The sequence below is a fragment of the Quercus lobata genome, chromosome 12 (genome assembly GCF_001633185.2).
Source record: "Quercus lobata isolate SW786 chromosome 12, ValleyOak3.0 Primary Assembly, whole genome shotgun sequence".
NCBI lineage: Eukaryota > Viridiplantae > Streptophyta > Magnoliopsida > Fagales > Fagaceae > Quercus > Quercus lobata.
Genome location: NC_044915.1, coordinates 11,357,019 through 11,411,455, shown reverse-complemented (window position 1 = coordinate 11,411,455; position 54,437 = coordinate 11,357,019). Strand labels below are relative to the sequence as shown.

At 33.8% G+C, this 54,437-nt stretch overlaps 3 protein-coding genes across 3 annotated transcripts in view; all 3 read right to left on the bottom strand.

The window, feature by feature from the left end:
- Positions 1–29,236: 29,236 nt before the first annotated feature.
- On the bottom strand, positions 29,237–30,410 carry LOC115970043 (ethylene-responsive transcription factor ERF039-like). Its single transcript, XM_031089704.1, has one exon. It carries the CDS (start codon positions 30,302–30,304, stop codon positions 29,567–29,569), a length of 738 nt encoding a protein of 245 aa, XP_030945564.1. The 5' UTR covers positions 30,305–30,410; the 3' UTR covers positions 29,237–29,566.
- Positions 30,411–41,744: 11,334 nt separating this feature from the next.
- LOC115970236 lies at positions 41,745–42,915 on the bottom strand. The gene is made up of 3 exons (XM_031089898.1): positions 42,398–42,915; positions 42,137–42,197; positions 41,745–41,780 (listed from the first exon to the last, which is right to left on the bottom strand). The coding sequence occupies exons 1-3, from the start codon at positions 42,913–42,915 to the stop codon at positions 41,745–41,747; spliced, it is 615 nt and encodes a 204-aa protein (XP_030945758.1).
- A 4,487-nt stretch (positions 42,916–47,402) lies between these two features.
- LOC115971139 (peroxisomal acyl-coenzyme A oxidase 1-like) overlaps positions 47,403–54,437 on the bottom strand; it is a 7,823-nt gene continuing 788 nt past the window's right edge. Inside the window, exons 2-14 of the mRNA XM_031090844.1 lie at positions 53,949–54,057; positions 53,732–53,793; positions 53,270–53,479; positions 52,890–52,977; positions 52,643–52,805; positions 52,106–52,304; positions 51,411–51,608; positions 50,475–50,606; positions 49,218–49,338; positions 49,027–49,137; positions 48,619–48,688; positions 48,033–48,216; positions 47,403–47,947 (exon numbers count right to left, since the gene is read on the bottom strand). Of these exons, the coding sequence (XP_030946704.1) occupies positions 47,738–47,947; positions 48,033–48,216; positions 48,619–48,688; positions 49,027–49,137; positions 49,218–49,338; positions 50,475–50,606; positions 51,411–51,608; positions 52,106–52,304; positions 52,643–52,805; positions 52,890–52,977; positions 53,270–53,479; positions 53,732–53,793; positions 53,949–54,057 (1,857 nt within the window). The 3' untranslated portion in view covers positions 47,403–47,737. The remainder of the gene's footprint in view (positions 47,948–48,032; positions 48,217–48,618; positions 48,689–49,026; positions 49,138–49,217; positions 49,339–50,474; positions 50,607–51,410; positions 51,609–52,105; positions 52,305–52,642; positions 52,806–52,889; positions 52,978–53,269; positions 53,480–53,731; positions 53,794–53,948; positions 54,058–54,437) is intronic.

Here is a 54,437-nt window from a genome sequence, read left to right as displayed (position 1 = left end):
ACATAGCGCTTGCGTGTTAACACCTTATTTTGCAACCCGTATTTAACTTCACATGGAGGGTAAAAGGGTAATTTCACCTTGGAAATATGCATTTTGATTCTGGTCATTAGGTCCTTAATCTCATTTTACCAAAATGATATTGATATTGTAACGATCAAATCGACTGGTTATGAGCCCTAATTGGACCATCAGATTGAAAGTTATCATCAAATCAAGTTTTAATGACTGAGATGCACTATCACAAATTGAGTTCGACTATATGTGATTATGAACAATTGATTTCAATTGGTTATAAGTATAATCAATTTGAGATCGATGATGTGTCATAATTTGATTAGTTAAGACTACATTTTATGGTAAGGTTGCATACACCTAATTAACTAGATAGTTAAATATTAATTATTCAATGAGTAATTTGTACAATTATCTTTTAATTAGAGTAAATTTAGAACTAATTAAGTCTGAAATGGGAGTGATTGAAGTCATTTAATGTTAATTATGAGCTAATTTGGGACCTATTAATGTTAATTGTACTGAAACCTTTTTTTAACAAATGACCTCTGCTCACCATTTTATCGATATCTCTCATGATATTTTGAATCTATGAATGAGGTTAATTTTCCCAGAAACTAGATATCTGGGGCTTCAATTTGAGCATAAGAATGAGACAATTCCGATCAAAATTGAGTCAGATATGATTTTTCGAAATTGGCTCTACAGGCTGTTACAGCAGCTACCGGAAAACCGAATTTTGCTTGCTCCTCACTCTCATCAATCTTCATATTTAATGCACCAGATTTCCCAAAGGCTAAAATGAGGTCTAGGTTCATGATTCTTTGTCAACCCTCATTAAGTGACCTTCCATTCATATTTCCTTCACATCTACTATATAAACCCCCCATCTCATTCATTCCAAAACACACACAAAATCCCCCTCTCTTTTCCTCTCTTGAGTTATAGGAAGTTGAGTAATCTTGTCATATCTTGGTCTTCCTGAAACTCAAGGTATTGAGTGGGACTCACTCTTTCTCTCCTAACTTTTCTTTTCCTCCACCCTTAGGACCTCTACCAAGAGTCTCCTCCTCCACCATATGGATCTTGTATGAAGGTATAATCCCCTTCTCTAACTGTTTGTTTATGTTACCATGATGAGAATTTAAGATTAAAGTATGATAATTCTCTTGAATATGTTTGAATGTTCTTAATTGTTCTTATGTGTTATTCACATGTTCTTGATTGTTCATCACATGTTCATGCATATCACTAGATTTAATCTTAGATCCACATCAAAAATATGAAAAACATGTTTGTTTAATAATTCTTTCAAATCCTTGAATCTAGGTTATCACCATCCACACACATTCACTAGAATTTATTTTTTAATCCAAATGCAATGCTTAATAAATTGAATTAGGATTTATCATGCACACACATTAAATTCAACATGTAAATTGATTAATAACATATTGGATGATGTGATATGAATATTGGCCACCATAATCTAGAAGACCAGTTTCACCGGGCAAGGTGGGTGCCTAACACCTTCCTATCTTGTAACATAGCCTCCGAGCTTAGATCAATGGTTAGTAGATCAAATGCTTATTCATGTAATTTTTTATTTTTAGATTTTAACTAGGAAACAAAATCATGTACTTTATTTTAGATTGTATCTAGGACCAAAACCATGTAATTTTCCTACGATCAATGTAAATTCAATTATAAATTAATAAAATGAGGAATTTTTCAGTTTCAGTTTTCTTATTTATTCAAATAATTAAATAAGTGACGACTCCATTGTAAAACCCTTAATCTAAAAGGGAAAATATAACTAGTCGAACCTCTATTTTGAGAGGTAATAACACGACTCCACCCATTCATGTGGGTTTGGCCCAACATCCTATAAAAATGGGTTGGAGATGCGGTCTCTCACATTGCGGCGTGCGTGTGAGTAGTTGATGTTTCCCATTGCTTATAGATGTTGCGGGTTTGGGAATTAGTCCTTCCAAATGTTGAGAAAATATAGGTTGATAAAGTCTGTTTGTAGATACATTGTGGCTCGTGGAGACCACTTGTAGAAAACTCTCAATTCAAAGGAGCCCGCTTGTAAAAGTTTTGTGATCACAAACATGGGCACTTGATGGTTATTGGTTCCACTAAAGAACATCAATTGGTCGATACATGTAGCACCTTATGTGTAATATGATTCAAAACACCTCAAGAAAAGGCATAAGGCTTGACTTTTATGCTCACATGTAACTTTATAATCTTTTCCTTGATGACTTTCGTGACCACCATGGTGATTTTAGCATCCCTTTCAATTGCATGGTATGTGACTTTAAGCCACCACATCAATTGCCTTGCAATCTATATTTTGGCTTTGGCTTTTCTTCCAAAAACTTGCTTTTTAGTTTACAATTGTAGCCTTATTCCTCTCGGCATATTACACGCCACTTTAGTCTCTTCTTTGGCCATTGTCATTTTTTTTTCTTTAGATTTGCTTCAAGTGTCTTTTGGGAGCATGCATTCAAGACTTGTAGTAGAGCTATTTAAACTTTTTTCTTTGATCTCAAATGTGTTTCTCATTCTTCCTCCTCTATTTTTTTTTTTTTTTTTGAAACCCCCAAGCTTGATCAAATCTTGCAACACCCATCTTCAATTCTCCACCCATATCATCGAAACTCAAGGAGCGTGTTGCGATGGTGGAGATCCTTATGGTTGAGAAGCAAAGGAGTTCCAACAGAAAAAGAATTTAAAGAGCTTGGGCCACCCACCATCTACATAGTTGAGATTTAGATGGGACAAAGTGTTGTCGCCGAAAAAAAGAGGCAATCCATCGTAAAGGAGCAAGGTTGTTCTATCAGTGATGACAATGGAGGTTTGCGACAATTCGTGGCCCATGGCTATGGGATTCGTTGGCACCAATCTTGGCTAAGCAATGTCGACGACGAAGAGAAAGGTACCCTCGTCAGTAAGGAACAAAGTTTTGTTGTTGGAGGATGATGCCAAACATCGCGACAAGGTGTTGAATTCGTTCTTTGAGCAAACTTAATAAATGCGAATGCATGATGCCCACTTTGGTGAGTTGATTTTTTTTTTTTTGTTCGCTATGCCTTGGTTGTTCTTGTTGATATGTTGAACGTGCTATTCAATTCAATTTGTAGGGTGGCTTTCCTTGGAAAAATGATAGTCTCATTGTGTCGATTCATGAGGTTGAGCCATTGTTCTCATTGAAGCCGAAGCTCATGTTGAAGCTGATTCCCATTGATTTCGATAGTCGTGGAAATTAGTTTGCAATGCGGCTATGCTTGACTTCATGTTGGAAGCAAATCATCCCCATTGTTTGTTGTAAATTTGAATGAGTGAATTGGGTCCATATGAGGAGATGATGATGAAACGACACATTGAGGATGATTCAATTTTTTAGTAGCTTTATTGTTGGCCAATTTGGTGAGATTGTGTTTGCTAAGATTAATTTCGATGAAGTCGTAGCCATGAGCGATAATACTGGTTGTCTTGGGACAGTTTATTTGAGATAGAATGGAGCAAAGATATCACTTGGTGATGTAGTATAGGGGTGTGACATAGCAACTACATTGGTTGGCAACCCCTTATATCGTATTCTTGCGATGAACGCAAGTGAGAGTAATAGTCACTGAGTGGTAGTCGCTTCTCGATTCAGCAAGCTTGAAATGAAAGTGTAGGAATTAAACTTAAATTTCTAGTGCAAGGGCGCATAGCGGTTGAGTAAGCCTTTAGCCCTCAACAATGCCATTGAGAGTAAGCCATGTGTTGCATAACTTGATTATTAGCATGAATTGGTAGAGCCAAAGTTGGTGATTCCATGTTGCAGCCACTATTCTTTCAATGTAATTGTTGACAGCCTTGACACTTTGCACAGACAGCAACTCCGTTTGTTTGAAAATGAAGCCAAAATTTCTATGGCAAGTTAAAATTTGTTGTGGCAAGTCAAAACTCATTGCCAACCTCTTTTCATTCCAATAGGGATTGTTGAGTGTGCCACATTGCTGTCTTGCATAGAATAAGTGTACTTTGGGAAATACGCCATTATTGAGCGGGAACTTTGGAACTCACTTGGTAACTCACACATCTTCTTCATTTTTTTATTGCATATAATAGTATATTGAGTGAGTTGTACTATGGATTCTTGTAGAAGGATTTTGGCTTAGACAATTGTGATGTCGTCGTTGGGACTTTCATTCCCGGGGCCACTCCCATTGCCAATTCATCATTTTTTGAGGTTGAAGTTGCTGCGAACAGCAACATGGAGCTGCAATAGATGGTATCATGGCTGCCACAAGTAACTTTGAATCCTTTTAGTCTGTCTCTCTCTTGCAGCTTTAAAATAAAGAAGAGAGTGATTGCAAGCCAACGCCCCGAAGATGGTGATGTTGGAAGGAGACTATGACATCACTTCAAATTTTCCTTTACCTCCTTTCTTACTTTTTATTTATTTATTTATTTGATTGTCTTGTATTGAGCTCCAAGCTTTAAAAATTTGAACTAGTTATAGTGTGTAATAGGGCCTGCTGTCTTGGAGACACTTTCTCTTGTATTTCGCCTTTGTGGACAACCCACTTATGTATAGAGCAGTTCTTGTTTAGTTGTATTGGTGCCACTTTGAGTTTCTACTATCATGGTTAGTTGACATAATTTGCATTTATATACAAAACGAACATATATGATATTTGGATATATATTTTGTATTTTGGAATGAAAAATTGATTTGTACCTCAAGGATGTATATGGTTTGTAATTTATACATTGAGAATGACTTTGTACCTTTCGTTGATAGGCTATGAGCACGTTTTTGTTGTGAAAACAACCCATGTATGGCTTTGAGCATTTGAGTATGTTGAGGAGAGCTTGCTTGGAAATGTCATGTGCACCTTGTGATTGAGTAGCATAATTTTGATAGATTATATGCACTAGTTTCTTGAGAATGACTTGTGCTTGAATTGGGTAGCTTGTGAATATGACTTTGTCTTTGCTTGGGCAAGTTAGTAGACATGTTGCTTGGTTCTCATGCCTTTACAGACAAGTTTTGGCTAAGCGCATGTCTTGCTGTTTGTGCGCCATTTTTTTTTTTTTTTTTTTTTTGTAGCGATCTTTTGATGAGCAAATTTGCTTTTACAGACCGCAGCTCATATATATTGAAACTTGGTTTACCACTTGATAGCCAACTTAAACTCGACATATATTAGGTCGCTACTTCGTTAGTTTCAAGAAGCCCCTACATATGGGTTGTGTTTTCGCGCATTGTGGCTCATGGTGCACTTGGTTGTCACCATTTCATAGAGGTTGATTGAGTTCTCATAGATAGTAGCATGAATACAAGTTGTATTGCTATCACCTTTTGAAAATATCATGTTCTTGCATATAGTGACTTATAGAATGCACAAATTTTCCATTTTCTTGAGTAGGAGTTTAATCCTCGCGTATATCTAATTACCATGTGGCAATGAGGTAGTGATCCGTTGTGTCGAATTTCTCATATTCTCAAGGGATGGTTATGTCCTCACATGTAGTGGATCATTGTGCTTGAATTATAAGATATTATGTTGGCTTCCTTACTATTTCGTAAGGCTTGCCATTAAGATAATGGTGGTTTTCCCTATCTTGTTGAGGGTGTTGCATCCTTGCAAGTAGGGGTCTTGCCACAATGAAATCTCTCATTAGCTTCCCAACCATTTGATAGGGCTTACCATTGAGAAAGCATGTGTTTGGCTTTCTCTACCTTATTGAGAGTAATTTTATTTATTTATTTATTTATTTACCCTCGCATGTAGAGGTTTTGCCGTAGAGTAATTTGTAGGCTTTCTCACTGCTTTGCAAGGTTTGCCATTTAGAGAAAGTATTGGCTTTCTCTAACTTATTGAAGGCATTGCACCTTTACATGTAGGGGTCTCACCATGCTTGGATAATATGATAGTTCGTCGGTTTTCTAATGTTTCATAGGGCTTGCCTTCGAAAATTAGTATGAGTGAGATATATTGTTGTCGCTTATGATCTTGTGTGAGATGTTGAAGCGACGAATGATATGCTCTTTGATGGAGTTGGTTATGGCCACTCCCATTACTTTTCTTTGAGTGGAATTTCTTCCACCCACTTAGTGAATTACTTAGTGCGGCAAAGACTCGAACTTACTCATTCAAGGGTGGATGGATAGGTTTGATGAGATCAAGCCCCCAAGTATAAAAGGCTATGAGGTGCCCATGTCTCAAATGCTTATAAGGTGTGTGTGTACAAGCTTGAAGTGCATTTGGAAGTGCGATGACTTTTAGTGAATTTGGTAATGTCAAACCAATGGTATGCCATCACCAAGAGTTATTTGGTGGCATTTCTTCCTCCCTTAGTATTCTCAATACTACTCGAAGATAAGCACTGAAAATTGGGGTCCTTCCATTTGCTATATAAAGGGCAGAACATGATTTTTCTTTGCCGAAGATATGTTGTGCTGCAGACAATGACTCCATACTTTGCTAACTTGGCTTCTAATTTTGGGACGATGATCGGCTAAGCATCAGAGATGTCAATATAGCTAGGGTTGCTTCATTCCCAGCATAACAATTTTTTTTTTCCATACTTTGGTTAGCCTCTTTGCCGAAGATACATGCAAACAATGGCTCCATACTTTGCTTGCTTGACTTCTAATTTTGATATAATGATGGGCTAAGCATTAGAGACGTCGGTGTAGGGTTGTAGCATCTCTAGCACAACAATTTCTATCGTTAGCCTCTATGCTGCTTATTCCAAGTTTCCACATTGTACTAAGATTCCATTCGAAAATCTTTGGAATGGATTTTCAAAAACCAGCTTGCGATTTTTGAGCTGTTTGACATCAATGTTTAGAGCAAGCTCTAGCAAAGCATTCTTCAAAGGTGCGTGCTAAGAGCAATTTTCTTGTGGATGACAACATTGACGCTTCCCTTTTCAAGCATAATCTTGAATTCAAGAATGATTAAGGCGTTGGCATGGCTTGGAATGCATGCGTTTGTCACGACCTGAGATATATGAACATGCCATGGCTTGGTGTGCGCGGATCGACCATGATTTTGGATGCGTGAGCTTGTCATAGCTTAGCGTGCATGAGCATGTCACGGCTTCAGTAAAAGGGAATTGAGTTCAGATTTCCTTTGTCCTTGGGTGCTCTAAGAAGGTTTCCATTTCATCTTAAGTGCAAATGTGATTTATATTAGTAAACGATAGTCATGGCTAAGCAAAGTAACGTACAAAACTTATAGAAAATATTTTGATTAAAAATTTAAAGGATTAAAATGGTTTAAACAATATGTATAAAAAAATGAATTAGCAAAGAGAGTGTTTGAGAGTCTTAGCTTAAGTGTGCTTTGATGATTGTATATTGCTCGGATGACCTCAAAACTTGGCTTATGAAATGTCGCTACTTTAAGACTTGATATATGGTATGTCGCTACCTCAAGGCTTGGTGTACGGAATATCTAACGCCTTGCAGTGGACCATTTAGATATAGTCTTTAGCTATTTAGTGAAGACTTCATTTAGCGGACACTAAAAATATTCAGCTCCAAAGAGTCGCACACAGTGGTAATTATTGTTGTGCCAAAATGAGTCAATCACCCACGGCTTCCATATGCTCAGTGCGTGAGGGGTTCTTGGGTTGAAATGGAAGTTTAGAACTTCGCTTTGTTGATTATTGGATGGAGCCTTCCTTCCCTTCACAGTCGGACTTAAGGCTCACCATTTTTGCATTTTCAAGCTTTTAAGCTATTTGACATCAATATCTAGAGCGAGGTCTAGAAAAACATTCTTCAAAGGTGTGTGTCAAGCCTCCTACCATTAGGCTTACTTAGGAATTCTTCTTGCAAGAGCTGAGTGGCAAAAAAAATTTTCTTAAGGATGGCAACATTGGTGCTTCCCCCTTCAAGCATAATCTTGAATTCAAGAATGATTAAAGTGTTGGCTTGGCTTCGAATGCATGCGCTTGTCACAACTTGAGATATATGAACATGCCATGGCTTAGCGTGTGCCGATCGACCATGATTTTGGATGTGTGAGCTTGTCATGGCTTAGAGTGCGTGAACGTGTCACGGCTTCGATGAGAGGAAATCAAGTCTAGCTTTCCTTCTTTGTTGGATGCTCCAAGAAGGTTTTCACCTTGTCCCCTAGTGTAGTTATAACTTATATTAGTAAATGATAGTCATGGCTAAGCATTAACGCAAACGACTTGTAGAAAATATTTTGATAAAAAAAACTTGAAGGATTGAAGTGGTTCAAGTGATATATAAAAAAGATGAATTGGTGCTTCCCCCTTCAAGCATAATCTTGAATTCAAGAATGATTAAAGTGTTGTCTTGGCTTCGAATGCATGCGCTTGTCACGACTTGAGATATATGAACATGCCATGGCTTAGCGTGCACCGATTGACCATGATTTTGGATGTGTGAGCTTGTCAAGGCTTAGAGTGCGTGAATGTGTCACTGCTTCGATGAAAGGAAATCAAATCCAGCTTTCCTTCTTTGTTGGATGCTTCGAGAAGGTTTTTGCCTTGTCCCCTAGTGTAGTTATAACTTATATTAGTAAATGATAGTCATAGCTAAGCATTAACGCAAACAACTTGTAGAAAATATTTTGATAAAAAAAACTTGAAGGATTGAAGTGGTTCAAGCAATATATAAAAAAGATGAATTAGTAAAGAGAAAGCTTGAGAGTCTTAGCTTAAGTGTGCCTTGCCAATAGCATATCGCTCGTATGACTTCAAGACTTGGTTTATGAAATGTCACTACTTGAAGACTTGGTGTGTCGAATATCTAGCAACTTGCAATGGGCTTAGTTATGGCCTTTAGCTATTTGGTGATTTCATTTAGCGGTGATGCCAAAAATATTCAGCTACGAAGGGTCGCACACAGCGGTAATTATTGTTGTGCCAAAATAAGTTAATCACCCGTGGCAACCCCCATATGCTTGGTGCTAACTCAGCAACAATACAACTCAACAATAAAGGACACATGTGTTGAGAAGATGTTGAGGATGAGCTTTTAGCCGTTGTCATTGGGGTTCTTGGCTTTGACATTGATGTTTAGAGCTTTGCAGTGTTGATTATTGATTGAAGCCGTCATTCCCTTTGCGGTTGGACTTGTGGCTCACTATTTTTGCATTTTCAAGCTACAACAAAATTTTTATCACAAATATCATGTAAAGCAAGAGATATAGGATGATTCATCCATAAGAATGATAGCTAAAAAATAATATAGATTAGTGGATGAAAATTTTTCCCTTGAATAAGAAAGTTGATTCTCCCTCCATCCTTCACTTCTTGGGTGGCTTCCGGAGGTTGAGCGATTTCGTCACATGATTCGGAGCATCTCCAGCAACTCAATGAGCTAAGGATAGAACTTATTTCAGCTCAACTTCACCATGCTCTTTTTGCGTGGCAAAGTATCATACGGTTCCTCTTAGAACGACAAGTTGGTGTGAGAAACATCATCTTTTTGCTGGTTTTGCATCTTTGGATACATGACTTCTCTTGTTTCAGCTACTTGACTCCCTAGTGAAGTCGCCAAAATGTCAAGGGCGTTTTTGCGACAAGGGCCGAAAATGCGAGAACGGCCCAAAATTCCCCTTGGGTTATTTAGAGGTGTTTATTGTGGAGAATCAAGCCCAAAATTCCAAATGTATAATGAAAAAAAGGCTAATGGTGCTTTGACAAGAAAGAATCAAAATGCTAATAATAAAAGTGCAGAAAAAGTATAAAAATATAACATTTCTGAAACTTCGACCCACAGTCATTAATAAGAGGGAATTGAGAGAGGTTGTGAGGAAGAGAGGAAAGGTTCCCTTGTACCCATATTTCCACCCCTGAGGTTCAGAATTGTGATAATGTTTCCTGGCTTAGTGGGTTTTCGCTCTTAAGTTTCAACTCTATGGGGAAAACGTGGTTCAACAGGTTTGAAACTTCGACCCACAGTCACCGAGAAGAGGAAATTGAGAGATGTTGTGAGGAAGAGAGGGAAGGTTCCCCTGTACCCATATTTCCACCCCTAAGCTTTGGAATTCTAAGATTGTTGACTGGCTGAATGAGGTTTTGCTCTGAAGTTTCAAATATATGGGTAGAACGTGGCTAGTTCATTTTGAATCTGATTGGGGCCTTTTGTATTGAACTTAGGGTGCTCTAAGTGACTATTTTTGATCAATAGAAGAGGCTTTGAACCCTAAGGTATGAATCAAAGAAGTTATGGTCAGATTTGATTTAATTGGGTAAGAGGGATGCCTTACTTTTTGCATAATTTAGGAAATAAAGTAGCCTAAATTTATGGGCTGATGTTTCTTAGACATGGCAGGTCCTTGGAGATTGCATTTGGTAGTTGCAGTAGACCAGGCTAGCCACTTAGGGTTAGCTATGTGTTTTAGGCAAAAAATGGTATAGCAGAAAAGTTGGGCCACAGTCACCCAGAGCATAAAAGTTGTTTTAGAGTGGAAATTTCGAGTACAAGACCTCTTCCATGAGCCTAAGGTACTACCAGTGTCCCTTACCCACTTGGTAGCACATATGTGTTGGGCTCATACAAAAAGTCCGAAAGGAACCGACCCATACCCTCCAAACCACACTTCCTCAATTTCTCCCAATAAGTTGCATGAGCTTGGGCCATACTTAAAATAATAAAATAAAATATAATACATAAATAGAGCCCACAATGAAGTTAGGCTTGGTTGAATCGGGATCGTAGAAAATGGATATCAACGTATATTATGTTGAAAATTTTATTATAAAGTAATTATGATGAATATAATTAAGTTTGGTCAGGTCATTGCATTGGAAAATGCATTTTTTTTTTCTATTAAATAATAATCTATTATGAAATTATTTGCAATTAATAAATTCTTTTAAACTAATAACCATAACCAAAAAAAAAAAAAAAACTTTTATTCCAAACATATGTCTAATATAATTACCATCCTTTTTAAAATACGATTACCAAAAATAGAATGAATATTTAGAAATAAAGTCTACTTGGGTAATGTAAAGTTTACTTGGGAAATGTAAACTTTACATGGGTGATGTATATCCGAAATCCATTCATTATCTGATTCAGGGACAGATTTATATATTGACTAGGGGCAATGGCTCCCCCTATATATATATTTTAATATTAGTATATTAGTAGGTACTAATTTTAGCAATTTTGTTCAATAAAATCACATTTTACCCTCTTAATAATGCCATCAATTCTTTTAAGAGTAATGTTATAGTCACACACTTTTTTACTATATTTTTACAAACTACTGAGGTAGCAAATTCTTATTGGTTCGCACAATTGTACCTTTTTACTTATCAATAACTACTCACCACATTAGCAATTTGAATTTTTTTTGTAATTTTCGCATTTTTCACCTTTTAAAGGCCATAAAAATTAATAGATTAAATCTAAAACAAAATATACAAGTCCAAAAAAATTAACCCAATAACAAAAATTACCAATAATAAAGCTAAAAAAAATTAAGCCCAATTAATCAATTTTTCAAAACAAACAATTTGGTCATTTAAAAAGTTTTAAACAAAAATCCTTAGTGATAAAGTAGTAAAGTTAAAGGCTGGAGTTGTTGCACACAGCTAAAAATAGAGCCGTCCCCTAACTCCAAGTCTTGACTCTATCCTTTATTTGATTGTTATTGTGCTTATTAGTGCAACCATATCCCTTAAACCCAACAAGCATTGTAAGGCAATATATATGTGGAAAAGCATTGTTGTAGTTGATATAGAGCTAATATATATCAAATATATTACATTGTATTTTGTATTAAGAGTTAAGACAGTGGATGCATAGTTAGAAAAATATGAATGGGTATCATTCGGCATCTTTCAAGAAATGAACAATATGAGTATAGTACATTTCTATTTTCAAAGTTCTGATAAAAAAATTTCGGAAACATTTGTACTCTTTTTGGAGATAAATAGAATAAGGAGGGATGTAAATATAATAATAGTTCTTTTATGACCATACACTTTGTCATAATTTGATGAGATGTGTGATTACTATCAGTAAATCATTACTTTCATACGAACCTATTACTTTTTTTTTTCTCATTTTTCACAATTCCACATGTCAAGGTTGTAACAAAAATTATAGGACAAAAGTTGTGTTCATAGATTATTTTTATTTTTATTTTTTTGTTATTAACTTAACAATAGATAAAAGCTATTTAAAAAATAATAATAATAAAAATAAAAGTAAAAGAGAGCAAAATATATTACAAAGTGAAAAACAAATATATAATTTTTTAAATGGGGAAAGAAAAATAGTTTGATGTTAGGAATTGTGATTTGTGAGGCGGAAACTTAAGGTTTGTTTGGATTGAGAGGGAGGGAGGGAGGGAGAGAGTACAGTAGAGTTGGCCAGGAATTGTAAATTAGTACAATTTCCAGTCAACTCTATTCTTCTCTCCCTCCCTCCCTCTCTTTCAATTCAAACAAGTCATTAGGCTTAGGTACAATAAAAATTGACTATAGTAGGAGAGTCGGCATGTAGATGTCAATAGACTCAATACAATGAAGCTTTTATTTTTAACTTTTTGACATTCACTAGTATGTGGAATTGGAATGGTCTACTAAATCAGTACAAACAAATAGTAAAAGAAAAAAGATAATTGAATCCATGTGTATGATGAAGTTTATATTTTAGAATTTTTTTATCGTTTCTTTTTCTTTTATAGAAAATTTTAGATTTTTATCATGATTTTTGTGTTTGACAACGAATTAAATATATTTTTTCCCCTTTAAACAACATATACAACTTACGCGAATATAACATTAACTGTAAATAACACAATTTTACTTTCCGATTCAAATCGTCGTGTATATTTTCGTATTGTATGTTACACATAACTACTAACTAGGAGTGGATGACTACTTGACTAATACAAGAGTTTATATATATATATATATATATATATTCCTTGTTAATCATCTCACTCCGTTTAAGCTATTTACTTTATTTTATAGCACCAACAATAAAAAATTAAAAACCACTCATTCTTTAGCAAAAAAAAAAAAAAAAAAAAAAACTACTCATTCTTAACAACAATAGCAAAAAGAGTCCAACACAAGGCCCAAATGCACTGATTTCCCAAGACCGAAAAAAATTCTCCCTCTTTTTCCTTTAAACTTACAATCAAATGAATCAATCCATCAATTTATGGGCTGTTGATTTTGAAGGATCGGCGAGCTGAGCTGTCCATGTTAGTGGGCTTTGGGCCTTGCCTCATGAGCCATATTAAAAGCTTATGGGCTTTTTGTTACTGATCCAAAAGTGTACTCAACAAAAGTTGTATTAAAAAACTTCAACAGCATATGGCCGTTGGATCTCTCTAATAATGATCTCTGAGACAGGCTGAGAGAATCAAAGTCGTTTTCAAAATCAAAACCTTCATGAGCATTTTGGGGGTAGAGAGAGTTGCTAAAGGCACGCGGGAAATTGTTCCTTCCATACACTACTACGTGGTCCAGTAAGTCATAACGGATGATGGTCCATCCGTGCCAGTGAATTAAATGGATCCATGTGTGTGCTTGACAATATTGATGTGTACACTAAACAAACCCAAAATGAAAAAAAAACATTAAATTCACTTTTACATAGACAGGGATGTTAAATTATATTTACACCTTCAACATCACAGAGATCCTCTTTCTGTGCTGACTCTCTGCTTTATTAATTGGTAGTAAACTGTATGGGGTGACCTTTTAAAAAAAATTATATTTTTATTTTTATTTTTACGTCACTTGTAATATAAGTGATGTCATTACAGGCGCAGCTATAAAGTCTTGCAAAGCTTCATGCTGTGACTTTACATTTAGTCATCAAATTGGCTAATGGTAGTTAATACATGCTCTAAAAAGCTAGGTGATTAGTTATGTAGGTATGATAGACCCAGTAATATATATCTATATATATTGAGCTAGAGGCCCAATCCAAGGACATCTAGTAATCCGAGGATGGGTAAACGCTATCATGAAAGTCTGCATTAGTGAATGAAGACATGGGGTCTGGTCATGAGGGGCCCAAGAAGGTGGTCCGAGGAGGAATGTCTTCTCGGATAAGCAAAGCAGAGGTCAGAAGGTGTGGTTTGCCATCCAGAACAACGTTCCGGGAGATTCCATTGATAAGGATATGTATCATGGAAGCATAGGACAAAGGGGAACTATGAAATATATAAGAGAAAGCTGTTATCACCGCATTGAATGCTCTGTAGCTAACTCTTTGGCCGCATTAATGTGGAAGTGATACCTGAACAATAATTTTCAGCTTTACAGCTACTCCCAGAGATTTCAGAAAGGCGCTGATGGGACAAGGATCAACGTTAGAAACCTGGTCTACACGGGGAAGGTGGAGATGAAAAAAGAAAGACAGTATAAAAGAGAAAGAATACACTGAGAATAGGGATCGAAAAATCAAGATAAAAATACTGTAGAAACAAGAACTAGACTTGTAATCAAATTCAAGGGAAATATATATAAGAATCGATCTCCTCGGATTGTGTCAAAGACGATTTTCTTTAGATAAAACCTGTTTATCTTTGCTTTCAGGGGATCTTGACCCACCATAATTGTTGTCCAATTCATTAGAGTTTAGTTTTCTGACTCAATTTTTACAAATTCATTGTATTGAGTTCTTTGGGCCAAAATCTTTTTTATTCTTGGGCTTGGGACTCAGATTGGGTCCTTGCAAGTTAAGAGTAGCTTAACTGGTTGGTACATTTTGATATTTTCAAAACATTCATAGTTTAAAAATGAACAATAAAATAGATAATAAAAATAATTTAAATTGAATAATAAAACTCCTATTAAATATACTAGAAACTTTTGATAATTAAGCTTTTGTTAAAATGCTAGTTATACTCTCTAAGTTTTTGACAATATAAGTCATTGTTGTTTTAATAAAATATGTAATAAAACATCTTTTAAATTTTTAGATAGTCTTGGTAGTAGAATTTTGATCGGAATATAAATTTTTAATTTTTTTGTCACTTCAACAATAGAGTTTCAATTAGAGCAACTGCGTTAATTGTAATTTTAATTAGGACTCATAGTGCAATTAATCCATATAATTTTATATAAATATTTTGGTGATAATAACAAAATGACTAAATATTATATAATTTCACAATTTTTATATAATATATAAGGGATCCTATAGTTTCACATTGAAGGATTTTCTTGTGTGTTTAGTTTAGGTTTTAATCTTAACTTATACAAATTTGTGTTACTGAGCCTTATTGAGGCCTGAGGGTGTGGATTAAAAATATTTGAACTTTCTCTTACTTTTAGTGATAGAGACTTACAGAGATTGAAATGATTAAACAAATGTTCATGAGTTTCACTTAAAATTAAAATTTGGGATTTAATTTGAAACCATCCAAACTATAGGAAATTATGTAATTTACTTGAGTCTTTAATTAATGGTAGCTACTTGCCGCTAGCAAAGTGTAGTTACTTACCACAATAAGAAATAATCACTTGTTGCAAAAAAAAGAAAAAAAGAATATATATATAAATATATATATATATATATATAAAATTCTATTGTGAATATTTTGGTAATAATATACCTAAATGATTGATTATTATGTAATAATAATTATTGGGTACTCTGGGAGTATACTCTTTCCCTATTACACAGGAATGAATCCCTATCTCTATAGGGTCTACCCTTATGTAAGAGTAAAGAAATATACTCCCACACTATCTAATAAATTTCCATTATGTACTAACACAATTCTGACATGGTATACAAGAGGTCATACACATGAATGGTTTTGTGTGTGTGTGTGTGTTTGGATAGGTTTTAGTAAGAACTTACATGAAATTGTGTTACTTCTAGTTAATAGATACTAGTATAATAGAAGAAATGATTGTAAAATTATAATTATTCTCTTAATGATTGTAAAATTATATTATATATATATTTGAAATCGAATGAAACATATATATATATATATATATATATATTAGTGTTAGTCATTTGAATCATACAAGCATATTGAAAATCGGCCGACTCAAGAAAAATCCGCCGAATATAACTGGTAGTTAGACAATTAGAGGCCATCATCGGTATCATGCTCTTTGCAGCTCAGGCTCGGATCTACATATATATGGAATTATGGATAGATAATTAGATATCAGCTTAGTACAAACAGCATTTGGTTGGGTACCCTATTAAAGTTATTGTCCTTTTTTATTTATTTATGAATATTAAAGTTATTGTCCTGACAAAAATTATTGTCTGCTTGGTAATTACTTCATAGTGTCAAAATACTCAATGAGACATGCCACATGCATCAAAATTCATAAAACCCAGTTGTGCAGGCAGATTTATTCTGGCAGTTGGACAAGAGGTCTGGGTTGGTTTGGGGGTTGTCAAAGACTCCAGTGAGGCATGTTACAAATGCATCAAATTTGTAAAGGACAAAATTTAGGTATATCACTTAACTACAGCATGCATTATTAATCTTGAGATTTACTGATTTAAGGAACTGTACCTATGAGAAAAGTTAAATTTGTTACAAGTAATGTGGCACAATCTATATAAATGTGTTACAAGTAATTAGGAAAAGTTAAATGTGTTATAAGTTAGCGAATGTCTTAAAGACATTGATTTATGAACTATTTTTAAAAACTTTTTACGGAAAAAAAAAGTAACTAACATTTTTATATCATTTTATATTTTTTATGAAAATGATATTAAAACTTTTTAAAAATAGTCAATTAACAAATATCCTAAGAACACATGTTAACTAAACCCTTTATTTTAAATTTTTTTTTGACTGAAAAGGTAGAAAACCCTTTATTTATATTAAAAACATATAATTCTTCAAGCATGTTTATTAGTTTTGAACCCGAATTATATCCCATTACCTCATATTTGGGCTGGAAGTCCTATTTAACTTTAAAACCATCATTATAAGAAATAACATGTTAAAGTTATTGTAAGGACACGATTATTAAGGACCCAAGAACAACATTGGGCTCGAATATAATGGGCCCGAACAATATAATTTGTAGAGTGTGGGCTTGAAAGACTGAATCTTGGTCATTGGACAGCGGTCTGGGCGTGGTTTTCATGGAAGTTCGTATGAGGGTGGACTTGGCGTGACTGACAAAGCCGTTCCTCAATGCACCCTATGGGGTTTTTGTCCTCGGACCCCATCCGAGGAGCTTAGTGTTCTTCTCCTCCTCCATTTTTTAGGGCCTCTCCCTCCGGGGGTCCCCTTCTCCCTTGATTCTTCTTCCCTTTTATACTAGTAGTTACTTCCCTTTCAATGTCCACGTGTAAGTTTTACTTTCTGGCATGAGGACTTGTCCTATCAGCCCATACTGAAAGTGGTTGGGAGTAGACGTAAAAGTTGAATAGCATGGTGAAGAGCATGGGCAGTCAGACGCAGAGCTCTTTATTACAGTATTGGCAGCTTTTTCACTTGTCTTGTCCCTGCATTAAACTCGTCCTTCTTCTTTTAGGTGTCTTGTGGGATGCTGAGCGTGAGATTGTCCTCGGCCACATCCTTGGGCCTTTTTAGGGCTTTCATTATGCGTCCTCGGTAATAGGTCTCCTCGGCCTGGGCCTTGGGCCCTAATATAAAGTAGGCCGGAACCACAAATTTCCCGGCCTCACAATAGCCCCTCAAAATCCTACTGCCTGACCTTGTGGTTAGGTAGGAGGGTTTTGGTGATGTTAGGCCCAAACCATGGCTTGCCCAGCTCTGCACTTCATTAATGTTGGGGTTTATCCGTTTGTATGGGAGGCGCGCCGGATTATGAGACATCCTTCTAGATTTACTCACGCGGCGTCCTCGACGTTTCAGTGCTCGAGGCGTGCCATTAATATGTCTCCTTCATGAGGCTATCTAAACTTTATGGTTGCAGACGGCGCTGGGAGTTGAGCAAAAATCGTCTCGTCTGTAGCATTTCTTGGGAACCTGCGTAGATTAAATGCCTCCAATTTGCCCTCTATATAAGAAGCAGGGTAGGAGGTTACTCCTTTCACGTACAAAATCCTCTGTCCCCTTCAAATTCTCAACCCTTCAGCTGTGCTCCTAGTCTTCATCTCCAGTGCAATCAACCCTTAGAGTAATATGTTTGAGGCACAAATGGGGATGAAGGAACCACACCCGCTCCAGAAGCAATGGGTCTCTCCGAATCTCAGGATGGCGCGGTCAGGGCAGGGAAGACAAAGACTGAAGACAGTTCTCCGTTCTCACAAGGTGGGAGTGGGTCCTCCACCTCTTTCAGTCAAAATCCGAAGCAGGTATTGGTCGCGTCAAACTTTCGGTGCGACTGCAGTGGGATTTCCCGTCATCAGAACTAGTCGCTCTATCGCGAGCGCTGCTATTGTGGAGGCTCATCAACTTCTTGTGTGGCCACCGATGAATACTCTGCTCCCTACACCTTTTCTTCAAAGGTGTTAATCCCACGTCAAGTTCTTTTACTGCCTGAGTTATGGGCACGTAAAAGTATTGGGAAAGGGTTTCATCAGACAACATTTTGGAACTGCTGCATCTTTCTTCTTTGCAGCTTTTCTTCTGCTTCTCCTTTGTACTTTTTCTCTTTGCTTATGCAGTTAGCTTTTAGTATTGGCTTACTTAAGCTCCTTTATTGTATGTTGTACGTTGTACTAGTTATTTATCTTAATAAAAGATGATTCTGTTTCATTCTAAATATTTTTCTTTTTTACAGTACTTACTTTGTGAATAGATGTGTTTCATGTGTATTTTTATTTAACAACACTCGGGGCAAGAAACCTCGTATCAAAAAGCAATTAATTTGAACCTATTGAGACTATCAAATATAATAATACCAACCCACAGTAGATTAAACTTATGAGACTAACCGAGGTAACAGCTGAGTGTTCTGCGATGCGTGAGGATGTGGAACCCAAAATAAGCCATCCGAGAGGGTTGCCGAGTAGTGGGGAACTTTGACGTATTTTGATAGCACCTTTTTCTTTTACGTAGTTGGTTTCCCCATAGGCTTGAGTCCGAGAACCATACAAGGCCTTGGTTCCGTCCAAAACTTTTAGTTTTTCTTTTAAGTAGTTGGTTTCCCCATAGGCTTGAGTCCGAGGACCATACAAGACCTTGGTTCTGTCCAAAACTTGTAGTTTTTCTTTTAAGTAGTTGGTTTCCCCATAGGCTTGAGTCTGAGGACCATACAAGGCCTTGATTCTGTCCAAAACTTGTAGTTTTTCTTTTAAGTAGTTGGTTTCCCCATAGGCTTAAGTCCAAGGACCATACAAGGCCTTGGTTCTGTTCAAAACTTGTAGTTTTTCTTTTAAGTAGTTGGTTTCCCCATAGACTTGAGTCTGAGGACCATACAAGGCCTTGGTTCTGTCCAAAACTTGTAATTTTTCTTTTAAGTAGTTGGTTTTCCCATAGACTTGAGTCCGAGGATCATACAAGGCCTCGGTTCTGTCCAAAATAAGTTTTTCTTATTTTTGAAAATTAGCCCCTCGACCAAGGTGGGGGACGTTAGCTTGATGTTGGAAGCCCCTAGAGCTGCCCGTGCTATTGACACTGCGAGGCGTAGCCCCTAGAGGAAATTTATGTCAGAACAACAACAGCGTGTTGCTGGAAACGAAAGAGCTTTCGCAGACCCTTGCTTGACAGAGGCTTGACTCCACCGCCACCTGTGTCAACGCGCAAGCCTTCCCACAGACGGCGCCAATTGTAAGGACACGATTATTAAGGACCCAAGAACAACATTGGGCTCGAATATAAAGGGCCCGAACAATATAATTTGTAGAGTGTGGGCTTGAAAAGCTGAATCTTGGTCACTGGATAGCGGTCTGGGCGTGGTTTTCATGGAAGTTCGTATGAGGGTGGACTTGACGTGACTGACAAAGCCGTTCCTCAATGCACCCTATGGGGTTTTTGTCCTCGGACCCCGTCCGAGGAGCTTAGTGTTCTTCTCTTCCTCCATTTTTTAGGGCCTCTCCCTCCGGAGGTCCCCTTCTCCCTTGGTTCTTCTTCCCTTTTATACTAGTAGTTACTTCCCTTTCAATGTCCACGTGTAAGTTTTACTTTCTGGCATGAGGACTTATCCTATCAGCCCATACCTAAAGTGGTTGGGAGTAGACGTAAAAGTTGACTAGCATGGTGAAGAGCATGGGCCTGTCAGACGCAGAGCTCTTTATTATAGTATTGGCAGCTTTTTCACTTGTCTTGTCCCTGCATTAAACTTGTCCTTCTTCTTTTAGGTGTCTTGTGGGATGCTGAGCGTGAGATTGTCCTTGGCCACATCCTTGGACCTTTTTAGGGCTTTCATTACGCGTCCTCGGCAATAGGTCTCCTTGGCCTGGGCCTTGGGCCCTAATATAAAGTGGGCCGAGACCACAAACTTCCCGGCCCCACAGTTATTATTAATTTTTCTAGAAAATATTTATAAATTAATGTAGTAATGAATATTGTTGGTTGTGGGGCCCAATAATCTATGGGCCAGGCCCATTTGCTCGTGAAGAGTCCGAAGGCCCAAGCCGAGGAGAGTTATGGCCCAAGCCTGATAACATAGAGCACAAGACTGTTTTGGAATACAGCCGAGGACAGTTCAGTCCTCGGCAGATCCAAAATTCCACCGGGGTAAAGGGGTAAAACTGGTATTGGACTAAACTTGAAAAGAGATCAAAAATATCTTGGGAAAGTCACCCTTATGACCCTTCCCAGATAAGGCTCTGCACCTAATAGAGCCGTATTCTTCAGCCTTATCAATCATCCCCAACAATTCTGGGATTAGACTGATGGGACAAATATCAGTCTTGTAAAGGTTGACCCTACACGTGGACGAAGGACAGTTAACGCAGACGAGTATAAAAGAAGAAAGTAAGTAAATCTAGGGGGGATCCATCCCACCTCAAAAGAAAAGAGAAACTACATGGGTGAGAACACCTCAACAACACCGGAGATCACAGAAAAAACCCATCGTCGGGTAACTGGGGTAAGACCTTAATGGTCCTCGGATCAAGTCCGAGGAGACCCATCCCATGGGATGCGACGCCGTAGGGCTTAAATGTTCAAGCCCAAATCCTTTTTCTACACGAATCCCTCCAAAACCAGGACCGGGCACCGCCCCGGGACCAACGGCTAGCTTTTCAAGCCCACTCTCTACAAATCGTATTGTGAGGGGTCTTTCATGCGCGAGCCCAACATCCTTATTGGGCCGCCAAAGAATTGTGTCCTTACATTGGTATTTACTTTAACAACCTAATAAATAAATACCTAAATTATTATTGAATTATAAAAATAAGAAATGTGGGATATAATATTTAAAGAGCAAGACTTAAGTACAATACTTAGGTGTTGTTACTTAGGTTCACTTTTTAAGATTATGCCATGTGGATTTTTTCTCATGGGATGAAAGTGTATTTTTTAGTTAAATAGCCACATGGTTAAATCTTAAGAGGGGAACCTAAGAAATAATACCTAAGGTACTGTACCTAAAGTTTTGTCCATATTTAAATGGTCCAAAAGAATTTAACAGTATTATCATTTTCTTTTTGTTTTACATTTTCTACATTTGGAGATAAAATAATCATATGTAAACTCACAAAAAAATATTAATTGATTAAAACCTAAAAGAAAACAAAATATTTGAAAAGTTAATCTTAACCATTTTCTAGATAGTAGCCAACATAGGAAAAAACTTTTCAATTAGTTTAGGATAACATGAATCACATGATAAAGTTATTATCAATTTTTTAAGAAAAATGTTTACAAATTAATGTGGTAATGAATATTGGTTTTTGTTTGTTTGTTTTTGTTTTTGTTTTTGTTTTTTTTTTTTGTTTTTTTTTTTTTTAAGAAATGGTAATGAATATTGTTGGTATTTACTTTAACAACATAATAAATAAATACCTAAGTTATTATCAAATTTTCATAATAAGAAACGCGGGATTCAATATTTAAATGGTCCAAAAGTATTTACTAGTATTATCATTTTTTGTTTTACATTTTCTACATTTGAGATAAAATAATCACATGTAACTCACAAAAAATATAAATCGATTAAAACCTAAAAGAAAACAAAATATTTGAAAATTTAATCTTAACCATTCTCTAGATAGTACCCATCAAATTTTTTCACAATTTTTGAGATGAATTAAAAGTTTTGTAACTTAACAATAAGAAAATAAGGTTCAAACCCTCTTCCCCTTCACATCAACTAAAATATATCCTTTAAAAGAATAAATTAAAGTAAAGTTAAAGATACAATAATTTTCATAACATTTGAGTGCACTAAACTTTTATTAGTTCTTACATGGATTCATCAATATATTTTCTACAAATAAAAAATTGTCGTTTCTAATTTTTTGTGGTTAACTTGTTGAATAAGTCGTGTCCTATTCTCCTAACATGACTCTTTCACCATGTCGTACCTTTCACTCCGTTGACCAAAGCTCACCAAAGCTCTATTTTGAGCTCTGAATTTTTCCTGCAAGGATAAGATCATACATGATTCTAACTTGCATTCCAAGTTTGGGCTTGTGGGGCATGCCGTTCCTCTTCTTTATTGTTCCTTTACGCCCTTAGTCTAAATAAAAATTTCCTTCTTTTTTTTTCTTTTTAATCTTTCTTTTCCTTTTATTCTTGAGTCATCCTTTTCCTTTTTTTTTTTTTTTGGAGAAGTCAGTCATCCTTTTCCTTTCTTGTTAGAGAAGAACTTTCTTAATTCCCAATAAAAAGAGATAATATACCATATATATAGTCTATATGGAGGCCTCACTCATTATAGCCCAAATTAGCACACTGTTCACCACGCAATGAGAGCACTATGTATGATATTCATATATCTACCTCATAGACAATCTTATATCATGATATCCTAATAGTAATACGAACCATATCTGGCAAATCCAGAAAAAGTACATCCACTCATTGAATAATGAATATCTATATGAGCAATCATTGCATGTTCATGGGATTTGGAAGGTTTCTGTACATGCATATTGTAGTCATCGTGTTGTTTTCTTGGTCAATTTATATATATATATATATATATATAAATATTCATACTTTCTTCAATTTCTTTTATAATAGAAAAATTGCAAGGATGTCATCCAATTATATAAGATGGGAGTCGTCCTTTATGGAATGTAGCTTTATTCCAACTAAACTTTGTCTATCACTCTCTTGGCCAACTCAAACCACATGAAAATAAAGTTATATTCTTTCTCTCTTCCTTTTTGTCTCTCCCAAATGAGAGTAATTACAAAAATAATGAGATTTAGACTACTAAATAATCTATTTTATTTGTGGATCACGTGTGCTTTATCAAGAATCAGTGTTTTTGTTGTTGTTAATTTGACATGCATAGAAATATTTATCTTTATGCCTCCAATTCTCGAATGATATATATTTTAATTTTTTTTTTTTAAATTTTTTGAACTAATGGTATGTGATATTGAATTTAAAGATATGAATGCAATCGTGAGCAAGAGTTGTGCGAGGGAATAATCCTCTTATAGTCTTGTTACTGGGTTCTAGGTGTCATGCTCTTTTGCTGTGGGGACACTAAACCATTAAAGATCTGTTTATCGTTAGTTTTATTTATTTATTTTTAGATTAAGCATCTGTACTTTAACCAATTATAAAATACTACCAATTAAGCGTTTTGAGACTGGTATACTTCGAAAAATAAAATAAGAAGAAAGAAATTCTGGAAATTTGTGAGTTCTATGTTATTTCTTTGACGAAGCCAAAAGTAATTTGGAATTTTTTTATTCGGTTGTGGGTTGTGACTTGTGACTAGTGATTACGAGAAGGGGTTTACACGGCCTTTCATCTTATACAAGCAAAGCGAAACTTTGAGGGTCTGTTTGATTTTAAAAATGTTGTGAAAACACGTCCTTAAAGTATTTATAATGTAAAAAATGTATTTGATATTATATATCAAATAACATATTTTTAATTATGAAAAAATATAATTATATGTTTGATATGTGTATGTGTTTTTTTTTTTTTTTAAATGGACAAATACAATAAAAGTATTATTATTTTATTTGAAGAGAGGGAAAGTTCCCTCATGTGGTCTAATCAGGTGGGATCTACCATTTTTAACATATTTACAAAAATTGAACAATATTATTTGAAAACTGAAAACTGGTAGGAGGAGTTCTTTAAATTCAATTTTAAAAGACCCTAAAATGAAAAACATAAGTCAAACACTGCTAAAAGAAATCCCCTCGAAACATGTTTTTTTTTTTGCCCCACAGTTTTCAGTACTGTTGTTTGAACTACCTTCCTCAACTCAGTTCAGGAAAATTGCAAAAAGTGAAAAATTTGATCTTCATCAAATGTCAGATTTCTCATTCCAATATATTCCTATGAAAATATATTTAAAATCACTATATTCTTTAGACATAATCATGCTGATTATGCCTTCTTGACCCACTTCACTTTACAACTATGTCCCTGCAAGTAGCTTCAGCAAAAGAAAAAGAAAATCCAAGAAAAGGAAGGAAAAGATAAAAGCAAGAACCAAAAGAGAGGATAAGAAAAGAGTGATTATAATGTGAGAAGACACAAGGACAATGAAAATACAGCATGCAATGCTTCCCATGTGATTGGAACTCTGATGTTTTAAGTTTCAACTTATGCACAATTTATTCATTTTGTCTATACTCCACAATTGAATACTCGGTTTTGTAACTTTCCCACCCCTTAAAAACGACAAAAACAAATGGAATCACTTCAAATTTGGTTGAAAACATCTTATTGAAACTCATTTATAAATGTTTTGAGATGAATATTCTGAATTATTCTAGTAATAGAGCACGTTGATTCTAAAATTTGGCTTGTGAGTGACTCAGTTTAGCAGCTTTCTTACAATCCTTTAAGATGTGCTTGCTATTTACGACCTGTTTCAAAGATATGGAAGTTTTTGTTGGCATGTACTCTGAAAGTGATCAATGGTGGCCGCAAGTTTGCAACCTCTAGTAATATAATTCGTCTTATTATAATTATAATTATCTATTCAACTTAATTTGGAGGATCATTTGAAACTCTAGGACGGAAATAAACTATCTATTCATTGTAGACAAAACTTTGAAACAATATTTTAGATATTGCTTTCTAAAAAAAAACAAAAAAAACTTACACATTACACCTTTATATTTTCCAATTAATGAATTCAATTATATAATTTATTGGACAACACAACACTATCATGTGGCTTATTGATTTGTTGACTAATACATTTCCATGTGAATGTTACAACTTCTAAAATGATATGATTGAGTTTAATTGAAAATTTTAAAATATATTACTTAAAAAACTGTACTTATTTATTTTTATAATTTCCAAATGTATTTATTATTAATTTATTATAGATGTAATAAAATTTGAACTTATGATGACCAGTTTATGATAATTACTTTTTATCGTCAAATTAAAACATTAATTGATTTTTGGTAGGTGGGGTTTAAACTTTTGATTTCTTAATTCGATAACAAAAAACTTTACTAATTAAGTTAATTGAAACCATGCATTTTTATAATGAAAGGTGAATTTTTTAATCGCTAAAACTAGAAAAGAGGGACAGAAAACATGACAAGTGGTGTTTTGTGATAATCATTTTAGTTTGTGGTATACAATGCCAACAGTTACTACAAAACTGTCGCAGACAATTATGGAGTGACTTGACTCACACTTCTTGCCTTAGTAGTCCACCCTGCTGGTCCATATGTTTGGATAATTATTGCCCTTTGTTTGTTTTATGGTAATTAGATCTTCAGCAACGAATCTCTCGCTCTCTCTCTCTCTCTCTCAGAAGAACTTCAAATATAAAAGAGGAGAGATATGGCCAAAAGTATGCAAGTATCTTAATCGTTTAGATAATAAAGTATTACATGTAATTGTTTCCTACTCAAAAGAAAGGCAAAGGTGACTTGCCATTTCTCTCAATTCCACCCGGTGACTCTTTATGTGGGCCATCATGTCTCTCTCTTATATACATCAAAGGAGAAACTTAAACAAAAAAAAAAAAGAACTAGCTTGACTGTTATTTTTCCTTTCCTTGTAAGCATTTTGTGATTTTCTAATACGTCCCCATATCAAAATGGTTAAACTCCAATACTTGTGAATAAAAATTGAGTATTCTAGGCTTACAAATTATTTTACAATTTTTTTATTATAACTCTGATGTGGCAGATTGTAAATGGTTAACTATCACTTACACATAGACTCATAATTATTTTTACCAATCACACTCTGTCACATCACAGTTGTGACAAAAAGTTGTGAAAAATTATGTGGTTCTAAAATTTTCCATAAAAAATATATTTACCAATCACAACTCGACACGTGGTGAGTTGTGGCACAACGTTGTTCCAAATTATATGTCCTTAAAATTACTCTTTCAAATTATGTAACAAAATACTCATGTTTTCTTTCTAAAAAAAAAAAAAAAAAAAAAAAAAACTCTTGTTTTGGAATTTGATATTGCTAATGTCAAGTTTTGTCTAAAACTCGACATTAGTAATGTTGAGTTCAATGCATATTTTGCTTCTTAATTTTTTTTTTTTTAAATTTTGTGTAGAACTCATCATTTGAAATGTCAAGTTCCACTTAAAAATACACATAGAACTCGACATTGCTAATATTGAGTTCCAGACAAAACTCAACATCAGCCATATTGGTTTCCAAAATAATGATATATTGCTATATAATTTAAAAATAGGACTGTTTGATTACATAGTAAAAAAAAAAAAAAAAAAATTAAGGCCAAATAGCCAATTTTTCCCTTGAGATATAATTCTTGATATACTTGTATCTTATATGTAGCTTTAAGTAAGTTGATCTAATTAAGGCTAATGTAATACAGTAATTCTATTTTTTTTTAATTTTTTTTATGAGCTAATGTAATAATTCTAACCCGACATAGAATTTTATATATATATATATATATATGTATATATATAGGAACAGGATCAAGCACCAAATTTAACGAGCCTTCAACGCTCACAATTCAAGAATCATCATTGAGGTTTTATTTTTGTCAGGTTAATTCTTCTTTGCATTTTAACTTAATGTCTGTTTGTCTATCTTTTTTTTTTTTTTTTTTTTTTTTTAACTTATTTTACTATTCATTTTATTTTTACTATTATTTATAAGTTTTATTATACTTTTTGATACTATTCATGGATCACATTGTACTATTTCAACCAATATTTATTTTTATCTACAGTATTTTTAGCAAATTTTTTTTCAATTTTAGTAAAATAAACGAATCTCAAATAGACCCTTAATCAAAGATTCTTACCAGCCGAATTAAGTACAGTTGCCCACAACTTATGGAGCTTCTCACTTCTCACATAACATTTTCAAACTTTTTTGAAGGACCCAATTTCTGTACGGCAGTATTAGTTTGCATCAAAATTGTATTTTTCTTAAACCCTAATTAATCAGTCAAATCCTTGGTTTGGCGTTCATTTTGTGGCATAGGATGCTCCGTCACAGTCACACTGGTCGAAATCTCTGGCACGTCTCATGCTTAGAAAAATTACATTTGCATACCTTCGTTCTTGATTAGGTAGGGCATGCTCTTTGCCATTTCTAAAATGATTGTATTGCTCAATCTAGACAATGCCAAGACACAATCAATTATTGGAGGCTTAGAGCACAATCTATTTGGGTCTAAATACTTTAGGATTTTGGAATTACTATCAACTTAATTATTGGAGGCTTAGAACACAACCTATACAGGTCTAAATACTTTAGGATTTTGAAATTACTACCAACTTAATTATTGGAGGCTTAGAGCACAACCTATACGGGTCTAAATACTTTAAATACTTTAAGATTTTTTTTTTTTTAATAGAAAATACTTTAGGATTTTGAAATTATTACCAACTTAATTATTGGAGGCTTAAAACACAACCTATACAAGTCTAATTACTTTAGAATTTTGGAATTGCTACCAACTTAATTCATTCTCAACTTCGTAACATTATTTTGTCTAAATTGGTCACTGTCAAATTCGAAAATAACGTCTAGTACTATCAACACCTTGTGGTCCACAAACTTTAATACCTAGCTCGGCAATTTATTGCAGATGTGATTATTTATGCTTCAATTTCAGAATTTTGTATATTTTAATATAATGCTGCCGATTTGACCAGCAATGGTTTATCAGCCATTGTTAGTTAACCTAGCACTGCATCCTCACAGCTTTAGGATAAATTATTCTCTCCTTCCCCTAAACTATGACATTGCAAAGGAGACAATGGTAATGGGACCGTTTAATACATGTGTTTAAATAACAGTTTTCAATTTTTTTTTAAAATACGTGTGAATGAAAAAGTGTGTGAAAATATATATAATGTTGTTTAAAAACTGAAAACATGTGTTTAAACTTGTGTATCAAACGGATTTCACTTGATCTATACAGTCTTTAGCTTTTCTAATGGATCATAGCCTCCTTCACCAACTTCTAAAAATGAAGAAGAATTGGGAAGGAAAAAATTACAGAAATTTGTCTAACAGCTAAAGTAAAAGTCTTTTTTTTTTGTTGTTGATGTAGTAGAGTCAAAATATTGAACCTGGTTTTAGTGTTGGAACTTTTATTTATTTTTGGGTAGGTTTGCCATGGCCAAATTGAATAGTTAATCTTTTTGAAGCCGATTCCGAAGCCCAATACTTTACCGATTGCTAGGCGAGCTTTTTAATTTTTTTTTTATTTTTTATCATGATTGAGTCAATTGTGACTTTCCCTTTGTACTGATTGCTCATATTAATTCAGCAAAAAAATAAGGATTGTTCGTATTTGGGTGTACACAGGAATATAAAAATAATGCTTTTTTTAGGTGCTTTGTTCAATTATTAGTAACTTTATAATTCTTTAATATAAATAGTACCACTACCTTTACCCAAATGAAGTAGGCAAAGATATGGTCTAATTTGGTGCTTCTTCATATGCAACACCAGCTTATATATATATATATATATATATATTAAATTACAAAAATGATAGAAAAGAGGTGGAATGATGCTATCAGCACCAAATGATACATATTTCTCGCAGTTACATCAAATTTTGTTTCTAAGAACTATCAAAAAAAAAAAAAAAAATTGTTTCTAAGTTAATCAGAATGGCTAAATTTATTGTTGAATGCATTGAACGCACTGAAAACCTTCAATTTGAAAAGGAAAAACAAATACTTACAAAATAAAACAACAAATACTAAGAGTTCTCACCCAAACCATTATTAAAATCGATCTTGTCATTTATCTCATATTCACAAGTCACAACGTCCATAAAAATATGAAAGGGAGATGGAGGTTAAGACTCACTGTCAGTTGAAGGGTGCAATTTAACCAAGGAGGGCAGGACCAACCACCCCTTTCAAATTCTAAGCCCAAAACATTGACTTTAGGTAGCAATACACCAAACCAAACCTGCAGATTTAAGCTTGGAACTTCCTCTCATCAATTGGGCATTGTCCAAAAAAATTGAATTAATCAGCGAACAGTTTTTGTACATTAATTGGACATGTCACATTTGAAACACGGCTAGGTATGTGACTGCGTGATCTCTAATACCACCCCCATAAGAAAGGCTCCTCAAGCCGGAGACAGGTATCCACAGTCTCAGCTCCATTGATCAGCTGCCATGTTGATGAGTAACAAAACTCATCAATTTGACTGTTCACATCGATCAAGAGATCGGGGAGGCCCAAAAAGGCGTCATCCTTCTCGGTCAATGTTGAAGTTGATGAGTCTTGAGTGTCGTGGGAGGCCATGGTAGAACTTGGAGAGTGAGGAGCCAGCTCGGGTTCGACTTCATGGCTTCCAGGGAAGTTCATGGCTGCTGCTTTGGCTGCAGCGACTTGTATATCCTTGGGAGATGAGCTAGCTGGTCGAGGTAGGACTTGAGCTAGCTCAGGGAAATTGAGAAAAGCTGATTGGCCTTTGATTGTAAGAGCAGCTACATCATGAGCTCGAGCTGCCATTTCTGGTGTAGGAAATGTGCCAAGCCAAATTCTTGATTTCTTCCTTGGCTCTCTGATTTCTGATACCCATTTGCCCCATTGACGTATTCTTACGCCCCTATATGTTGGGTGCTTCCCATCGTCTCCATTCTTTGGCTTTTTCCTACTTTCATCACCATTTTTGGCTTCATGACCTCTCTTACAACTTTTTTGTGCCCTGTATTCTGTAGAAACATTTGCTAAATTAGGGGACGAAGAGGAAACATTTGTTGAATTAGGGGACGAAGAGGAAGAGGTGGAGGTAGTTTTAGCCTCACACTCTAAATTGCTACTCTCTTCCATGGAGGAAGCTTTTGTTTGTTGGGGGTGGGTGTAGCAAGAGAAATTGAGCCAGGCAGAGCTTATAATAGAGGTAGAGGGGCTTCTAAAATTCTCTCACACGCTAATACTAAAGCAGTATATTTAAAGACATGGGGCCAGTGGTCACTTCACCAAAAAGGAGAGTACACTCTTGGTTTTTTTTTTTTTTTTTTTTTTTTTTTTTGGGGTAAGCTCCAATTTGATGATTGAACACTGCATCGTTTCTTTTGTCATTATCTTTTACCGTCTTTGTTTCTTGGCCTCTCTTCATGTCCCATTACTCCATTAGCCATTAAAGAGACTTCTATGAAACATGATTAAGGTGTTTTTCCTATATATCTCTCATGTGCACATTTGGTCACAAATTGGGTATTATTCTGGAGTAAAATGGTTGAGGTAAGGTGGGCCAATCATATCGCTCATTCTACACCCAAAAATAATGTTTCTTTATTTTTCAGCAAATTTGAATTTTATTTATTTATTTGAATTTTTCAAGTCATGAAATTTACATTAATAGGGCCATCGTGAGTAGCATACATATAATAGTAGCAAAAGAAACCCTCCGAGAGCTTATCGGAGTAGTTATTCTAATACTCATTTTTTATTCTTTTTCTAGATAAATAAATATGTTGTAGAAGATTAAGAAAAAAAGAAGAAGAAGAAGAAGAGAAATTATACCTACCCCCTTGGAAGTTTTACAAAATAATACTCCCTCCCATACTTTGAACAAATGTCATTACCTATTGAAATTTTTATAAATACAATAGAAAATTATGTGTCCAACTTTTCTAATGGGATATCCTTTAAAAATAATAATAATAAAAAAAAAGATTCCCACACAAACTATATACAAAATACCACTCTTATCGGAGTAGTTATTCTAATACTCATTTTTTATTCATTTTCTAGATAAATAAATATGTTGTAGAAGATTAAGAAAAAAGAAGAAGAAGAAGAGAAATTATACCTACCCCCTTGGAAGTTTTACAAAATAATACTCCCTCCCAAACTTTGAACAAATGTCAATACCTATTGAAATTTTTATAAATACAACAGAAAATTATGTGTCCAACTTTTCTAATGGGATATCCTTTAAAAAAAAAAAAAAAAAAAAAGATTCCCACCCAAACTATATACAAAATACCACTCTTATCGGAGTAGTTATTCTAATACTCATTTTTTATTCTTTTTCTAGATAAATAAATATGTTGTAGAAGATTAAGAAAAAAGAAGAAGAAGAAGAGAAATTATACCTACCCCCTTGGAAGTTTTACAAAATAATACTCCCTCCCAAACTTTGAACAAATGTCAATACCTATTGAAATTTTTATAAATACAACAGAAAATTATGTGTCCAACTTTTCTAATGGGATATCCTTTAAAAAAAAAAAAAAAAAAAAAGATTCCCACCCAAACTATATACAAAATACCACTCTTATCGGAGTAGTTATTCTAATACTCATTTTTTATTCTTTTTCTAGATAAATAAATATGTTGTAGAAGATTAAGAAAAAAGAAGAAGAAGAAGAGAAATTATACCTACCCCCTTGGAAGTTTTACAAAATAATACTCCCTCCCAAACTTTGAACAAATGTCATTACCTATTGAAATTTTTATAAATACAATAGAAAATTATGTGTCCAACTTTTCAAATGGGATATCCTTAAAAAAAAAAAAGAAGATTCCCACCCAAACTATATACAAAATACCACTCTTCCTTTATGTTTGTCAAAATGAGGATAAATATTTAGTTAAGGAAAGTTATGGTGTGAGAGGACATGTATTTATTTGTTACATTTATATAAACCTTAAGGGTCACCTACCAACATTCAGGTGGCTTAGTTGGCAAGATACCGAACCAACAAGTCTCCGAACTAGGGTTCGAGCCTCAACAACTATTTGTGTGTTGGTACTTTTTATATCTCATTTTCATCCCAAACGGTTTAAAGAATAATAAATGAGTATCTTACAAACTGGAACTATGAGGTCTCACCTAGGAGTGGATAAGGTGCTACTATAGTCACGTCCAAGTAGGGAAGCTACACTAATCGCCCCCCTCTAGCCATTTTTTTTCTACAAAAAAAAAGGTCACCCTTTGGTAACTTGATTGAAATGAATGGAAGAAATGAAGATGAGAAATTATTGATTGGAAATTGCCTCAAATTACTATTTTAGCTTGGTTAATTATTTGGATTTTATTTTTGTGAAAGGAAAATTGACTTGGTTAATAATATGGGTTTATTTAGTGTGGAACAAAAGTTCATTCGTTTTTAAAGAAGTAATGTTGCATTTCTTGTGCACTACATAATAAGAATTGAAACTCTAGATACATATAGTACTGTAAAAGGATTTGCAACTCCGGCCCAATGGTCTCATTTGTAGAGTGAACACATAAAAAGGAATCTCATGTTTGTTGACTTTATCCAAACTCACTTTATTCTAGAAGTTGACATGTACATCCTTTGATCCAAAGCACATCAGCTCTTTTTTTTTGGGGGGGGGGGGTCTAAAAAGTATGGATTTCTCTTAGTTCAAAAGCATGAAATTTCACCACTGCACACCTTGGTGCGATAGTTACTCCACAAGTATAAGTGTTTGTAGAGTGTGTGGGGCAAGGGTCAGGGTTCAAGTTTTCAGGAGGGAGTTTCCCACATATATACACTTAGATTAAGTTAGAGTAGAATTTCTATCTTGTATTAAAAAAAAAAAAAAGCATGAAATTTCTAACATTTTTGTTTCTTTAAGAATCTATTTTATAATTTAATTTATTCGATTAGTCTCATAATTTTAGGAATTAAATATTCCCACTTGTTATAGAGTTGAGCATGAAACCAAGAGAGAGAGAAAAAAGGATTTTCTCTTGAAAAATAGTGCAAAAAAAGAGACAATGAGTTTTGAGTTTTGCAAAATGCATAAATTAAGGAGAACTTTTTAGAGCTTTTTATTGTGTTAGTATGAGAGCACCATCGGATATATTAGGGTTTTGGGCTTGAAAAAAAGTTTGGTATGAGTATGAGATTTTTGGTTGTAAGGCATAAATAATTAAGAAGAAGAAAATTTGGGTTTTCTCTAGGAGGATATTTTGGGTGCTATGACCTTGGAGAGGTGGAATGAACTTTAGACACATAACCACACTTAGACCATATGTATTTGAAATGATACTTTTATTGTTGGTTGTTTGGAACAAAATTAATGAAAGTTCAAAGTTTTGGAAATTTGAGTGTTTTTGCTGGTCATGTTGTTTGGCTCCACCTAAAGAATTATTTTGTGCTTCTCTCTATCTCTCTCCATCTTTTGTCTTTTTTTCTTTTCTAACTTGGGACCACTACTATAAGACTTCATAGATTATCTGCAAAACTTCAAAGATGATGAAAACTACTATATATTGCTTCACCATCCCGAGCATATATTGTAAAATTTAATTAAATTGTGCTAGTGGCTATTAAGGACTAAGCAATCAATAGCATATGAACTTGTTAGAGAGTGTTTGTGATTGAATTGCCAATAGATAAAAGATTGTAAAAAGAGGTCAGATTTATCATCAAGTTGTTATTGCCATTTGCTATCAAAATATAAGGTGTTTAACAAAAAAAGAAGAAGAGTGTTTGTGATTGTATTTACTCTTCTAGTTTCTACTAGAACCATGGAATGAACATTTTCAGCCATGAATGTTAATCAAAATAGGATTTCACAACCAAATGATTTTCTAATATATTTTTTAATTTTGTACAGTTGAAAGGGAATTGTTATTGTAAGGACCAGACTTGGGTTCTTAGCCCAAAAGATGGATGGACTCAGGCCCAAAAAACCTAAAACAAATGAATTTGTAGAGAGTGGGTTAGAAAATTGGGCTTTAATGAATTAGACAAACACTCAAAATAGATTCAAATGACAAGAGAATGAGAAATAGACAGGTTTATGCTAAAGATAATTGTCCTCGGCAAAGTTTGAGAAGATCTGTTCTTATATATTGCCCTTAGGTTTGATTACAAGATTGGTTACTGATTGCAACAGTGTTTCTCCCTTTGATTTCTCGATCCCCTTTCTCCCATTGCCTCCTCTTTCTTTTATACTCTCTTCTCCTTTCGTCTTCGTCCTCCACGTGCATGCCAGATGACTAGTGTTGATACTTGTCCCATCAGTATCTTTCATAAGTCTGGTGTAGTAGCTATAAGGCTAATAACCACTGTTCAAGTATCACCTTCACATTAATATGGCCAAAGTGTTAGCTACAGAGCATTTAATGTGGTGGTAGCAGCTTTCCCTTTAGGTATTTTCGAACTCCCCTTTGTCATTTGTCTCTGCAATGCTTATCCAGGCCAACGGAACTTCCTAGAAAACTCCTTCGGTTGGCAGACCACTTCTACGGACCTCGGCCTGGGTTGGCCGAGGTGGCATTCATCCTCGGCCAAAACTCCCGGGCCGTTATGATCTAAGTTAACTTCTTCATTCACTAACGTGGGCTCCCTTGACAATGTTTACCCCTTCTCAGACGGCTTCTCGTCTTCAGATTGGGCCCCAGGCCCAATATCCACATAAATTATGAGCTCCTGGTCCAATACCCCTACAGTTACTAAATTAATATAGAATCAATCATAAAAGGTTTAAGTTTCATTTTGATGATTATAAATAATGTAGATGAAATGTATTAAAAATAATTATTATTTTAGATTTTCCTTCTGTTTATATTTTAATAAACATACCACCGCGCACTCTTGGTGTGGTGGTTACTTTACAAGTATAAGTATTTGTGGAGTGTGGGGGATAAGGACTGAGGTTCAAGTTTTTAGTAGGGAACTTTACACACATATACACTCAGATTATGTTAGAATAGAATTTATATCTTGTATTAAAAAAAAAAAAAAAAAAAAAAAAAAGAGATGTTAGTTTTATTTTTAATATACTATTTTAATTTTAATTTTTTTTTTTAAATTCTTGAATATATGATCAAAAATTTTAGTTCAAGATTGGTCTCCTGATAATATGTTGGTTTAGAGTACATTCTCTTACCATAATATTTACCCACTATTTAGACGTCTGCAAAAATAAATTTTCAGCACGTTACTTATGATGTTAATTATTGACTTTTTGTAATGCAAAGATCTGATACTCAATACGGGGTTTAAGCCATGTAAGTCCCATGTGTCAAATGTAGAATCAGCATGCATGAATAATTAAGATTCATGTAGTTTCTAATGTTACCCTTGCCAAAAAAGAAAAGGAAAAGAGAGAGTATTTTCTAATGTTATTGTACCATATAAAGAATATGTTCCTAACAAATATGTTCACTGCATCTTTTAACCTTTTAGTGTTTAAGGTAAGGACCCTTCAAAATGGGCTTTACGGAAGAAAATTAACACATCAAAATTCAATGAATGTGACCAAAATCTATAATCTATGGAGCTACATATGAAGCGTTGTCATGTGGGGCTGTGACATAGGTGTCGAGGCCTTGTCATGTGGGCTCGTCTACACAAAATACAACTATTTATGACAATATAACATTCACACAACCACACTTATTTGGGACTTTGGGGTACGTTAGAGGAAAATAAGAGGAAGCAAACATATGCTGTGATATTATAAAAAGATATTATCCATGTGGTTCCCTGACCTATTGGGCAAGTACTTGCTGTGAAATCGGTGGCTTGTTATCTTAATCCAAATTGTTTTAGAGTGGCGTATAGGACTTGATTTCCTATTTTCAAGTGCAACTATGTTTAAAAATTATTTTAGGACTATTTTTTCATAGAATTTTGGTGTCAGGCAATCACTAATAGCCGACTAACTCTATGTATAAATAGGACATAGGTGTTGCGGCAATTGAATAGAAGCAGAAGAAAATAGAGTGCAATAGAGAGTTTTGGCTGCTTCATATTATTGTGAGAGGTCTTCTCTATTCCTTGTATCTAAGGTCTTCTCTATTCCTTGTATTTGTGAGAGAGCTATTGAGTGTATTGGGGATTGGGTGCTTGTATACCTCCATATTTGATTTGATTAGTGGAATTTCTTCGTCGTTGCCAGTGGATGTAGGCCAAAAGCTAAACCATGTAAATCCTTGGTGTTCTTTTTGTTTGTGTGTTTATTTATTTTCTGCTTTTGGGTTTGCTTCGTTCCTATTGTTTATTTCTTGGAGATCTTTTTAGAGTCATAATATTTTCACAATCAATATTGAGGTGGGAGTGCTATCCGGAGGCGCTTTCCTACAACACTTGCATCATAGCTGCAAAGATCCATATATGATTTTGCTTGACTAATGCAAGGGACACATAAAAATGCACAATTTTGTACCATAATTCGCTATGTGCTGAGTTGTGAGTAGTGTAAGTGTGTTTTCACATGGCCCACCATCCCACATCCACTAATTACAATTCGTCACGTGGCAAGTTTTGACACAAAGTTATACATTTTTATGTGTCTGTTTCCTTTCATTGATAAGTAAGATTAATGTAAGCATGACAAAATTGGACTCGAATTTGTTAACCATTCGGAACTTGAATGGAAAATATGGATACAGATAGGGTTTTTTTTGGATCCGTGAAAAAACGGGTTGGTCTAAAACAAAAAAATGTGTAAGTTGGGGTCTCATTTTTTAACAAATCAAAATTTCATTTTGACTTTTTTTTTTCTCTTCTTTTTCTTCTCGCATTCTCAGAGTAGTAAGCTCAGTTTATGCTACGGATACATGTAAATGATTCTAGGCATGTCATGATTAATAAAACAAGTAAAAAAAAAGAGAGAATAGAGAATAAGTAGGATAATATATCAGTTAGTGCCATGAAAAACACCTTAAAAATAAATTAAAAACCCAAGCCTTCATATGATGGATTGCATTATCCTCATTGGGGTCTCTTCCTTTAGGATACTTATATCTAGAACATGGTCAAACAAAAACCAAATCTCAATTTTGGTGGGCAATGTTAGAATTTCCAGTTTATTCCATCACTAATCCACTAGAAAACCCTAATAAAAAGATGAAATTAGGAGTTTAAAATATGTAAATATTTGCTTCCAACAAGACCAACGGCATCAACCTTCATATATCACCCTTGATGCATGACAAGCTACATGAGATTAAATCAAAAGAAGTTAACTGTTAGACAAATGTCATGGGGTACGTGCCTACCTCCTCCAATCTCCATGTATAATTAAATTCCCAAATTTGGCTTTTGGTTCGAAACCTGATTTTATCAATTCCATTAGGATTAAATAAAATCAATTATGTAAACGTAACCAATCAAATTTCAAAATCCAGCGGATTCATGGTGATTTCAATTTTCAAAATTTAACACCCCAATGCACAAAAGAGTATATGTGAAACACACTCAAGTACGCATGTGTGCATGCACGCATGCACACACACGCTCACTTTCACATTGCCAATTTCACATTGCTAGCTAAATAAGGGCTGGGGAGGGATTTCGCCTCCCACAGAAAAAAATTGGAGTTGATTGATAATACCATAAAGGGGGTAATCCTAACCCTCTATCAAGTTAATTTACCAGTGGATGACTAACATTTTTATAATCTCCTCTTACATCATTCTTTCTATTATTTGATTTTTTTTAGTTATTTACTTTTTGTACAATTGAGAAATCTAAACTTTGCACTTCCTGAAATTTAATAAACAATCTTGCTCTGTTTCTATATTTTAAAGTTTGTTTGGACTTTAAATGCATACGGTCATTAATAAATCATTTCATTTTTCCCCCATATCAAGAACTTTGTAATTCAATTTAGCACTTTTGTATTTTCAATGGAAACGTCCATAGATCAAATCCTCTCTCTCCCATTTTTATAACTAAAAAAAAAAAAAAAAAAATTCTTATCATAGCAATTATTCTTTCTAATTAAAAGAATATGGACTAAATATTGATGCTGTTAATTCTGTTAATGGTCAATATATTTCATTTCAATCACTAAACTGGGACACTTAACCAGTACACTCATATTGTAGATTATTTGGCCGTTTGTTTAAATGTTATTTGAATTTTGGCCTACATGATCACCTAACACTTTTTTTTATCAAAAATTTCCCCCTACTATTTCTTTCTTATCTTTTATATTTTTCTCTTATTCTATGGTTTGGATCTTTATTTTTTTATATTGATGATTAATGGTGTTTACTTTCGGATATATATAGACATATAGTGTTTTGGTCATGAATTGATTTATAAAATCATATGTGATGGAAAATTAGAAAAATTGATTTTGTATTTTATGTTATAAATATGCTGCAATAAATTGGTAATGAAATATTCCATTTCAAATGACAGATAAAAAGGGATCACTAGGATGGATGCGATAACTTTATTAAATATAAACTAATTGTTCTTCAACAAGCTTGAATAGTTACTAAAAATTAAGTCTAACAAAAAAAAAAACATTAAAACTTTTATATATACTCAATATAATGAAAGTAAGGAAGAAAATTCCCCCTCGAAAAAAGAAGAAGTGGTATCCATGAGACATAACCTCCATGAATGTGGTAAACGAGGAAATTATGTATCACTTTCATGACATGGAAAGAAAGTGAGAGAACAATATTTCAGTGGCATTCACTTTAATAATTTGCAAATAATATCTGGTGATGAGTCTAGAGGTACACTGGAGTTGACACAAATTTCACACATGTATAAAGTTTTTTTTTTTTTTTTGAAAAAGACACATGTATAAAGTTTAATGATAAATGATAAAATAATGTTAGTGGTAAGCTCATTTGATAATTAATAATAATTTACTAATTCAGCAAGTGTGAAATTTGTTGTAAAAATGGTTGTGTTTTATACAATCTACAATTAAGAGCAGCATATCTACTTTGGAGAATTAGTCTATTTCAATAACAAAAAAGGTTTGGACACCAAAAGCATTCATGGCAGCCAGGAGAATATTCTTGGAACTAAGCTATAATTGTAACTTGGCATCAACCACAATGTGAAAATGTATTTATGGACAAACAAACTCATACAACTGTATCTTTGTGTCTCAGGGTACCATGCCAAGAAAAAAGTATGATATGTCATAAGTACTGGACCGACTTCCTAATAGCAAAGCCAAAAAAGATATTCGAAAACTGTGGTATGGTAGGTCATAATTCAAAAATGATTTACCCCACAAAACTGCTTTTGTGGTGTTCAAAAGGCCACAAGGCCTTGTTTTCTTTATGTGTTTCTTCACGTCTTGGTTCATTATTTACTCAAACAAATGAAAAATTGGCTACCAGAACCAGAACGCAACAGCCACGAGTCTTGTTAACTCAATTGGTTGATATTTTCTAATGTTTTTAAATGAGACATCCACGGTTCAAAGTTTCATTCTTCTAATTATTGAATGAACAAAGATTGGGTTTGAGTAAAAACAAATGATGAATTCTCTGTTTAATTGAAAGCCCACTCTAGTCCGACGTTTCAATCAATAGATTAGTGGGCCTAATCTGTATAAAAACGATGGGCCTAGGCCTAGCTTTTAGTATTTAAAATGAAAATAATGTAATTGCATAACTATCTAACCACCAAAAAAAAAAAAAAAAAAAAACAAGAATCTCACATTCTTTTTTTTTTTTTGGCTGAATAATCTCACATTCTCACTTATGAGTACTGGCAATACTGCTACATTACAGTAATACTTTTTAACTTTTTTTGATATGACCTCAAGATTGATATGACTACTAGTAACTTAAAGTACAAAGGGAACGAAACAAACCACAAAAAAGCAATAAAGTTGCGTTTGAAACTTTGCACAGAAGTATTTAAAATGATGGAGTTTATTACAAATGATTTATTTATTTATTTATTTTATTATTTTTTTATGGATTTAAGAAGAGATTTGATTTTGAACTTTACACTAACAAAAACACTTATGACACTTTATTGGATTTTTTCCTTTTCATGTTTTGGGGATAGTTCACAAGTCCCTCTCTTATTTTGAAACCAACCAATTTTTTCTTTTATGTTGGAGAAATGAGCAAATATTCCTAATTTGTTATGTTTTTTAGTTAAATTCAACGAAATCTTTTTAATAAGTTATTAGTTGTACACCACAATAAAGAAAAAAAAAAAGCTGAGGCATTATTGTTTTCTTGAATTCTGTTTTTTATTATTATAATTCCATTGGTTTTAACTTTAAAAAAAAAAAAATTGCAGTATTTTTCTCATTTTTCAAATATAAAAGGAGAAATTTGTTGATTTCAAAGACAATTGGGGAAATTATGAACTACCCTACTCCCCCCATTGATAGGTAAAGGTAGTTTGCCCACTTTATTTGAAAAAAAAAATTGAATCTAATCATTTCAAATCCATATACTAATAAATCTCAAATCCATTCTATTCATAAATTTTATGGAGAGGAAAAAAATTTGCCCCTTCATACTTTAATTTAATTTATTTAAATGGGAAAAATGAAATCCAAGCATCATTCTAAATACCTCTATCTAAAATCCAAATAGGGCTAGCAACGAGTCCAACCGAGTATTAAAAATTTAGGGTTAGATTATTTAGTTTTATTTAAACATGAGCTGAACTCAAACTCATCATCAAATTAGCTTACATATTTAAACTTAATTCTTTTCTTTTCTTTTTTGTTGATAAATTCGAAAGTTAAAATGAGGAATGAGAGATTTGAACTCTTGACTTCTCTATTAGAAGTACTAGATGTATCAATTAAGTTACAAGATTCTTGGCAAATAATTTTTTATTTTTTGTTGAATAAGTTCAAACTTGTTTATGAGTTACTTAATTAACTTATTTTTTCTCTATATATAATAAAAATTACAACTAAAATTTGCTGCCCCTTCACAAATCTATATTAATAATTTATAACTAAATTATATTTAAATTACATCATTTGAGTTAATTAAGTAGAATTTTTTTTTATGAGCTTATGCCAAATTAGATTTATCAATTTTTGTATTGTTAAAAAATACTATTTAGATAATTAATAAATTATATATAATAATTTATATAGCCTAATCTCAATTTATACATAAATAGAGGCTCCCACTTGCAAACTTGTTTATGAATATATTATTATACTTGAGTTCAACTTATTTAATAGTTTAGTTTAAATCTAAGCTTGAGTTTAACTTGTTTTCTAAACAAACATAAGCAAATATTTTATTGAAATGAACCCAAGCTATTCATAAATAGTTCAATGAATTTTTAACCTTATATCCAAATAAACAGTAAAAGAAGAGGACCATACACGGTTACTTTAATTGGATTTACTTCATGCCATGTTCATATAAATTCATTTGGTTTCATTGACTCAAATTTCGACCTAAAATATAGTTTAATCACGTTGGGGATTAAAATTACATAAATATAGTTTAATCACGTTGGGGATTAAAATTCCAATATGTAGTACAAGATTTGAGAATTTGAGGTTTAATTAATACTTCAACAGTAATGACATTCTTTGTGGTACCTCATATATATGGTTTGAACCTCTCCTCATTATATACCTGTCAAAAAATTAGTAATAGGCCGTATTAATCAGGGGAAGAAAATTCGAACCAACACAAAATAGTGAAATAAATTCATTCAAAGTTCAATATGCACATTGTATTCCAACCATTTTAACCAATCAGTGATAGCATCTTTGGAATATAGCACTAAAACTATATACGGGTATGATTAAAACAGAACTACTAAACACAGAATCATTATAATATTCTATTTTTTTTCCTACTTCCTCGGTGAAGGGGTACGTAAATTCGAGCCCACAAATGTTTGCTATTCACTAAGAACTTGGCTTTCACTTGCCCATTTAAAACCATTGGTATCACCAAGGAAGTGGTGAAAAAATACGCCCATATACCGGATCTTGTCCTGGACGAATCCTTTCAATCACAACCTCTTTCACCACTGGCCCCCAGTTCCTATAAACATAACATCACAAAGATAATTAACACAGTGTGTATAAAAAACAATTAAAATTGTGTTATGATTTTACAGGCTGAGAAAAACGGTGTAACAAGCTGTCTGCAACAATAATTAGCATATATATAGACAAAGGAATCATAGATGATAAGTAGTAAAATAAAGAAAGTGATATTTAGAGAATAATGAGCATATATACGAGGTAAAGAAGTTGACAATCTCTTCTCGGCTAAGAAGATAACCACTTGAGAATGTCAGGAACATAGTCCTAGTTTCCTCTGGGGTCTGTCCAGGATAAAACTCACTTGCATCAGGATTTAAATTTGATTGCATTGGCACTTCATCGCTAGCATGCGCTAATACCTCACCAGGCTCATTGTGAGTCCAAAAAATTCCAAGGGCTGCACCATGTGAGCTAGTTCCCTCACCCAGAGGTCTAACCACTGGTCGCATACCCGACTCATCTACCTCAATAGCTGAAGTCTCACCAAATATTTTGTCACAAACAGTCTCCATAACATGCATATAGCTCTTGTGCATGAACTCTCGGTTATAATAAAAGAACCTTCGGTTCATGGGCTCGTCAAGTAGACCTACAAAAACTTGGATGTCCTCTGATTCACTTGGTTCAATTGCATTAGGTTGTATGCATTCTAGGCATTGCAATCCTTCGTCGAAAAGGGCTTCGATTGTGTTGTTGTCAAAGGAATGGATCATTCGGATTAAGTCATGGTAACCAATTTCCTCTAGCATAAGCCATACAGCCAAGGCTTTTTTTGACCATTTGAGGATGTTTGCCCATTGAACATACCATTCTATTGAAGAGGAGTCTCTCAATTGTGTAGAAGAGCAAAATGTCCACAAGGCTTCCAACCCTGGCCATGTTTAAACTAGGCAAAACTACATTATTAGTCTTTGAAGTTTACCTATTGAGCGCATTTAGTCCCTAAAGTTTCAACTGAGCACTATTAGTTCCTAAAATTTCAAAACTAAACACAATTGGTCTCTCCATTAACTATTGTTAGTTTTGTGCTTATGTCTAACGGAAAAATGAGTAGGCATACTTTTAATGACATTGCAATATTTTTTATTTAAAAAAATCCCAAAAATCTCTCCTCTCCGTTTACCCCTCTCTCTCCCCGTTACCTCTCATTCTCTCTCTGTGTAACTTCAATGAAATCCATGTCAAAAATCTCCAGAGGCAGCAAGACAAGGAGATCCACAAGCAAGAGTTTCGTACATCAGTGCACAGCTTACATAGTCCTACATATATTCAATACCTGGAGCAGATCTCTTGTTGTGAACATTTAAAATTAAATCTCTCTTATCAAAAAAAAATAAATAAATTTCTCACTAACCCAATAGGACCCCTTCATTTTCTCCATCTATTTCTCTCTTTTTTTAATATTATATAATTTGTCTTGGTATTTGACTTGATCATTGGCCCTAATCTCTGCGCAAAAATTCAGCTTGAGTTGAACAAGAAAACTATGACAATCTAGGTAAATTCTTTGAGCATTGCTTTCCTAAGATTTATACGCTAAAAATTGGGCTTCATGAATGTTTTAGTTTAGGATCTTATAAGACTTCAGGTGTGCTGCCTCTCTTTGAAGATCTGAAGGTCTTTGGAGACTTTGATCCAAATCAAGTGGCTGCTGTCTTGAGTCCTCCTTGTCTCGCCGTATCTATCTGATGTATCATGTTTGGATAAAATTTACAGAGAGAGAAAGGACTACTAGAGAGGAAAAGAGATTTTAAGGTTCCCTTAGAATTTTGGTGACTTGGTTCTGGGTTGTATTTTTAAATGAAGTGTCAAATTTTGATTCGGCCACTTAAGTTACATTGCAACGATTTTACTTTTAGACGTTGTAGCTGATATGACAGGGTTGCCACATCATTAAAAATATGTCTACTCATTCTTCCGTTAGACAAGTAAGCAAAGAAACTAACGGAAGTTAATGAAGTGAGCAATTGTGTTTAGTTTTAAAACTTTAGGGACTCATAGAGCTCCATTGAAACTTCAAAAACTAAAAGCGTTCAATGAGCAAACTTTATGGACCAATAGTGTAGTTTCTCCTTTAAACTATGGTGATAAAAAAGGAGTTTGGCTTACCTTTATTACTTTTTTAACTGGATATGTCCTTTTATTTTAAACTAGTTACAAACCTACGCATTGCGCGTGATAATATTATTATTTTAGTTACTATTTATTAACAGTTGGTTTTTCAATAACTTTTAAGTTAATAACATATACTTTTTCTTAAACCTATATATATATATATATATATTTACTTAATGTGAATGTTTACATATATAAACTCTATATATTCCATTTCTTTATATACGTAAAACCATAAACTACTACTCCATAATGATAGTGGCTAATTGATTTTATCATTTTTTATAATGCAATATGTTGAATAAAATAATGAGAAGAAAAAAAAATTAAAAATGAAATATATAACAATAAAAACCAAATTAATTATCTTTAAATAAATACCAAATTATCCAAATCATGCTATATAATATAATTATATTACATTCTTACGTATTGTCTTTAATTCTTTATAATGCAATATGATAAAATTTAACAATCAAAGAGAACAAAAAAAAAAAAAAAAAACTTAAAACACAATTAAATTGCATCAACCTAAAGTAGACTTTTAAAAAACACAAAAATTTATCAACCTAAAGTAGAGATGCAAAAAAAAAAAAAAAAAAAAAAAAAAAAAACCACCAAAAAATTGAGAGAGAAATAAAAATTTTTGTGAGGAAAAATTATGCATATAATGGAAGAGAGAATGTCAAATTTATACTAAAAGGATGATAATAAGAAGAAACAAAAAGGGTACAATAATAAGGAAGATAAAGGGAAAGATGAAAAGTAATATTAAGATACAGGGTAGTGAGGAGATGAAAATATAAAGGGAATGAGAAAGGTTGGAGAAAGTGTAAAGTAAAAAAAAATGAGTACAATTTTATTTATTTGAATTTAAATAAAATATTATATGTTTAATTTTTTAAAATAAAAATTAGAAAACATAAATAATTTAATTATATGAAGAATGTGACTGAGTTTAAATATTGAATAAAATAAGATGAAAAGAAAAAAAATGTAAAAAAAAAAAAAAATTACCCAAATCATGTTATATAATAGAATAATATATATTATATTCATATATATTATCTTTAATTTTTTATAACGTGGTAGGATAACACTTAACAATCAAAGAGGGGAAAAAAAAAAAACTTAAAACACAAAACTAAATCACATCAACCCAAAATAGAGTTATAACAAACACAAAAATTTATCAACTTAAAGTAGAAAAATAAAAAAATAATCCAAAAAATATTGAGAGAGAGAGAGATAACTTTTTTGTGAGGGAAAACTATGTAAAGAAGGGAAAAGAGAATGACAAATTTATAGTATGATGATGTGAATATGAAGAGACAAAATAAAAGAAGATGAAGGGAAAGATGAATAGTGATATTAAGATTAAGGGAAGTAGGGAGATGAAAAGGTAAGAGAGAGGAAGATGAAGGGAAAGATGAATAGTGATATTAAGGTTGAGGGTAGTGGGGGAGATGAAAATGTAAGGGAATGAGAAAGGTTGGGGAAAGTGTAATTATTAAAAAAAAAAAAAAAGTAAATGTAAAAAAAAATTATAGGAAAATTGGAAAGAAAAAGGATAATGACGTGGATGCTGATGTGACTCAATTGGAGTGCGGCAACAATAAATGTTACGCTTCAGCTTTTAGATACATATGAATATAGATATAGATGTACAATGGCAAGTGGTAATGAGTTTTAATTTTCACATTTTATTTAGTTAATGAGTAATGTGACAATCTCTCATTAAAATAAAAAGAGATTTTAGTTAAAAAAGTACTGAAGGTAAACCGAACCCATAAAAAAAAAAAAAAAAAAAAAAAAAAAAAACTAAAACCTCAAGATTGAGAGTATAGTAGCGTTATGTGATACATGATCATTTTCCATAAAAACTTTCTTTAAATGGATTATTAACTAGTACCCTAAGGGCACTCATTAGCATTTCCCTTTTCTATGAGTCATGCTAACAAGTGCTCTTAGGACACTCATTAATAATCAATTTTAGGAAAGTTTTGATACCACTTTTATGGGAAATGAAAAAAACTGTCAAAATATTAATTACTTTTTTTTTTCATTTCCCATAAAAATTTTCTTTAAATGGATTATTAACTAGTGCCCTAAGGGCACTCGTTAGCATTTCCCTTTTCTATGGGTCATGCTAACAAGTGCTCTTAAGACACTCATTAATAATCAATTTTAGAAAAGTTTTAATATCACTTTTATAGGAAATGAAAAAAACTGTCAAAATATTAATTACTTTTTTTTCATTTCTCATAAAAACTTTTTTTAAATGAATTATTAACTAGTGCCCTAAGGGCACTTGTTAACATTTCCCTTTTTCTATTAACAACTAATAAGGAATTAATTTAGATGTAATCATAATATATATATATATATATATATATATAGAAATAGATGTAATTACAAATTTACCCTCTTGTGATATGATCATATGAATTTTTTTTTTTTTTTTTTTTTTCTAACTTGAAATTTAAGAAATTTCTAAACTTAACAAAATTTGACTCAGAATCTATTAACTCGTTTGAAGCTGTTGCAAGATACCTTCTCCCCACCATTGAAGGTTTGAAGGTGAGTGTTATTTCCTGGTCGCATTGAGTTCGAGGTGAGAATGGCAGTCCAAGCCCCAAAGAGGGCAAAGACAATTTGACCTATCATCATTCTAACAAAAGACTTTTACATTTTATAAAAGACCTAGTGAGAGATGAAAGAGATGGAATGAGTTTTTCAAGTTGAGGAAAAAGAAGCCCATCAGGTCCAAAGATGAGCCATCTCATTTGATGAACTATATAAAAAATTGAAATTCATAGTCAAGAAACTGGAAAGCGGGTTAATATCATAAGATAGGAGAGACTTCTCACAGAGGATCAAAATTAGAGCATATGATAGAATCTATGACCACCTTAGCATCACCCTCCTAAATAAAAAATAAAAAATTGAAATTCATAGTCAAGAAGCAGGGAAGCGGATTGCGAATATCAGATAAGATGGGAGAGATTTCCCACGGAGGATCAAAATTAGAGCATATAATATCTTTTTTTGCTAGAGCATATGATAGAATTTTAACAAAAAAAGAAAAAGAAAAAAAAGAGCATATGATAGAATCTATGACCATGTTATGTGATACAAATGGCTGCTCATGAGATTCATGAGACATCTCTCACATGTGGAATCCACACGTTGTGAGAGGGAAGTCTTATAAAACGATCCAAGAAAATTTTTCTTTTGGTGTAGGATCTTCCTATTAACAATAATAAAAACCCACAGTAAATAGACCATAAATGTTTATTGTCATATATTCTTCAACGCAACCCCTTCTGGTGAGGGATCATCGCTTTATTAACATTAATAAAACCCCAAAATTATTATGTTGGATTGTAAGGAATTATCTGCATAATTGTTACATATTCTTCAAAGCCTTGCATTGCGGAGCTGTTGCTTCAACAGTGGCCGGATATATTCATGGTAGCCATCAGGCACAACTGAGTCATTCAAAGGATCCTTCCATGCCTCCTCATAGAGTTTTGGATACACATTACCATCGTATCGTCCCAGAACCGAACCAAGGTAGTGGTCAGTGTAATTAAATGCATCAACAAGGGCTACTGCATTTGGACGAACCTAAGAATCCATGTATTTAGTAATTAGATCAGTCGTTTTATGTCATTAAGAGGCTAATAATGAGAAAGAATTGTTTGGGACAAACCTGGGAATACAGAGATCTTAGTTGATCATTTGCAAGAGAAGCTTGCTTGGAAGTGATGCTGCCAGTGGAGAGGAAATCACCTTGATGTTTGTGAAGAAGAGACAAAGCATATATGTTGCATAGAATCTCTAACTGTTCTTTCACCCCCTTTCCAGGTATGTCTTGTTGCAGTTTCTCAATGAACCTGAAGTTGAAGATAGAAAAGAATCACAATTAGAATTTTAATTCAGCATTCACCATTTTTTCTATTACCAGCAACCAAAAAAATACTGAATTATTTTATTTTCGTCTCTTGAGAGGGACGGCACATCATGGTACACAGTGGTGCTGCCATTTCAATGGAAAAGCAGGTCAACATAAAAATATTCATCCATTCTACATCAATAAAATGATAGAGCATATCCTTTAATTATGTGATGCAGTTGTACATTAACAATGTGAAACAGTCACAAGGTTGCTTAAGGCTAAACCTCAGTCTCAAGAGGATTCCAAGATTGCATTATACAGGATGTTTGACAAGAGAGGCACCGCAAGGAGCCAAGTCCAATAAACTTTCAGTTGACAGGATGATGTGGAAGAAACTTACTTGGAAACAACAATTAATTGGCAATGAGCAACAGATGCCTCGGTTAAGTTAGCGGAGAGTTCAGCAAAGCCTGAAGTGAAAAACAAGAGTAAGTAGAAGCACATCTAGATTATATATATATTATGCTATATAAAGCTCTCTAATTTTAGTCAGAAGAAGTCTTGGTTCTGAACTTGAATGTTAGTCTGAAGAAACCTTAGTTCCAAACTTCAACAGATGACATAAAAACACAAACAAGAAGTTCAAGCCACCAAGGATATATTTTATACAATGACTTGTTGATATTCAACCCATCCAAGCAATAAGATTATGTTGGCCACAAATTATATATGTGGTCAAATAACAAATCAGAGAGAGAGAGAGAGATACATCTAGTATATACTTTAATCAATGCAGAATTAGGCATACCCTCTTCTTGATTTGCAAACTTGGCAAGGTTTTGAGCACAGGCAACAGACATTCTAGCAGACCTAGCTTCAAATGCCTCCAGTATTACACTGGGTTTTAACCAATCCTCAGCTGCAGGCCATTAAAAGGATACAGATTACCAATCTATGCAAGAATAAACACTCTACCCAGCAGCATAAAAAATGTATTACCTCGTTGAGCATCACAGCGGGATTGCATCAAATGTTCCACTCTCCCCATATAAGCTGTTGTCCCAACAGGCTTCTTCCCAGACCCAAGCTGAGAAACAGTCTTCATAAGAAATCTTGCAACCTACAAGAGGATTTTTTTAGTAGAATGTCAGAATACAGTTTGAACTTTGACGAGCATAATGCTAGCAATTGCATATGTTGGTCTGACAGTGACAAACCCAAAGTGACATCCAGTAACCTACCTAGTCAATGCTGTGCATCAGATTTATAGTATGGTTCTCCACCAATATACAGATGAGATAAATACAGCCTGCAGAGATGGCAGCCATCTCCACAAATGCAACATAAAATAGATAAGAAAATGATCCTAAAACCAATACTCTAACATCATTATGGCAAGTGGCAAAAACTTTCGTTTTCTCTAAACCTTACATCCCCTTTCTGGAAAGATTTGTAAGTTCAAAGATATAACATAAATATGCAGTAGAACCACTTAATTCAATGAGGTGCACAAACATCACTATATTCCATTAGCCAAGATAGAAGTACCCAATCTCTTTCAGAAATGAATAAAAACATACATTTGTGACGAAATACTCCGATGAAAAGAGCTTAGAAATTATATGCATGACAAAAGCAATATTTGAGTTGGACAGATCAAAACCTTAACCAAAATGCAAAGTAAGGTGGCGTTTGGGTATTGCGTTTAATGCATTTGCATTTTCTGCGTTTTTTTTTTTTTTAGGACGCGCATCTGGCACTGTTCATTGTCCATGAACAGTGATTTTAGGCTTATAAACAGTGCCAAATGCGTGAACAGTATCTTTATTATTATTATTTTTTTTGTTTTTAGTTTTCAATTTTCAGCAAAATAAGCGATATCCAAACAGACCCTAAGATTAAAGAACTTGATATCCCTAAATGAAGCCCACAAATTGATTTTTGGAAAGGCCAACCAAATTTGTCTTCTGCTTGGGTAGATTATGCTCATATGAGACAAGACTAAATTAAACAAGACAATTATAAAACATCAAATTACATCTAAAAGCCTTTATTAACAAGTAACCAACCCAGCCAATGATATTCTAAGCCACATTTTGAAAGTTCTAACTCATACTGCAATATTCAAAGAGAAATCTTCTTCAATGCCAATGCAAACCAACAGCAGACTTCCAATATATATATATATATATATATACATGTAAATTAAAAGGAAAAAAAAGAAAAGAAAAGAAATAACAATTCTTTTTGACATACCTGTAAAAGTAGAACAACGTTGTCTCCTTCATATGTACAGGCAGGGACGTAAACTGCAAATAACTCTGGTAGCCCACTGCTACAAAGGTAACCATGGCCACCACATAATTTCCGGCATTCTTCAATTGCATCCTGCAACCCAAGTCAATTAGAAGCATCACAACTGGTCAGTGATATATGCATCTGATAAACAAATATTATGAAATATAATGCAATCACTTCTTAAAAAAACACATGCGTGTGCACATGAGGGCAATGCCACAATGATTGCCTATTCAAAGACGTGCCATATAAACCAATCCAATTTACAACAATAGCTGACAACTAGATAAAAATAAATGAAAACTAATAGAACATTCTGCATTGCAATTTGATAGTCACAATAATGGGGGAGGCGGGATTTAAATCCTAGACAAAAACACCAAGAGGTGCCAGTTGAGAAGGTATTAGTTGAGCTACAAGGCATTGCAATAATAATCAAATAAGGGCTTTCAGGTGATTTGATTGCAATTGCGCTTGAAAAATACAATACTTATCACATGCCAAACCTTGTACATTCACGTAATTCACTATCTGACTTTCAATTTTCAATATCAAGCACTTTGGTAGATTTTTATGCATTAGAGATCATGGTCTTCAGTATTTGGCTCAGGACCGATAGTTTAAATTCATTACCAAGTTAGTATTACTTGGCTCATCAAATCTGTGAGACATAGTTTGGCTTCAAAGAACAAGTACCAAGATTGACCTCAAACTCCAGCACAACCATCCCTTTTACAGCTTTGCTCATCAAACCTCACTAAGCCTGGTAATCATTGTGGGCGATTGTGTGTGTATGTGCAAACGTGTTTGAGAGAAATGTAACTAACACCAAGTCAAAGCTGATTGATATATTTAAGAAAAGCAAGGTACTGGAGATTAGTAATATTCACATACAGCAGTTGCAGAAGTAGTCAAAGACTTCAAACCCGCAGTACATGCATGAGCCTCGGGTAATGTTGAGAAATCATTGGCTTGCAATCTTTGGGTCACATCCGTATAAAGCCATTTTAACCACTCACCAACAAATCTGAATGCATAAGCAGAAGCCAGCAAAGGAAAGAGTCTATTCTGTTGTGTTTTGTAATCAATCACCTAAAAACAAAAGAGGCAAACGCATAAGAGACATTTTTTTAAGAAAAGAAGCAAATCAATGTATAGTAACTCATCCACAGGGAATCGAATAAGCATTTTTCAAGACTCTAACCTTAAATTTTAAATAAATAAAAATAAGTATATCCTGGCTAATGTAGCATCATTCTGAGCAGTCAGCAATGGGCAATGATTTATCTACCCAGACCTGCTTGAGTTGGATGATGAGTGTGTATAACTTGCCAATTATATATATATATATATATATATATATATAATATGTTAAAAAAAAAACTCATGTGACAAGAACATATCCTATGCGGCGCTCTAAATTACTCAAATCTATTACACATATTTGCATCTGAGAGATTAAACTGAACACAACAAAGTATCATAACCTTCTATCAAGAGCAAGTTAACTTGGGACATTTTCTGTCAACAGCATGTTTCCATATAGTACGAATATTCATAATTTTGAAATAAAAAATGGATTAACCTACCTGAGTCTCAACACCATCGTTATTTGAACCAAATTGTCTACGAACAGCACTATACCGAGTAGCAATACAAACTGCCCGTGATAAAGCACAGGAAGCATCAGATACAATTGTTTGTCGCACATATACCATGGTACCATAAACAAGCTGCCGCGGAACATTGGATTGAACAAATTTCCCTTCCCTTGTAACCTGTGAAACCCTGGCAGATTTGAACAAGCTTCAGAACAGCAATCCTATCCTTGCAAATTGACAAGTACTCTCGAAAGTATAAAATTTAATTGCATTGGGCGGTGGGATTTAGCTAGTGAGGTAAATCATTGCTGATCTTCTCAAAGTCCCTCCCCCCTCTCTACCCAAGCACAATGTTGATGCCACAACACCCAAACCATGAGTAAAATAGTTGGAACCCATTACGAGGACTCAATAGAGTATTTACCCAAGGCTCATTTGAGATTAATAAATTTAAATATCTAGGAGAGAGGAAAGAGAATGAAAGCAAGACAGCAAATAGAGAGAGGCATTATAAAACAAACAAACCTCATCAACATTTGATCCCTCGGGATGCGAACATGATCAAATTGTAATACACCATTGTCCATGGTGTTGTATGCTCCATTTCCAAATTTCATTCCAATATCACCAACGGTTATGCCCGGAAGAGGTGAGTGATCATCCAAACTCCGCAACTGAACAATGAAACCTAAAAGTGGGAATATTCCACACTTATTACAGAAGAAAAAAAATAATTCCCAAACTAGAAAATTTTAATGGGTTTGGAAGTTACCATTCACACCGTAGTCTTTGCCATCAGTGATTAGTCGTGCATAAACAACAGCATGTGTGGAAACTTTACCCAATCCACCAGGCCACCACTATTCACAAAAGTGGAGGTTGAATGGTAAGAACTTTGTATAACAAGTTCAGTCATAGAGACAAAAAATACATAACAATATCTCTTTTTCAAGTACCCTGTCAAAGCATTATACTACACATAGCAGATGCATAGATAAAGAGACAAAAGCCTTCATTGGTTATGCTTAAGGATATTGTTACAGGAAAAACAAAAAAACAAAGGCAGGACTCTAGGAGCAGTTCTCCAATACTGATATATGATTAATTCTAAAAAGATCAGGTTGCTCATTGCACATTGCACATTATACTCACTTTGCTTGAAGTCAATGTAGGACTGTGAATAATGAACTCGTCTGTTTGGGGATCAAATGTTGCAGTTGTTTCAAGCCCTTGAATATTGGAACCATGACCAAGTTCAGTTTGTGCGTAGCAACCAATAATTTGCATCTTGTATGCCAACGGCAACCACTTCTGTTGCTGCTCGTCAGTGCCTTGCCCTTTAATAGCTGGTATAAACATGCCCTGTAGAGAAAATATATAAATTAAGCTTGTATTGCAAACCAAGAAGCTCATATTTGTATAAGATCATCCTGGAAGCAAACATGAATTGACTTCGGAACATACAAAATTCAAAGAACAAAAATTACAACCAATTTTAATATGTCAGTGAACTATCTTCCCACATATAATTTAACGTTCCTCATAGATTTAACTAACTATTGGAACATGATAAACTATAAATACAATATAATCAAGACAACGAATAGAACATACCCAGTGAAGATCTGTGAAAGCAGGTTCGTCCACATAAAACCTTAACCTGGATGCCTCTTCGTCTGTAATAATAACACTTTCCAATATGAATTACAAACGAAACTTGTAAAGGTATTCACTCATTGTCAAATGTAAATAAATTATAAATTTTTTAAAAAAAAAAATAGGGAACAGAAGGAAATAACAATAATGCATCAATAATCAAGTGAGGACATACCAGTGAGACGAAGCTCAATTATCCGTTTCCACGCATGAGCTGCTTTTCTCAGAGTATTTTTGAATAACTCCTTTCTACCAAGCATAGCCCTGTTATCCTTTCGAAAGGCCTAAAAGGAAAAGAATTATCAGATTCACATTTTCAAGAAAATATTCTTTTTATTAAAAAAATTACCATTACTTTCTGTATTTTGTAATTAATTTTTTATTCCACCCCCATTAAACAGAGCCAATGCACAAAATCCTGAAAGCTTTCAATAAATTTTTTTTTTTTTTTAATTTTTTTATTTAAATTGAGCAACCAATCATTCCTCATTACTGTTTAGTTTGATTACATTGGCACGCATAGAAAAAGCTCTGCCCCCTAATTCTTTCTGGTCCATCCGTGTTTGGTTGAAGAAAACTTATAGGAAAAACAAATTAGAGCAGCTGACCTTAAATTCCAAGCTACACCCTTTTTTTTTCCTTTGAACAACCATTTCCCATCAAC

Bases quoted from the DNA above. Each gene is read 5' to 3' on its own strand.
- LOC115970043 (XM_031089704.1), bottom strand. From the start codon at position 30,304: ATGGAAGAGAGTAGCAATTTAGAGTGTGAGGCTAAAACTACCTCCACC.
- LOC115970236 (XM_031089898.1), bottom strand. From the start codon at position 42,915: ATGATCCATTCCTTTGACAACAACACAATCGAAGCCCTTTTCGACGAA. The intron at 42,198-42,397 runs GTATATATGCTC...TTATGTTTATAG, and splicing joins ATTGTCAACTTCTTTACCTC to GAACTGGGGGCCAGTGGTGA. The intron at 41,781-42,136 runs GTATATGGGCGT...ATTTTTTGACAG, and splicing joins TTCGTCCAGGACAAGATCCG to GTATATAATGAGGAGAGGTT.